The sequence below is a fragment of the Papaver somniferum genome, chromosome 8 (genome assembly GCF_003573695.1).
Source record: "Papaver somniferum cultivar HN1 chromosome 8, ASM357369v1, whole genome shotgun sequence".
NCBI lineage: Eukaryota > Viridiplantae > Streptophyta > Magnoliopsida > Ranunculales > Papaveraceae > Papaver > Papaver somniferum.
In genome coordinates, this window is record NC_039365.1 from 125,047,205 (window position 1) to 125,119,293 (window position 72,089).

Genomic DNA, 72,089 nt, shown 5'->3' on the forward strand with positions numbered 1-72,089 from the left:
AAACAATTGAGCAAGAAAGAACTATCACTCGTCACATGTATGTGCATACCCCCAAAACCTAATGAGGCAGCCCCTAACATTACCGTCCTCTCTCGATTGTATTCTCTTCTTATTCGGCTCTGAGGTAACAGACAATCCCTCTTCGTTGCCTCCGTTCTGTGATTTTCCTTCTGAATCAAAACCCTTAAACCCTAAAAAGAAAAAGTTCGTAAAATGGCGAAACAGAAAACTCAGACTGATTCTAACAAGAGTAACAGTAAGAAGAAGAAGAAGGTTACTTCCAAAAAACTTCTATCTGGTCCAAACACAGTATCCATGAAATCCAAAGCTCCTCTGGATAATCCGTTCGAAACAATCTGGTCTCGTAGGAAGTTTGATGTCATGGGAAAGAAACGTAAAGGTGAAGAAAAACGTCTTGGTCTGTCTCGTACTCGCGCCGTTGAGAAGGCAAGTTCATCCCCTTCTCTTCCCTTTTAATCTGAATCAAATTCCTTGCTTCCTATAATCCTACTCATTTATTTCTCTTATACGATTTTCTTCCTTTTTGTGAATTACACCTGCTTAACCAGTTTTAGGTCAAGTATATGAAGTGCTTCAATTTAATTAGTTATGTGAAATAAATATCGATATTTGACTTTTAAGACACAAATCATGTGTGTTAGGATAGTGTCACATTTTCACATGAAGTTTAATGTTTTGCAATGTTTATGAGCTGATTTTGATTATGTTTCTACAACAGAGGAAAAATACTCTCATCAAAGAATTTGAGCAAAGTGGCAAGTCTTCTGTTTTTGAGGATAAACGAATAGGGGAAAAAGATAATGAACTCGGGGAGTACGAGAAGGCTCTTCTTCGTTTCAAGCACGAGCGGCAGGTTTTGTACTTTGAGTTTCTTAGAATTGTGTGTTGAGGTGATGTCTCTAGTAGATAAAATGGGAGGTTGTTCTCATATTCGTTGCCATTTTCTTAATGTCCCAGTTAAAGGTGAACAAGAAAAGCAAATATAACTTGTCCGATGGAGAAGAAGATGACGATGAATTTCATGGTGCTGGTGCATTTCCAGGGAGGGATGATTTTGAAGATGACATTCCACTAGATGATGAAGCCGATGAGACAAGTATGTATGCTGTTAATCTCTTTGATATATTAGTTATATCCCTTTGGGTAATATGATGTATAGCATTTGATTTAGATCATCTGTACGTGAAAATGAGGCTCAGCCACGTTCGCATTTGTTTTCCTAAGGACTGGGCTATTTTGGTCTTCTGTAAATAACTAATAAAAGTTATGGTACTTTCTATGCTTATGCATAATTCCTCTAATATTTCATGATAAAGCTTGTATCATTAATTGTGTTTTTTTGTGCAGAGAAATTATCCATTCAATTTGGTGCACATAATGTGCAATTTGAATCAGGACTGGATCGGGAGGATAGTGTAAGAAACTTTCTTTATTTTCAATTTCCCTTGGCACTGAAATTGGTTCTCTTCACAAAATGTTGATGGCATTGCATTTTCTTATGGAAGCATGTGGGTTTGCTAAACTTTTCTACATTTTATAAATGCTGCCACAAAATTCACACACTTCCTCTATTTATGAAAAAACTACATTTGAGTCGGTTTTACAGTCCTGATACTGTGACTGTCACTGTGATACTATATTCTATCCTCTTTGCAGGGTAAAAAAAGCAAGAAAGAAGTAATGGAGGAGGTTATGTTAAAGAGCAAGTATTTCAAGGTACCGCAACTTGTTTAGAATTATAATCAAAAGTCTTCATCTCGTTAAGTTTATTCCATCTGATTTTTAATTTATTCATTTTCCTCGCAGGCCCAAAAGGCAAAGGATAAAGAGGAGGACGAAGAGTTGTTGAAAAAATTAGATGATGAGTTTGCAGCTTCTCGAAGTTTGCTAGAAATGACTCAACCAGGAAAGCGTAATGCTTTGAATGCCCTCATGGGCAATTCAAAACAATCACTAGAGGAAGATAAACTAACTGCTTCGACGAAGAGAGAACCTATCCAACAGGTAACGTTTTCGGTTGTTGTAACTCCACTCCGTTAACTGCCTTCAGATATTTCATTTTTATAATAGGCTTATGAGGTATGCCTTGCGGCCATCTTGAGGCACCGTGTCGCCTCGTCAAGTATAGACGTTGTTGTAAACCTGTTACCTAGTCACTAGATCACTGTTACCTGACCTAAAAGAGTAATCACTTGCGGATAGTTACAACCATGATTCAAGCTTTTGCATAATTCATTTGGTTTCAATGTTCATTAGAGCACCAAGGTTTCAGTTATGTCATGTTTCTAGTAAAGTTTATGTAAGGATTGTCTTGCCTTTTGAGCTGAACACAAAGTTCGGGTGGACAAGATCTTAAGTTTTGGTTATGTGTATTGGTTTCAAAGCTAATCGAGTTTCCATCTTCCGAAACTGTTTTTTTCCCTCTCTTACAGGAAAAACCTGATGAGTACGACAAGCTTGTTAAGGGGATGGCTTTGGAGAGACGTGGTCGTCCATCAGACAGGACAAAGACCCCTGAAGAAATAGCCCAGGAAGATAGAGAGCGTCTTGAGCAATTGGAGGTAATGTTACAGAAACCATAAAATATGTTGGTTATGATTACCATCTCTATCACCATCAAAATTAATAAATTATGTTATCACATTGCAATGTTTTCCATGTTTAATTTTGTGACTTATCACATTGCAATGTTTTATGTTTAATTTTGTGACTTATCACATTGCAGTGTTAAAAAATATATTTATGCTTGTACAGGAGGAACGCCAAAAACGGATGGATGGAACGGATGATTCTGCTGATGAAGACAGTGATGATGATCATGAAGATTCAATTAAAACCTCATCCCAGAAACTAAGGTCTATATCCGGGGATGATCTTGGAGATTCCTTTTCTATTGATGAAGAAGTAGGCCATAAAAGGGGTTGGGTTGATGATATATTAGAAAGGGAAGGTCGCACTATTGAGGATGATGATAGTGCATCTTCTGAGGAAGAAGATGGAGATGGAGAAGAAAGTGAAGAAGAAGATGGAAGTGATGAAGTTAATGTTAAAACTGGGAAAAGTAATTCCATACAGGATTGGGAGCAAAGCGATGATGGTGACGATCTTAGTATAGATTCAGAAGAAGATAATAATGATGAAGGTGAAGAAACAGAGGGTAGTGAGGAGATGGAAATTTGTGCCAAACCAAAAACTAAGAATCAGATAGCAAATCCTTTAATTGTTAACAAAACTGAACTAAGTGTTAATCAGCCTCAAACCAAACAAGAGCCCCTTCCCTTTGTGATTGAAGCACCAAAAACCTTCTCAGAGCTCTCTAACTTGCTGGAGAACCGGTCGGGTGTTGAAATTATTGAGGCAATAAATCGGATACGTGCTTGCAACGGAGTGAGGCTTGCTGTAGAAAACCGAGAGAAAATGCAGGTATATTTTTTTGAACTAAGTGACAGTTGAAATTTAATTTTTGATCCCATTTTAATTAGTGACAAAAGTATATGGCAAGTGAAGCCATAAATGATCATAGCAGAGTTGGGTTTCCAGTGATACATAAACCATGTTCATAATGTCAGAATTTTTGCCGATATTAATTTGAAGTAGATTTGCGAGTATACTATGCTATTTATACTTGTGACACCCGTGACACTAGATATGCTAAAGTATATGTCGCCTTTCCCTAGTTTAAAATCGTTTTTCCAAAAATTATTAAATATTAAATATCCAAGAGTTGCGTGTGAGGAAATACACAACCGTCTATAAAGTCTGTATTCTATTTTCAGATCTTCTATGCCAACCTATTGATGTATTTTGCTACCCTAGCAAGCAAAAAGCCTCTAAATTTCAAGTTATTGAATTTATTGGTCAAGCCCCTTGTGGAGATGAGCATGGATATCCCATTTTATGCAGCTGTTTGTGCTCGTGAACGTCTACGTCGTACTCGTGAACTGTTCTGCAGAGATATTACTAATCCAGGTCAGCCATTGATAACTCTTAATAGATACTTTCAAATTGGTGAAGCAATTTATGCACAATTGTTGTGTCTCAACCTGATGAATGGACTTTCTTTAACCTAAGCAGAGAAAAGCTGTTGGCCCTCCTTGAAAACATTGTGTCTCTTAAGGCTGTGGTCCATCACATTTCCATGTTCGGACTTCCGTCACGCAGTCATGACACCAGCAATGTTGTTAATGTGTGAATATTTGATGCGCTGTCCAATAACGTCAGGCCGAGACATCGTCATAGGATCCTTCTTATGCTCCATGGTTCTCTCGGTATGTGTATCATAGAAGTTGCTTTAATTTCTGCTTAATTTTGGCAGTCACTGACTTTCTTGTGTGTCTCAGTTTCTCCATGCCCAGTAGATCTGTGTGATGCATAAGCATTCAATTTTCTCAGCTCCATCTTTACTTTCCGCTATCATACAGTTTCAATAAAGACATGGTGGATTGTAGTGTTTACCTATCTTCGTGAAGTACACAATAATAGCTGGGGATCCATTGTCATATTTTGTCGATTATTCGTGGGCATCATATTACTGTAAATGACCTCATTTTAAAGGAAGAAAATCTTAATAACCCCACTGGTACTCTAGATCAATTGACTGATTATCATAAGCCTCTTAAACGTTGATGCTAGTTTTATTTTTCAGATTGTAACTGGGGCACCTTCAGTGTCCCGCAAACAGACCCCTGCTTAGTGCTGTGATCATGAATTTTAATTATAGCTATGGTAGCTTTTTGGGCCCTTCACTTGTGAGCCCTTGCCCTTCTATGTGCTTTTTTGGCTTTTGCGAAGTATCAACACACATGTCACATGTATTGCTTGCTTTTTCTCAGTTGCCTACTGTAGGTTGGGATACTACAAATTTTGCATGGTTGTGTCGCAATAAGTCATCTATTCTACACCTTTCGTCAGTTGTTGAGACTTGCTTATGTTTCTATTAATAGACCACATTCTTTTTTCTTTTTTTTTTGAAGCATCCTTCATTCTTTATGAGTGGGAGTACATGCTATTTTTTTCACAGTTTATTTGTCCCCGTGAATCTTGATATTAAAATTTGATATCATCGTTCTGCAGATTGCCAGACAATCCAAGAAGTTCTACCCAGAGGCTCTAATATTTCTACGAACTGTGCTAATATCGGCTTTAAAGTCAGGAAAAAAGTTGCCTTCTAACTTGCAGGTACATTTCTTAATTTGGCTCTCTATCTTCTATTGGCTGTGGTTTCACATGAATAAATCATGTCCTTTGACTTTCATAAATAGGTTTCTTATTTATCGGAACTCAAAATGCTCAAGCCCTGGTTGCGGTTAAGTGATAATATATCTGAGGTGCATGCTCTAGATTTTCTCAGAGTTATAGACAACACCGACGATTCTCCATTTTTCAGCTCTGATAATTTCAGGTTAGTTGTTTGTCTAAGTATTATCTACATGATTATCTTGCTTCCATTTGGAAGTTCGTCATTGAGATGGTATTTTTTGATTACAGGGCTAGCGTACTTGTATCAGTGGTGGAAAATCTACAAGGTTTTGTTCAAGTGTACGAGGGATATAATTCTTTCCCTGAAATATTCATGCCAATTTCTACTTTGCTAAATGAAGTGTCAAAACAGAATCATATACCAAGTCAGTTACAGGATAAGATTAATGATATCACTAAGTTGATAGAAACAAAAGTAGACGAGTATCACTTGCTGCGTCAACCTCTTCAAATGCGAAAGAAAAGGCTTGAGCCAATCAAACTGCTCAATCCCAAATTTGAGGACAAGTATGTAGCAAATATCGTACCTCTCTCAATATTTTATTAAGATATATACATCGCAAGCAGTAGTTTAATCAAAAAAAATCTTGCAGCTATGTGAAAGGCAGAGACTATGATCCAGACCGTGAACGGTCTGAGATGAAGAAGTTGAAGAAGCGGTTGAAACGGGAGGAGAAAGGAGCAGCTAGTGAACTCAGGAAGGATAATAAAGCCTTGGCTGAGGCAAAACTGAAGGCTATAGCAGTGGAGAAACAAGAAAGAGCTGAGAAAGTAGGAAAGACAATGGCCTTCCTTCAAGAACAACAACATGCATTTAACTCTGGGGCGTTGGGTGGCAAAGGGAAGAGAAGGAGATAAGTCGAAAATTGACACAATAATATACAGGCCTCATCTTATTTGCATGGGTATGTATATTTATTTTTTTCTTTCAGATTTTTACTGTTGTTAAAGACTCGAGGTAAAGATATTCCTGTACGCATGGATACCCTTGATATTGTATTCAGCGTTGGACGTATTAAGCGGTTTTGTGATTGGGTCATATTGTTTCTTTAACTACGTTCTGTATACCCTTTTGTTAAAAGATGGACAAAGATATTGACTTCTATTTGCTTGAAATAGGTCATGAGGTATGATGAACAGAAGGTTGTAAAATTTAATGACTAGAAACTGCACAATGTTACAGAGCGGCTGTCTTGAGTTTTCAATATTATCAAGTGAACATGGTATTTGTTTGATGATGTAACTTGATACCATTCATTGTGTTTAAATGTGGTTTGTTTACGTGGGTGTTGATGATGCATATTGTGTGACTTGCCCAGAAAAAATGAGTCTAGGTTTTAACTGCAAATTAATACATATAATCAGTCTCTGTATGTAACATTGGGTTTAGGTTGTCCAAAGCAAAGGAGAACAAGAACAGGAAGAACCAAAATTAACCATGGAAAATCTTCATGTCAATGGACAATGGGTTTTTCCATGTCAATGGACAATAGGTACTTTTCATATCGTTTGGTCCTTTTTTAGGTGGGTCCATGTCTGCTTGGTCCTTTGGTCAAACGTCTTTATTGTTTGGTCCATAATTATTTAAAAATATTAAGCTGACAAAAATATCCTTCCGTGTTAATTTTAATTTATTTTCTTGTAGCAGCTCATTCCAGAAATGAAGTCCATACAAAAACCTAAAAAAAACAGACTTCATTTCAAAAATAAACCCCATACAAAAATATAAAAAAAACATGATTCATTTCAGAAATGAATTCCATACAGAAACCTAAAAAAAACAGACTTCATTCCAGAAATGAACTCCATACAAAAACCTAAAAGAACAGAGTTCATTACAGAAATGAAGTCCATATAACAACCTAAATAAACAGACTTCATTCCATAAATGAACCCCATATAAAAACCTAAATAAACAGAGTTTATACCTACGTCATCGTATTCATCATCTACAACTACCGATCTAAATATCTAAATCGATTTTCACCTTCATCACCATCGTTTACAGCAGCAGGAAGAAAAATAGAAGAAAAAAAATGGAGACGCCATTAAAAGGAGGAAAAAGAGAGAGAGATTAGATACGGAAAGCTGAGAAAGAAAGTAAATTGATAATGATTTATTGTCTCTTATTTTTTGACTATATATGGTCCGTATCCAAAGAGTATTTCTGCCACTACAAGGTGACATTTACATCATCCATGACATCACCCTAGGACCAAATCATAATTTTTAGGACCAAATTATAATTTATATTACCAAATAGGACCAAACAGACAATTGACTAGGTCCACTGGACTAGACTGTCTCTGATATATTATTTATGGGACCAATTGGTATTTCCTTGTTGAATTATATTGCAAATTGTTGGGTCAGTGCAATTTAAAATAGTGTCCCAAGGAAATCAGGTTCTTTAGAGCAACTGCAGTGGACGAGCAAACCTATAATTATGGTCCAGGGACGAGACGCAACGGGACGGAGTAAAGACTAAAATCTGGACCAAAGCCAAATTCCAGACCATATTTGGTCTGGGACCAAGACCAAAACTATATATAGTGGAGCGGAGGTATAATCACCGTTTGGCATCGGGCGTGTATATAATCTACGCCTGTTGTGAAGCGTACGTAAAGTCACCGCCCCATAAAGAGGCGTGTATATAAGTTACGCCCGATTCAGGCGTTGATAAAATGTTCGCCCGTTGGGACGTTGCTAAAGTTTACGCCCCACGTCAGGCGTTCATAAAATTAACGCCCCATTCAGACGAAGATTATACAAACGCCCCAGCCCGGCGTTGATATTCTTAACGCCCCACGCCAGGCGTATATATAGTTAACGCCCCACGCCAGGCGTTTATATAGTTAACGCCTCAGACAGGCGTTGATATACTTAACGCCCCACGCCAGGCGTTTATATAGTTAACGCCCCAGACAGGCGTTGATATACTTAACGCCCCACGCCAGGCGTTTATATAGTTAATGCCCCAGACAGGCGTTGATATAATTAACGCCCCACGCCAGGCGTTTATATAGTTAACGCCCCATCCCGGCGTTGATATAGTTAACGCCCCACTCCAGGCGTTTATATAGTTAACGCCCCAAGCTTGAGTTTAAAAAAAAAATACTTAGACAAAATTGATTTTGAAATTTTTTTATACCGTTGGTAATTCGAACGTTGAAGAAAATGGAACGTTGGATAATTTGGAACGTTGGAAAGTTTGGAAGACATTTCGGAACGTTGAAAATTTCGGAAGAAACACCTATATATACACATGAGATCCTGTGACATTTTCCCACGACTAAATACTTCAAACTATCCACACCAATAAGAAGAAATATTGTTTCTGCTTTCAAATCAGTTGGAAAATTTTCACGGATTCGCTTACAATGGCACCAAGAGTAGCACGAGGTCCAAATTTTACGACAATCGAAGATGTAACAATGTGTAAAATTCATTTATCTATATCTCAAGATTCTAGTGTTGGAACTGATCAATCAGAGGCGACGTTGTGGACTCGTATCAAGGATGATATTGAACTTCATTTACCTAATAATCCAGAGCGGTCTTGGAGTTCTTGGCAAAAACGATATCAGGGAATAAGTAAAGATGTGGCGTTATTTTCGGCAAAAGAGGCAGAAGTTGAAGGTGAATATCATACTGGATGGGGTCCTGAAAAGAAGGTAAGCATTCTTGATTTTTCGAACAATTGTTTTCTAATATTTAATAAGCGCCCATGTACTTAAGTGTTTTTAAAAACATTAACAGCTTGAAGAAGTTAACAAGAGGTTCAAGGAATGCAACGATGGGAAAAAATTTAAGCACGAAGAGTGCTACCCAGTTTTGTTAGAAAATATAAAATATAATCGACGATCGACTTTTGTATTCGATACGACGCATGATTTGGACACTTATGAGAATAACGAGGAAGATGATGAAGGACCGCAAACAACAACTCAAGGAGAGACCGGTAACGACACAGATGGGGGAGACATAGAGAACACATATCTTCGTAAGATGGGGAAAAAAGCAGCAAAAAGATTGAACAAAACAGGGAGAGAGAAATCCAGTCACCAAGAGGAATTGATGGGAATAATTATTAAAGAACAACAAAATTTCAATACTCATTACCAAGCACAATCAAGATTCAAGATGGAACAAAGAGCAGCAGAGTTTGCATCAAAACAAGCTGAACATGCGGCAAAAATAGCCAAGCAAGCTGAAGACGAAGAATTTCGCATCATTATGATGGATCTTGAAAAAATGGAACATGTACAACAAGAGTACTTCCGACTTCGCAGGGCGAACATAGTTCGGAATAAAAGAAACCAATCTTAACACAAAGGCGGAATAGTTCAAACCTTAATTATTTCTCCTATTTAGTGATTAGTAGTATTATTAGTATTATTATGTTTTAAATTTCTTATTATCTGAACAATTAGCATTATTATTATGTAATTTTTGGATTTTAAATTTACTTCCGTTGATTTGAATTAAATTTCTACTTTTTTGAAACATACGACCTTAATTAAAACTTGAGGATGTTTACATACAAAGAGATAATAGAAAGGAAATGACAAACGACAATTTTTAATTCCCATATTCTGCCCATATATATTCGATCAAGTCATCACGCAAGCGAATATGTGCATCTTTGTTACGCATTGCACGTCGGCGTTGCTGAGCTCTAATTTGGGAAAACTCGTCATTATTGCCTCTTAATATATTAACCGGTGCTGCGTTGCTACGTTGTTCATAAACATGTGACCAGTCACCGGGTAGACGCTCATCCTCGACTATCATATTATGTAAGATAATACAAGTTTTCATGATATAGGCAAGCACATCTGGATTTCACATTCTTGCAGGTTGTTTGATGATTCCAAATTGTTGTTGAAGTACACCAAATCCCCGTTCAACATCTTTTCTTGCACCCTCTTGCATCGATGAAAATATTTCCTTTTTCCTACCAACCGGATGTTTAATGGCCATAATAATAGTAGGAATCTCTGGGTATATTCCATCACCTAGATAATACGGCATATCATATGAATGTCCGTTCACCTCATAGCTCACCGGCGGTGCTTTTCCTGTTACAAGACTTCGAAAAACATATGAACGGTTCATAACATTAATATCGTTGTTAGAACCGGGCATACCAAAAAAAGCATGCCAAAACCGCTCAGCAATATAATCAACCATTGAATGGTTGGTTTCGCTACATTGTATGTCCAGTAAATTTTGCCATCCCGCTTTTTCAATAATATATTTAGCTCTAGGACAGTGTTGTGAAATAGTTTGATAGTGATGAATTACCGATGCCAAAGATCCACGATGTTGATACTTCAATTTGTGCTCCCCTGTAAATGTGATGTCCGTAGTAGCGTGCGGTTTATCATCTTGCAGTATAGGAAACCTCCCTAACCGGGGAATATCAACCTCCTTAATTGTACCAGTAGCGATTAAGTTATAATCCTCTTCGGCTACAGATTTTTGTTTCTTGTTCGTCTTCATGCGACCATTGAAACGCGCTGTGAATTTGTTCAACATCTGTGCACACACAATATAGATGCAGTTACATTATTAAAAGACCAACCCTCATTAACGAATATTTTTATTAGTCCATCACCATTTATATTCCAAATACTATAAATCCTTAACACAAACCATATCAATTCCAAATTCTATAATTCCAGAAACACAAATTAAATCGTCACTGATGCATTTCCAAAATCATTACAAGATTCCACAACCCAATTTAATCACTTCAAGATTCCATAAAAATCACTAAAAAATCAATTCCATACTCACGCAATTAGCTCTTCTACATATGTAACTCCCAAAATTTACATAACTACAATTTACATAACTAAAATTAATCACCTCAAAATTCAATAAAAAACAATACAAATTCAATTATTGGTAACCATATTCACATACAACATGCAGAAAACCAATAATTAATCCAATAATTTACATAACTACAATAATTTACTATAATTTAAAATTAATCCAATAATTTTAAAATTAATCCAATAATTTACATAACTACAATTATTGATAACCATATTCATGCCAAAACCTATTACCAACAGACAACATGAAGAAAAACAATAAAAGGAAGCTCTCAATTGAAATAGGTTGATTGAAACAAATGAAGGGTGAGAACTATTTCCCACATAATCGACATAACCACGGATTTTTACAATACCCAAAAATTATAAATCAAATTTTTACAATACCACTGTGGAAGCTCTAATAAATTTTAGTGAATAGATTATAAATCAAATAAAAATTTACAATACCCACAAATCAAATTTTTACAATACCCACAAATAAATTTTTACAATTCCACTGTGGAAGCTCTAATAAATTTAACTATTTTAAAAAAAAAATTAACCAAATTTACATAAGCATAAAATATGGTTTTTTTCACATACATATTAATCTCTAAAAAAACATAAAACACACATACCCAATTAAATTTAACCAATTTCATATTCATATTTGTTCGTTAAAACCAAATTTTAGATAAACTAATTTTAACAAATAAAACCCTAAATAAATTATACAACAATATGGATAAAACAAAAGAGATTAAGAAAAAAAAACATACCTCTTTTGTAACCCGGGTTCATCAAGTATCTCGTTTTTTTCATTTCTTTTACTGCTCTGCTCGTTACTGTGATGTGTTGGTTTTAGAAGCTCGTTACTGTGATGGGCGGTAGAAACAAAGAGGAGGTAGAAAAGAAAAGAAGAAGACGGAGAAGATTAGGGTAAAGGGAAAGTGAACACGTGGGCTATACGTGGTGGTTAGAGATTGTCTGGGCTTTAATGCCACACGTGCTAGATACGTGTGTTAATAGAAGTCCAACACTATACGTACGCCTGCCATGAGGCGTTGATTCCTTCATTCGCCTGAGTGAAACCAAGCGTTGATTATACGTACGCCTGAGAGAAGAGTGAGGCGTTGATTATACGTACGCCCCACGTCAGGCGTTGATTATACGTTCGCCTCAAACAGGCGTTGATTATACTTACGCCTCTAAACAGGCGTTGATTATACGTTCGCCTGAAACAGGCGTTGATTATACGTACGCCTGAAACAGGCGTTGATTATACGTACGCCTCAAAAGAGGCGTTGATTATACGTTCGCCTGAAACAGGCGTTGATTATACAAACGCTTCATTCAGGCGTTGATTATACGTTCGCCACACCAGGCGTTGATTATACAAACGCCCCTTCTCCGAGCGTGAAATATATGTACGCCCCACAACAAGCGTATTCTTTACCAACGCCCCACAACCAGCGTTAACTATATCTCCGCCCGGCCCAAACGAAGATTATACCAACGCTCCACATGCAAGCGTGGATTATACATCCGCCCGACTAAATATACTCCACTGCCTTAACGTGACACTACAGACTAAACTCAAATTTGATCGTTTGTTTTGGTCTTTGATCTTTGGTTTTGATCGTACCACTGTGGACGCTCTTAGAAATCCAAACTCGCTGTAACAACAACAATTCTTCCGTTGAAAAGAGTTGTTTGGAAACCAAATCTTAAGATTCTCTCCTGTTTTCTCTTCCAATTGAAAAAGTGGCATATGAGAACAATTTTTATATGGAACTTATACGCGGAAGGTTGCATGTGTAAACAATTCTAAATTTTTAGAAGAGCCAAATATTTTCCCCAGTGTTTCCACCTAGCACCGGCCAACTCAATTCTGCTGTAATAATTTTGGTTTATGATTTCAAGATTTTAAAACTGAATCAACTTTTTCTGAAGTGCAAAGGCACCGTGGTGGGGCCAATATTTTCCCGAATTGGGTAATTATCGGCTGATTTAATTGAGACCCACTCTCTCCCACGTGTCTCGACTTGATTTCAGGCAATATCTAATGCTGTGTCATCAACGATCCAAAATGATTATAAAATAATAAGCCACCTACTGTCACCCACTACTACCCCCGACAAAGTAAAACCTGTCTAGGGTTTAGCAAAATTCTCCTTCATTTTTCTTCCTTCTTTCCTCCCTCAATGTTTTAAAACTTCACTTTTTCGAGGGGCACCGACTCTCTCCAAATGAAGCAGATTCGCTTGATTAAAATCCTTTTCATTAGAATGATCAATATAGTTCGAGATACACCAAAATTCATTCTTCTAGCAACATCATCAATCCTAGTTCTTTTCACTATAATTCCTCTTTACTATCCTAATCTAATCTCTTATTCTTCTTCTTCCTGGAGCGATTTGAAACTGGGATGCGATATTTTCCGGGGAGAGTGGATTTGGAATCCAGAAGCAACATATTACACAAACGTAACTTGTAATTATATTCATGATCATCAGAATTGTATGAAGTATGGCCGGCCTGATACTGATTTCTTGAAATGGAGGTGGAAGCCAAATGATTGTGAATTACCTATCTTTAATCCGGTTCAGTTTCTGGAGCTTCTTAGAGGGAAATCGATGGCATTTGTTGGAGATTCTGTTGGAAGAAATCAAATGCAGTCGTTGATGTGCCTCCTATCTAAGGTCAGATCTTTAACACCACTGTAATTCTCATTTCTATTGTTACTGTATGATATGATAACATCGTGGGAACCTCATTTAGATTATGATAGTCAATAAGACACCTGGATTTCCCATTACATAGCAAAATTCAACATCATAGAAAATTCCCATTAATAGATCCATGGTTTTCTTTCTTTTTCTGTTTCTTTTGAAGTAATTGCTATTAGATTTTGGTTTTAATTACTGAATCTACAAAGACTGAATGTAGAATGTTTGTTTAGACAGCTTTTTTTTCCCCACATAGCTTAGTGATAGCCTGTTTTTTTGGACAACTGAGATCTAGTTGCTTGAATCTACACCTCACACTTTTGGTGCTTTTAAAATCTGTAACTTCAGCTTTTGTTGTCAATGAGCCTACAAGATAAAGCTATCCAAATAATTAAAAGAAAAAGAAAAAGAAAAAAAAGTTGCTCATTAACCTTAAAAATTGAATTAACGATTATTTGGTTGATTTTTTTCATCATTAGGTGGAAAATCCAGTAGAGGTTTCAGCAAATGATGAGTGGCATTTTAAACGATGGAAGTATACCAATTACAGCTTCACTGTTTCAACTTTTTGGACACCTTATTTAGTAAGATCTGAACAAGAAGAAGTAAATGGACCGACAAACAGTGGCCTCTTCAATTTATACCTAGATGAATTCGACCTAAAATGGACAACTAAGCTACATGAGTTCGACTATGTAATCCTCTCTGCTGGACATTGGTTCTACCGTCCCGCTATGTTTTATGAAAATGGGAAGCTAGTAGGCTGCTTTTATTGTTTGCGCGATGGTGTCAAAGATTTCCCAATGTCTTATGGCTATGCAAAGGCATTTCAGACGGCATTTAAAGCGATAAACAGTTCACCAAAGTTTAAGGGTAAGACGTATTTAAGAACATTTGCACCTTCGCATTTTGAAGATGGAACGTGGAATCAAGGGGCAAATTGTCTTAGAAAGAAGCCATTTAAGAGTAATGAAACTCAGTTGGAACCTAAAGGTTTGTCCTTGTACAATGCTCAGATGGAGGAATATAGGGTGGCAAAAGAAGAAGGGAAGAAGACGGGAAAGAGATTTAGGTTACTCGATACGACACAGGCAATGTTACTGAGACCAGATGGACACCCAAGTAGTTATGGGCATTGGCCACAAGAGAATGTGACTTTGTATAATGATTGTGTTCATTGGTGTCTGCCTGGACCTATTGACTCATGGAGTGATTTTCTACTGGAGATGTTGAAGTTGGATAAGTGAGACTTGTTGATGAATTTTGATTTTTGAGAAAATAGAGTGATTTTTTTGTCCAATTCTCTTCTTTTCCAATAGAGTGATTTCTATTCTAAATCTCATCGATTTGTATGGTACTATGACAAAGGAATCCAGATTGGTTTAACACCCAAGTATTGGCCACACCTCTGGTAAAAATTCGTTGATGTGTGTGTATACCATTTATCTAGTATCACAACCAATTGATTAAGATGATAAAGCAGCATGCAAAATAAGATATAAATAGAAAACCATAAACAAAATGTAAAGTTCGGTATGGCCTACATCCACGGGTGATTTATGTGGTTCGGCATGGCCTACATCCACGGGGTAATGATAGTGTGAGTTTTATTAATTATTGGTTTCATTACAAAGGTGATGAAGCTCCATTAGAAATGGAGTTCAGTGAGAAAAGTAGAGAAGGAGGCTGTTCGGATATCCCAAAATCCACCCTCTCTAACCTAATAATGGTTACAAGTATTTTACTAAATTATTTATAGCTTAGTTTCAAAGCAGAATTAGAATTGGTTTGGTGCGTGCTGTTGTACAATAATATCCAGCTGCAGCTTCTAATCGTCCTCCACGTGTAGATATAGATTATAGTGTCTACAATTTGCCCCTTTTTTTGAGGGTTGTGATTGAACGATCCTTGAGAAAAAAATAACTTTTGCTTTGTTCGTCCATGCTCCAGTCGCTGCTTTCTTCAACAACTCCTTGTCGAGAGGCTTTTCATTCTTTGTGGAGGAATTTCGGTGAAGAATATACTACGCCGAAGTATTAATACTTGTCCCTATTCTTCGTCAAAATTCTGAAACATTCCTGCAGGCAAAGAATTCAAATATGTTTTACCCTTACTTACTGATACGTGGTCTTTCTTACATGACCTGCCCCGTGTATGCTTCAAGTTGTAAGTATTCTTTGGCGCCAGTTTAACTGCAGCAATATTCAGCAATGCCAATACGTGCGGCAGCAGCAGGTGCATAGCTTGGATAAGTCGTTTCGGTAGAGAAGGTATGGCAGCATCATGAGGTCACATCAATAGTCAATAAAGTTAATTAGGCTTTATGTAACATCTCCTTCGGTTCTTATCTTTCTTTGTCCAGGGGTTGCAACGGGGAGCACCTATGTTCGTCACTCAGCGACGTCGACTTGGTCCTAGCATCAGCAGCAGGTAGCAAGTAGCTTGCGTATATCTCAGCAGGATTATATGCAGCAACAACAACAATCTTCGGCATAAGCATCTTATTTACCGTTGCATTAGCTTGTTTGAGTAATTTTCCGCGTTGTGCGAATAGAAGCAGCAAGTAGTATTAGAGGCGTCCGGAGAAGCTTTATCATCAGACAGAAAAGGAATGGATGCTTCGCGTTGAGGCTCAGCGGCAGCATGAATGGCATTTTAGACTCCATCTACATCGGCGCCAACGAGTCTGCTTTCTTCTATATTCTTCTATTCTGCAGGTTGTATATTGAGTTGCTCAGTCTCTTTACACCACTTGACTGATTTCTGTCGAATTGCTTATAATTTCCATCTTCCTTGGCTTTGACCTTCGTTGGTATGTAATTTTCATTACTTGGCTTGCCCCATGTATGCTTCGAGTACATCAATATGGCTTCAGTATGTTTATAATAACAATTCGACGCGCTTTTCTTAATGTAATGCTTGATAGAATGACAATTGGTATTTCGGCGACAGTGTTCCGTTTCCTTGGCAACTTTGGGTGTGCCATCTCAGCAACAGTGGTCTGACAGCAATGGTTCTTCATTAGTTGATCACAGCAACTTCGCAACGCCATGTTGATAACAGCAGCATCGGGAATTAGCAGGTCCGTACGTACATAACAGCAGCAGTTCGAGGCTGTCGTTTGCAGCCCCTTTGGCCGTAGCGATGATATGGCAGGGACACAGTAACTGCTTCTTAGGAAACACTGATGTTGGTTTTCAGGTGCGCAGCGGCTGCACCTTCGGTTGTGTAGAAAGAACGACATCGGTCTTGTGACTTCGGCAGCAGATTGTTCGTCGAAGTACCAGTTGGTAGGTGTGCAGTGACGCCCAAACAGCATCAGTCGTCTTTATCATCTCTTTTCTCGTATGAACAACGTCGGGTATGACCCACCAGCAGCAATGGTCGGCTTGTAATCCGCAGCAGCTTTGGGCGTCATCTTCCTTGGATCAAATTTTGGATTGATATGTGACATGGAAGCCTTTCCCGTCGTGATATGGTTTCTTGTGCTTGGTTGTATGCTTGACGTGTGTCCGTCCCGGGTTGGAAAAACTTCATAGCGTCAGTTGAGCAGTAGCAAGGTACAACATCTAGCATCATCTATTTTGGATTTGACTTTCGAAAGGTGTGCGAAACAAAACCTTTATTTCATCAACAAGTACGCAACAGCATTGCCAGCAACTTGTACGTATCAGCTTGTCCCATGTCTCATCTGCTTTGTCTTGATCCATCAATTCATATGGGTAATATAAACTTCATAAGAATTAAATCAAAGGGCTTGTTTGAAGATCATCAAGGAAAGCTGAAACTTCGGGTACACGCTCGTCTTTCCTTAGTCTATCAGTATGCACTAGTATGGCCTCTACTACGCAGTATCACTACTTCAACCATGTAGCAGCATCCGTAGAAGGTTGTGTACGGCGGCGGTTTGTCTGCCGCATCAGCAGCAATGCCCCATTCTTGCAGCAGCAGCTTTTGTGTGTGAAATATCAGGACTGTTTGCAGCAGCAACAACACCTCGTACATCAGAACATCAACGACTTTCATACCGCAGCATCAGCTTGTACGCGGCAGCTTTATGCGTCGTCTTCTCGGGATTGAGCCATCGATTGGTGTGTAAAACAGAATCTACATGAGGAAATGGAAGAACTTGAGGATTGTCGAAGGCAGTTGGAACTTTAGGTAAGCGATCGTCTTTCCTTGACCCGTCAGTACCCAGCATCAGCAGCAAACATCAGCGGCAATGGGCAATAGTTGAAGTTGATTAAACTCTGCGTATCATCTCCTCTGGTTCTTCGCATCATTTGCCCCTTTTCTTGAGGATTGTTGATGAACGATCTTTAAGAAAAATCTTTGATGCCTTGGCTACTCTTTTGCGTTCTTCATGGAAGAATTTTGGTAAAGAATACACTACGACAAAGTATTAATACTTGCCCCTGTTCTTTACCGGAATTCAGAAACATGCCTGCAAAGCAAAATGTACCTTAAATCAATCGAGCAGCAGCAACCATTGGCATTAGTGGTGCTCGGGAACGGCAAAATCATTGTTTTTACTTCGTCAAATGCGCCTTAAATCAATCGTTCAACAGCAACGACAACATATGTGCAGCAGCTTTCCAGCTTTAATGTGTGTATCTGCATAGAAAAGGAATGGAGAATCTATTTTGAGACTACAACATGTGTACTCCCCGCTGAAGATGAGCTCCTCGTTGTAGCATCAGATGAGTAGCGATGGAAGTAAGTATTGGACAACTGGTGGGATTAGTGGTGTGCGGAGCAGCAACAACTTCAACTGACCAAAGCAGCTTTAGGCGTGCAGCAACTCCTCAGCTTTACTTATGTAACAACAAGCCTGTATATAAAAGAAATTGAGACTCCTGTATAGGCGTGCAGCAACAAGCCTTGGTCTGGTGACTTGGTTCGCTTTCTTTAATTGTTCCTAACTCCGTCTATCCTTGCTTTGATTGCTCCTTGTTCCAAGCTGAGAATTGTGCTATGTGTTGAGGATTTTATGCTATGTGACCATAGTTATTGACAATTCTGCGTTGCCGGGTCCCATGCATCTTTCATTTTCTAGAGTGGCTTTAACCATCGGTGGTGTTGTGAAGTAGCAGCAGCTGTTGCCTGTTGGTGTAGGTTCCGCAATCGGGCAGCAACTTGATGTTGTAGCAAGCATCAGCGTGTCATCGTGGCACCGGGTGGGAGGCATTAGTGCGGGTGTCATCGGCAGCATTCCATGGCATTAGGAAAGCAATAGTGACTTCTCATTAGCTTTGGTGGGTAGGCGTCAGACTGCTCAGGATTCTTATGTTCATGTATAGTCTCAATTGGCATATAAGCATTAGTGTATGACATTTTAAATAAATATTTTCTATGTTATAAGCAATAAGACGGATTCATGGTGTAAGTAATTAACATCGTTGGTTGAATGTAAGATGCTCAAGTAGTAACAAATTCGTGAACTGTTTATATGGTTGCTTTTGCCCCTGCATTGTGCAGATTTATGAATTCATTATCGCCGAGCATGGTGAGTGTTTGAGACCATAGCGTCACGAACCTTGTGCTATGTTTGGGACCTGTCACCCTGTTGGCCAATTTCAGACCAGGGGATTTTCGAACTGTGGGGTTCTAGTTTCAGACATGATGGGTATCTCTTTCTGATGGATGCCTTCCCCCTGGACATACACTCATAGATGCTTATGAGGGAGTCCGGAGAAATTGCACGCAAATGCTTTCCCCAGTATGATGATATGAGACCGGTGGTGCTTGCCCCGGTTCTCCGTTGTATGCATTGGTATCCAAAAAGAGTGATGGTGCTTGCCCCGATTCTCTTTGGATGTGCAAAATAAGATTGTGAAATGCATTGTAAAAAATGTATCCATAAAATGTATGTAATTTTATGTTATTAATACTCCCTCCGTTTCAATTTACTTGATGTTTTAGGGTTTATTTTTGTTCCAAAATAGATGATAATTTTTGTATTTTTCCCAAATTCTCTCTGATTTATCCTTGCTTTGGAATCATACTAGAACATAAAATCTCATCGTAATCAACACATAAACAATAACCCAATTTTTAAATATTTTCCATGGAAGACTAATCTATAAAATTCGGTATTTTCCAAGTAAATTAAAATGAAATTAGTAACTTTCTCACGAATCTAGAAACTAAAACCTAGGTCATTTATAATATTTTTAATAGGTGTTAATATGGATAGAATTGGAAAATAATAATTCTCTATGATGTTCCTTAATCTGTGTTAAAAATTATACAACGTCAAGTAAAATGAAACAGAGAGAATAGTATCATAGAAATGTGTGTACATGTATGCGAAATGTAAGGAGTAAATATTTTCAAACTCTTTATGTGATGTATGTATGCCGTCTGTTGGTTTCGGAAGTGGATTGCCAAAGCTTGGGAAAGCAAAAGCAACTGCCCTTGTAGAGTCTTCGTGGGTACATGGAACGAGCATTGGTTACTGCTGAAGAACACCCATCAACGAGCTTTTAGACTGCCTCCGTCATAAGAGACAAGAAAATTTTGCATGTTCCCTTTTTTGTTGTATCTTATATTATTACATCGTCCTGTCAGCTTCATGCCACTAGTTTCTCCTTGTTGTGTACTGAACTGGAATACTAACTTGTTTTCTTGTTCTGTGATCCTCCAGGCTTGCAATAGTTATTAATTAAAGTTTGGTGTTGTTGGACTAGAACTGGTCATCAACTAGCTAGAACTGTTGTTGAATTTTGAGGCATGACTTGTACTGTGTGTTCTTCAATTACTGAAATGTTTCTCATTGACCAGCTCCATGCGTCATTGGTGGTGTCGATGTGCCCTTCTCCTCACTGCTGTTGCGTCTTTTCATCATTGTTGTAGCTTTTGAGGATACCGGATTCGGAAATTACGGGGCTACACAAACAAAGACCAGAGAGAGCTTCGAATTTTAAACTGCATTGTCATTACTTCGCATGCATACCAACTTTGAGATGCATCTTTGTTGGTTAAACTTCAACATAGAAGTCACTAATAAGCTGGTTAGGACAAGATTAGGAAATTGATGTAATCCTAAGGGAATTAGAAGTCATCTAGTTCTAAGAAAAGAAAAGACATGTAATAAGGTAATAGGACTAGGAAAAGGAATTCATAGTTCTATATATATATAATCACCAAAGTTCTGATTGATCATATGAGCAAGATTAGAGCTTGTGTTTAGTTTTGAGAGATTTTCTAAACATAAATAAAGAGAGTTGTCTTTATATAAGCTAAGTTTCATCTTGCAGTTGCCATTAATTGGTATCAGAGCTTGTTTCTGAGCCATGGAAAACGAAACCACCATTGTGGGTGCAAAACAGTTCACGCCACCATCAATACAAGTTCCAATCCTCAACGCCACAAACTACATAGTATGGGTCATGAGAATGAAGGTACTGATGAAAATCTACAAAGTTTGGGAAACAATTGATCCTGGTACATTGGACCCAGACAAAAACAATGTTGCCATTGGATTACTCTTTCAAGCAATACCAGAATGTCTTGTTCTACAAGTTGGTGAACAGGAAACTTCAAAGAAAATTTGGGATGCAATAAAGGCACGTAATCTCGGAGCTGATCGAGTTAAAGAAGCCCGTCTACAAACCTTAATGTCTGAATTTGAAAGAATGAAGATGAAAGACACTGATACTATTGATAGCTTTGCAGGAAAGCTATCTGAGATAGCCTCAAAAGCTGCGTCACTTGGACAATCCATTGATGAAGATAAACTGGTAAAGAAGTTTCTCAATATTTTACCAAGATCCAAGTATATTCATATCATAGCTTCTCTCGAACAAGTCTTAGATTTAAAGAAGACTAGCTATGAAGATATAATTGGAAGATTGAAAGCATATGAAGAGAGAATCCTTGATGAAGAAAACAATGGAGAAACTCAAGGAAAACTCTTGTACACAAACTCTTACCAACAAAACTCTGCGACAAGAGGAAGAGGTGGTAGAGTAAACAGAGGCCGAGGAAGGGGAGGAAGGTTTAACTCACAAGATAGAACAACAAGTCAGAATGATCAAAACCAAGGGAAAGAAAAGAAGGATAGATCAAACATTATTTGTTACAGATGTGATAAACCAGGACACTTCTTCTCTGTATGCCCTGAAAGAATACAAAAGATGGAAGAAGCAAGCAAGAATGAAACAAGGGAAGCAGATACAAGTCTTTTCATGCACGAAGTTGTATTCTTAAACGAAGGGAAACTAATATCAAAGAACTACGAATCAAAGGATGGAGAAGAAGGAATCTGGTATTTAGATAATGGAGCCAACAATCACATGACTGGTAAGAGACATTACTTTTCTGAACTCAATGAGAAAATCAAAGGACAAGTGAAGTTTGGGGATGGATCTTCTGTAGAAATTGAAGGGAAAGGATCAATTCTATTTTAGAGCAAGACCGGAGAACAAAAGCTTGTCACAAACATCTACTTCATCCCAAACTTACAAAGCAACATTCTAAGTTTAGGACAAGCTACAGAAGTTGGATGTGATGTTAGAATGCGACAAGATTATCTAACAGTTCATGACCCAAGTGGAAGACTTTTAGTTAGAGTCTCACGCTCACAGAATAGACTCTACAAGATAAGTCTCATGATTGGAAGGCCATTGTGTCTGAATATGAGACTGGAAGATCAGACATGGAAGTGGCACGCAAGGTTAGGACACATAAGTTTCAGAACCTTAAAAACTATGTCTCAGAACAAGATGGTTCGAGGGCTACCACAGATAAACGATGAATCAAGGATCTGTGAATCATGTTTAGTTGGGAAACAAACGCGTCAAGGTTTTCCAAAAGCAACAACATTCAGAGCCTCAAAGCCATTAGAGCTTCTTCATGCTGATTTATGTGGTCCTATTACACCACAAACCCTTACAAATAACAAATACATATTTGTTATTATAGATGACTTCTCAAGATATATGTGGTTTATTCTTATGAAAGAAAAGAGTGAAGCATTTGACAGATTCAAAGCTTACAGATTATTCAATCCAACAAAGAAAAGAGTAATAGTGAGTCGAGATGTGGTATTCGATGAAAAACGAACTGGAAAGAAACTAATGATGGACCAAGTAGGGATCCAGGAATTTTTCACATGAGATGGGGTCAAGTAACTGATGAAGGCGAAGGACCCATAATCATAAATACCAATGGAAACAATGATGTTAATCAAGAAGAAGAAGAGAATAATGAAAACACTGAGAATAACGAAGAAGTAGAAGAAGAAGAAGAGGAGATCGATGAAATAACTCAACCCATTCCACTGCGAAAATCAACAAGACAGATACAAAAGCCACAGTATCTGGAGGATTATGTTCTTCAAGCTGCAGAAGAATGTGAGATTATGCTACTTTCTGTTAATGATGAACCAAGGAATTTTCAGGAAGCAAAGGTCTCGACTAAATGGACACAAGCATGTAGAGAAGAAATTATTTCAATCAACAGAAACAAGACTTGGTTTCTAGTTGATAAGCCATAGGCAGCATCAAAATCATGGGAAATTCACCACTTAGACGTTAAGACAACATTCTTACATGGTGAATTGCGAGAAGATGTGTATGTTGAACAACCAGAAGGTTTTGAAGTAAAAGGACAAGAGCATAAGGTTTATAAGTTATCAAAAGCTCTATATGGTCTAAGACAAGCTCCTCGAGCCTGGAATACAAAGTTAGATCAAATCTTAAGAGAAATCATATTTGTTAAGTGCTCTAAAGAAACATCAGTATACAGAAGAGAAGAAAAGGGAACGCTTCTTGTGATTGCAGTCTATGTAGATGATCTATTTTTGACTGGCAACTCCCTTAAGGTGATCAATGAGTTCAAGAGAGAAATGTCATCAAAGTTTGAGATGTCAGACCTCGGAAAACTCACTTATTACCTTGGAATAGAATTCCATCAAGGAGTAGATGGGATTCAGATTAAACAAGAAGCTTATGCAAGGAGAATTCTGAAAGAAGCAGGACTTGAAACTTGTAATCCAACTAAGATACCAATGGAGTTTGGACTTAAAGTTTCAAAGGCACAAGAAGAAGCTGAGATTGATCCAACGAGTTATAGAAGAAATGTTGGATGCCTTAGATACTTGTTACACACAAGACCAGACTTGGCTTTCTCTGTGGGAGTAGCAAGTTGTTATATGCAGAGTCCACGCAAGTCTCATGGTGATGTAATAAAGCAGATATTGAGATATCTAAGAGGAACAATCAGCTATGGATTGAAGCATGGTCAAGGAGGATCAAAAGGAATTGTTGGGTATAGTGACAACAGTCATAATATTGACCAAGATGATGGAAAAAGTACAACTGGTCATATATTTTATCTAGGTGAAGCACCTATTACATGGTGTTCACAGATGCAAGACACTGTAGCCCTCTCATCCTGTGAAGCTGAGTTTATGGCTGCAACAGAAGCAGCTAAACAATCAATATGGCTTCAAGAACTGTTGGGTGAAATCAAAGGAAGAGAACCTGAAAAAGTTCTCATCAAGATTGATAATAAGTCTGCAATTGCACTCACTAAAAATCCAGTGTTTCATGGGAAGACGAAACACATTCACAAAATGTATCATTTCATAGAAGAATGCATCGAGAAGGAGGTCATTAACGTAGAACACATACCTGGAACTGAGCAGAAAGCAGATATATTGACAAAGGCATTAGCTCGGATCAAGTTTGAAGAAATGAGACAATTGATTGGAGTACAAGATATGTCACTGGTAAGGTTGAAGCTTAATGGGGAGAATGTTGGTTAAACTTCAACATAGAAGTCACTAACAAGCTGGTTAGGACAAGATTAGGAAATTGATGTAATCCTAAGGGAATTAGAAGTCATCTAGTTCTAAGAAAATGAAAGACATGTAATAAGGTAATAGGACTAGGAAAAGGAATTCATAGTTCTATATATATATGATCACCAAAGTTGTGGTTGATCATATGAGCAAGATTAGAGCTTGTGTTTAGTTTTGAGAGATTTTCTAAACATCAATAAAGAGAGTTGTCTTTATATAAGCTAAGTTTCATCTTGCAGTTGACATTAATCTTAAATTCTACTTCTGTTTATAACAGGTCCATTGCTTCTCAGCCAGGAACTGATTACACATTTCTCTGGGCAGAGCATTTTGAGCTTGATTTGAGGAGCTGGAGCAATCTTCTCGGATCTGTAGAGCTTAGGATCGTTCATATGTCGGCATTGTACATCTTGGATCTGGGGAATTTGTACATCCTCTATTGAATTGTTGCGCTACGGGTGAATTGAATACGGGCTGTACCAGTGATTGCGCTCGTATTGTTTTAATGAACCCGTAGTTGTTTCTGCAGTGCTGGGAGAGTCGTTGGGGGTTTTGCCTGCATCTCCGGGACTCAGCTGGGCACAGTGTGAGCTGTGTGCTTCATGTTGCGTTGGGCATCGTCCTCGTGTTAAGCATCATCGGTCTGCATGATCGTGACTGCTTCTTGGTTCTACATGATCGGACTGCATGATTGCATCACCAGGGTGGGGAACGGGAACTTCATGATTGGATTGGTGGATTGTGTCTGAATCGGCTTAGTAGATCGGAATAGGCCCTTGCATTGAGCTGTTGCTTGCTTTCTCACATCGACCACTTCTTTTGTCTTGGTGTGACAACACAGCTCCAAATTTGCCGCCGCAGCAACAATGTCTTCTTCATAGCGCCGCAGCTATACATCTCCTTAGTAGCAGGCTCTGTACCATCGTCGGTGAATTTTGGTAAATTTTGGCGACTTCGTGCTTCGGGTAATCTGCATCGTCGAATTAGGGGACTGGAGCTATCATCGTCATCGGACTTGACATCATCGGTTGTATCATGTTGGTCCTTTGTGCTTCGTAGTGTATTGGTTGATCGTCCTACTTGTCGTTCCAGTGAGATTGCGGATGTACTTGAGCTAAGCTGCATGTGCTTCGTATTCATAGAGACAAAGATTTTGACTTCGTATTCCAGAAACCTTGGAGCGTAGCAACATCATCGTGCTGCGGGAGCGAAGCTCTATCATCAGAGTGGTACTGGAACTGCGTCAGGGCTATCATCGGGCTTGAGCTGGTCGCCGGATCAATTGTGCTTCGGGATTTCGTCATCATCGTCAGATTTTTCTTCAGCGTTACAGGACTAAGCATCTTCGGACTAAGACTGCGTTGTCAAAACTGGGCTTTGCATCGACAGAATTTATAGCTTTATTGTACCATCGTTGGAGGGCTTGGCACTATCATCGGGACTTTGCATCAACGTATCAGCGGAGTGGAAGATCGAGATTGCATCGTCGTATAATTTAAGCTATCATTGTACTACATCATCGGATTTTGCAGCATGTCAGTTAGTTTTACTTAAGTTCTGACTTTGGTAGGAACACAACACAACATTGTAAGTTTTCTGATCGTTTGTATACTTTTTCTCCTTGGGATAACTATGTCCTCAATGAACTTGGAGTTCTGGAATAGTTATTTCCTTTGTTGTACTGATTTTAGTCCGCCACACGGTAGATGGCGGTTCCTTTATTTGTGTTATCAAAAGTCGCCTGCCTAGCTTTATAATTACACGCAAGTCTATAATTTATTAACTTCTTTCATCAAGGGGACTCTCCATGTTACTGAACAAGTCGTTAATAGCAATACATGGCAGCTTTGCAGCAACGTTAGGCTGGAGCTATCATCGGCTTGGAGGATCGAAGCTATCGTCTTGGTTCATCGTCACAGGGCTTTGAACTGCGAGACACTTAGCATCGTCGGCACCAAACTCTGGTTCATCTTGAAGGTTGTTGGTGAACTTTGTAAGTATAGTGATTGATTTACGGAGTCTTCCTTCGCATTTAGGGGATGATTCATGTGTTTGCGCTTCCATTGTTTAATAGTGGGTGAAACTTGCATAACCGTTGTAGTGGGGGGATTATCATCGTCTTTCTTTTGTTACAGTTGCTCGTCTGTATCTTCTCTCCTTGGTTCTATTGGTGCATTCTCCAGCAGGTATCATCCACTGCTTCGGCAAGTGACCTATGCAAGTCGGGAAGCTTTGTGCTTCGGTAGCTTTCATGTTGGTAGAACGTCGGATAGAACCTACAAGTCGGTTAGCTTTGTACGTCGGGAACCTGCATCATTGGAGTGGGGGATGATAGCTGCACTATCGGATTGAGGGACCGGAGCTACACCATCATTTTGGAGGACGTGAGCTACACCATCATAGTTGGTTACCGTTCCGACCACCTATTTTGCTATGGTTACATATTCTCCACAACAACGTTTAAAACTCGCATCGTCATCGATTTTTGTGGCAATCTTAGGAGATCATCATCGTCGGACTTTGGATCGTCGTGGGAAGACTTTGGTTCGTCGTCTTCGGAGATCTTCGTAGGACTTTGGGTCATCGTGGGAAGACTTTGGCTCATCGTCTTCAGAGATCTTCGTAGGACTTTGGATCATCGTGGGAAGACTTTGGCTCATCGTCTTTGTAGCAGGACTTTGGATCATCGCGGACTTTGGCTCATCGTCTTCGTAGCAGGACTTTGGATCATCGTGGGAAGACTTTGGCTCATCATCTTCGGAGATCTTCGCAGGACTTTGGATCATCGTGGAAAGACTTCGGCTCATCGTCTTCGTAGCAGGACTTTGCATCATCGTGGACTTTGGCTCGTCGTCGTCATCAGAGTTTAACCATCGTGTTTTTACTTCGGGATTCTTTGATCATCGGCAACAGAATTTGTTCATCCTTGCAGGCATTCCATCATGGAGGGGATAATCGGAGAAAAGTATCATCAGGTTGTGGGACCGGAGATTGAAGCTGCATCATCGGGCTGGGGGATCAGAATGCTTTATCACCGTTGCTCCTTGCTGTTGGTCATGGACCTTTGATAAGAGCTGTTTGGAGCGGAACAACATCATCGGATTGGGGTCCGGGAGGACCAGAGTAACATCATTGGTATTGTGATTCTAGCAGCAACAGCACCGGGTTGTAATTCCAACTGGAATTTGATTCTAGCTGAATTTCTTCACTTCTTTCACTGGTCACTTTGTCAAGCACTTTGATTGCAGGTTCGAGGAAGTGACTGTTATAAACGGTGTTGAAGTTGGTCCGCGTGTATTGTGCTGCGTCCAATGGTGGAGTCCGATGGCAGCATTGGTTGGGGTCCGTCTTTAAAATTTCAGCTTGTATACCGCAGCAGTATCTTGTTCGGAGATGTGGAAGCTTGTACTACTATTGGCCTGCACATTCACACCTATATACGTCGTCGACCATTCACATGGTGTTGGGTCAGAAATTAATAAAAATAGCAGAAATGAATCCCATAGTCTTAAATAGAAAATGAGTCCAAACATAATGGTTCACTGAATGATTTTTTCGAACAAGTCAAAGGCAAAGTAGAAGTTCAAATCAAAACTTATTTTTCTAATAATCAAAAATGTGCAGCTGTACAACATTTATTACCATACGCAGTTAAATTTGGCTGAACTACAAGCACTGAAGTTCATTGATTTAAAATCCTTCCAACCATGGTTAGAGAATAAGAAAAATCTAATTAGAGAGTTAGGACAAAGCTATGGTAATCAACAACACCGATAGAAGCATGAGAAAAGTTAAGTACAAAGATAATAGATTTGGTGAACTGTTTTTTAAGTCACAAATCGAAAGATAACAGATTTGGATTAGAAAATTGAAAACCAAGACTAGAAAGTTAAGAAATAGCTTAAAAAATAATACATGTTTTTGCATCATTTTCACAAACCGGTAGCAAGTACTTTCAGATTTGGATTTTTACAAGGTATTATTAGATTTTGGGTGATACAAATTTTTCATGTTAAAACAAAAATGGAAAGAAATCTCAACCGAAAAAATACAAAAATTGAGAACCAATTTCAGAAAATTAGAAAAAAGCTTCAATAGTAGATTTGGAATAGGTAGAATAAATTCTTTACCCATTTCCTGTTTCCCTAACGCCAAATTATGTATACTATTTATCTAGTATCACAACCAATTGATTAAGATGATAAAGCAGTATGAAAAATAAGATGTAAATAAAAAACCATAAACAAAATGTAAAGTGTGGGAATGTAAGAAGACATTAACACAGGTGATTTACGTGGTTCGGCATGGTCTACATCCACGGGATAATGACAGTGTGAGTTTTATTAAGTATTGGTTTCATTACAAAAGTCATGAAGCTCCATTAGTGATGGAGTTCAGTGAGAAAAGTAGAGAAGGAAGGAGGCTGTTCGGATATCCCAAAATCCCCCCTCTCTAACCTAATAATGTTCTTTTTATAAAGGAAGCGGTTACAAGTATTTTACTAAATTATCCTTAGCTTAGTTTCAAAACAGACTTAAAATTGATTTGGTGTGTGCTGTTGTACAATAATATCCAGCTGCGACTTCTAATCGTCTTCCACGTGTAGATATAGATTATAGTGTCTACAGTGTGTGTTACTTTCCACGTCTCACCAAAGATGATGGGTCTATTATGGTGTTCTTAGTTAGTGGCAGGTTCACCCACTAAAGCCCAGTAACTGGAGGTCCATAATAAAAAGAAAACAATAAAATTGGACCCAAATTTTTAGTCCCTGGTTCATACACGTGCGGGATCTTTTCTGTGCATTTTTAAAATCACCGAAATACCCCTTCTCTATGAGGTTTATAATCAGTTTCATATTTCTACTCGAGCTCATTTTTTCAGATCCATTTTTTTCTCTCTTTCCTCTCGATGCAGCTTCGAAATCTCGACATGGTTTTTGAAGATTGTTTGTTCCAGGTATGTTTTCTAATCATCTTATTTGATTCTTTGTTAGTTTTTTTTTTTATTTGTTTTTTCGACCGAATCATGAGGATCAAATCGATTTTCATGATGTTTTATATTTTTTTTTCCTTTTTGGTAATCGTTATAGATGTATTCCCAACTGATTTTGATGATTTACAATTTTTTTATTAATTTATTAGTGTTTTAGATCGGCTTTGGTTTTGTTTTACTCATGGATTCATCACTTAATTTGTATGATTCAGCAGTACATATATGTCGTACTGAAAACTGCTGAATCAATTTTGTTATTAGTTATATTTTCATCACTTTTTGGTAATCGTTATAGATGTATTCCCAACTGATTTTGATGATTTACAGTTTTTTATTAATTTATTAGGTTTTAGATCGGCTTTGATTTTGTTTTACTCATGGATTCATCACTTAATTTGTATGATTCAGCAGTACATATATCTCTTGATTCCTTGGAGAGAAATTAAGACTTAAGATTTTTGGGGTACGGAAATAGGAATTGAACTCGTTTTTTTGTGTGTTTACGATCTTTATTCTTGATTCGTTAATTTTTTTACTTCAATTTTTATAAAAATACTTCAGATCTAGATACATAATCATGTTTTAGGTTCATTTCATTAGTAGATCTGATTTTTTTGTTTCATTTTGTTGGTATTTGGTTTGTTTTTAGTTTGCTTTTGTGTATTAATCATCAGTACGTATATGATGTACTGGTGGTTTTTGATGAAAATAGTCCAGATCTAGTTATAAAATCATGTTTTACGTTCGTTTCATTTGTAGATCTGATATTTTAGTTTCATTTTGTTGGCTTTTGGTTTTGTTTCTGTTTGGTTTTGTGTATTAACCATCAGTACGTATATGACGTACTGATTTTCTGTGTTTACTATGCATCTATATGTTTTGCTTGTGTATTAACCATCAATACGTATATGACGTACTGTTTGTATGAATCTTAATCGTAATTATTCGATTTTTTGATTAGATTATGATGTTTTTAGCTTATTTGAACTCTCAATTTGATTTTCTTGTTATTTTTGTTCTTTATTTTCTAAGAAAATCATGTTTGTTTATTGTTTCAGGGGTATTATTTAGCAGTACATATGTCGCATACTAATACAAACTACTTTTGATTCTGTTTTATTCTTAGTTTTATCACTTGTTGTTGTTTGATCCATAAGTACATATCTTCCATACTGAAATAATACTCTTTCGATTCTGTTTTTTTTATAGATTCATTCCATGCAGTTGTTTTTTAGTTCATGAATCAGCAGTACATATGTGGCATACTGATACAAACTGCTTTTTGATTATGTTTTATTCTTAGTTTTATCACTTGTTGTTGTTTCATCCATAAGTACATATATGCGATACTGAAATAAGACTCTCGATTTAGTTATTTTTCTTCGTGGAGTTGTTTTAGACAGTGAATTAACAATACATATATTGAATACTGAAAAAGTTGCTCTTTGAATCTGTTTTATACATAGATTTTAGTCAGTTAATTCTTATGATTTTGTCAACACATATATGGAATACCGAAATAAAACTGAACCATCGTTAGGTAGTATTAATCTTGATGTTGTCATATTACTTGTACTATTCATTTTTGTTCTGTTATTCATATATGGATTGTTGTTGTGTTTTAATTGTTACATTTTGGTCACATTTACAGGATCAATATGTCTGATGTTAAGAGTGTTGGCGCTTTTTGGAGGAAGTGGTCCAATGGGAGTGGAGCACTAGAGAGATCCTGTTTTTTTTAACATGTAAGCAGTGTAACAGATTTGTACTCAAATTATGTAAGCAGTATAGCGGATATGTACTCGAATTTCATAAACTGTGTAGCAGATATGTACTCGATATAATGAGCATGTAGACACACACGTTTGGTAGTCATGGTATTATGGTCATTTTCATGTTTTAATTAATTGTGGACCTTCAGATAAAAGAAAATTCTGGTTGGACCCTATTATAAATAACCTTATGGGCCTAGGACCAAACAAGAAATTTTCCCATTTTTTGTTTTTGCTCGAGTCTAATGATAGAACCATTTTTTTGGGGGTGGTAATTATATAAATGACCCTTGTTTTGATGGGCTTCGTAAATACGCTCATCACACGTAAATATACTCCTCTCCATATATAGCCCGTTCGGTCTATTAACGTCTTTTTCTTCTCTTTCCACAGTTATCCTTTCTTCCTTTAACCTTTCGATTATTATGCTTCTTCTCCGTATTTGGATTTTAACATTCATATAAATCCAAAATCAAAACCATCCGCCACCATCTTCATCGCTACCACCAGCATCTCAGTCGCCACCACAAGTAACACTACTTCCACAACCATCACCACCATCACCACCTACCACATTTTTAAAGGGAAAATCAATAGTTTCTTTTTCAATTCCAGATCTGGAAAATATCTTTATTTCTCTTCTCTCTCATCCATCGCTGCCACCACTACTATCACCAACATTTCAGTATGAAAATCGATTTTGAAGATCGATAAACAATCTACATGAAGATTATATCAAAAGGTAAACAATCGATTGTATTAAACAGGTTTACATTTTACGATTTTGATATTGATTCAATCAATTTAATCTAATCTTCGATAATATCTATCTGATTTTGTTCAAATATTCACTGGTAATAATTTTAATTAGTTGGTTTCGTTTCAGTTTTGTTTGATTTGGTTTTTCATAATGTTTTTGGTTGATACTGATTTGATGATATTCTGAAAATTCACCTTTAATTTGACGATTCTAGACATATATATCAGGTGATTAGTGAATCAACCAAACCCGGGAGGTGGTCGTGGTGATGATTAATACTCGGTTAGTAAAACAATGGCTTTTATTGTGTTTCAATCTAGTGTTGCTGCTTGTTGTTAGGGTGGTGATGGTAAATGTTGTTGCAATGGAGGTGACAATGGTGGATTTTCCTATAGTAGTTTGGGTGGTTGGGTTGGTGATAGAAACATAAATAATTAGCAGCTTAGGTGATAGTTAGATACTGCTGTAATTATCCTATGAATATACCGATAATGAATGAGCGCCCAAACCTGCATCTAAGCACTTGAGTCGATGCAATAGCAAATATCTTTCGAGAAATTTTAATTTGTCTATTTATGCATATGTGTTGAATAAAAATGTTTTTAGTAGATTTAATATCCTTTTTAATTACCTTAGTTAGTTTCCGCAAAGTGGAAAGTAAAACTAGACAATGATAGATATCAAACGACACTGTTTACTTATAACAATACCCCATGATATGGGACAAACTATGATTGTGATGCTACAATTAATGGATGAGTATAGTAAGATTGCGCATACTATACTTACATTTTCTGAAATCAACACTAGATGCTATGTTTGAATTTTATTAATCTATGCAGCTACACAAACAATATATTCTTACATGGTGTCTTTCTTGTTTATCGTGCTAGTAAAACTAAGCCTGAGTTGGGATTCTAGCTTGGTCCCTTGGCTCAAGACCTCATGACGACACTAATTTGATAATTTGAATTAGTTGAGAATAGTTTGCTTAGAATCAATAGGCATTAATCTGCATAAGTTGAATTCAGTATTAAAACAATTTTATAATATGTTTTTATATCTTATTCATTCAACTAGCTAATTTTACTTTCTACTGGTTAGTATTCTTTTTGGTTATGTGGATGTAATAAGGAATTCTAACAGGTTTTCAGAATTACAGCACGCTTGTGCTTGACCATTGATATCTTTGTTTTCGGTGGGCAGTCTACTGCCAAGTGGTGGTGAAGGTTTTGGGGGTGCGGAAGTTATGGTGGCTGAGCCAGTGGGAGTACGAGGTGCGAAATCATTTCGTTCTTTATTTACATTTATGAGTCTTTTTATTGTATGATTGGCATCGATGAAGCAGATTGTTGGTGTTGATTTAAGCCATCGAATAATAAAAATATTAGTATGACTGATTTTTTTTAATCCACTATGATATTTTATATGATAATGCAAACATTCTAGAGTATTAACAGTTGAAAGTCTAATTTTAGGTGTCTTATGGCTTCACAGGAATCTGCAGGGTTAGGTAAAGGCTATTTCAATGAAACAACAAACATAAACTAGGATGTCACTATAGATAGAAACCTGTATGTCACAATAAGTAGGTATGTTCACTATAATACATGCATTATAGTGCACATTAAATTGAACTTGTGGTGTAATGGTATTACATCTTACTCCACGTCAGAAGATGCTTGTTCGATTCACGTCAGGTTCACTAATTTTACTACATCAATTTTTGGGTTCAACTTTGATTGTTGACACCAGATTTTGGGATCAACTTCGGTTATTGATACCAGAAATCGGGATCAACTTTAGTTGTTGACGCCATATTATTTTTTTATTTTATTTATTTTATTTTCTGATTTTTGTTTTTGGGTTCAACTTCGGTTGTTGACAACAAAATTTAGGATCAACTTTGGTTGTTGACGCATATTGTTTTTTTTTCCTCTGATTTTTGTTTTAGGGATCAACTTTGGTTGTTTATACCAAAATTTGGGATCGATATTGGTTGTTGACGCATATTATTATTTTTACTTTTTCTTTTCTTATTTTCTTATTTTTGTTTTTGGGGATCAATTTCATTTGTTGACACCAGATTTTGGATCAACTTCGGTTGTTGACGCCATATTGTTTTGTTATGAGTTTTTGATTTTTGTTTTTGGGGATCAACTTCGATTGTTGACACCAGATTTTGGGATCAACTTCGGTTGTTGACGCCACATTATTTTTATCTTTTTATGATTTTTTGTTTTAGGGATCAACTTCGGTTGTTGACGTCTTATTGTCTTTTTATGATTTTTGTTGACACCAGATTCTGGGATCAACTTCTGTTGTTGACACCAGATTATGGGATCAACTTCGATTGTTGACACCACTGGCAGTGGTGATGGACTGGTGGTGGGCGGTGGTGGGCGGCGCTGGTGGACTGGAGGTGGTGGAGGGAAGTTGTGGATTGATGGTGGTGGTGGCGGGGTGGTGGTGGACTGGTGGTAGCGGGCGGTGGTGGACTGGTGGTGGACTGGTGGTGGCAGGCGGTGGTGGTGGCACTGGTGTTCCAGTGGTGGAGTATTAGTGGTGGCAGCGGTTGTTAGGTGGTGGTGGAATGGTAGTTGAATGTTGGCTGTGGTGGTGGATATTTGGTGGTGCTAGTGGTGGTGGCGTCGGTGAAGTGGTAGATAATTTTTTTTTTGTATTTTGAAATAAAGAAATATATTATATGAGTGAGGGTATTAAGGTAATCTATTATTCTAATGGATAAGGTTTTTAAATGATGAGGGTATATTTATTGTTGTATAAGGTACATTTGTTGGGCGTCAAAACTAAGGGTAATTAATTAATATACCCGGTTTGGGGACCATGATTTTTTTGGGGACCATGATCTTATTAGGCCACCTTCTCTATATTTATAAGGGATGTCCTAAAGTACGGAAATGACTAACCTAACCTATCCTTAACCTAATTTAATTTAAAACTAACCTAATAACAATCTATATATATATATATATATAACCCACCTCCTCCCACCACCACCGCCACCACTACCGACCATCACTCACCTCCGACGACCACCACCACCTCTGTATATATATAGCTTAATTTAAATCATTAACAAATATATTGTCACAAACCCATTACTTGTCATTCGTTTTTGGATGAAAAAATGAGAAGTAATAATCAAAAATGAGTTAAAAATGTAAGTTGCAGAGAGAAGTTCGGTTAGGAATTATATGAAAAATTTTGTCGAACTAACCGAACTCAACTTTAGTGGAGGTTTTTTTCATAGAAAAATTCGGTTACGTCGCAAAAAAATGTCCCAAACGAAATTTGAGTTCGGTTACGTCGCAAAAAAAAATCGGTTACGTCACAAAAAAGTGTCATAACCGAACTTTTTTAGTTCGATTACGTCGTAAATTTTTTCTCCTAACCGAACTTTTCTCTAAAAGCAAAAAACTCAATTAAAACTAAGTTTGGTTACCCGCGCTTTCATGAAGATTAGCCGAACCACATTAGCAGATAAGTTCGGCTACCTGTTCTTCAGATTTTGTAGCCGGACTTGTTTGACTTAGCCCAAATCAAGCTCTAAAATTTCTCATTTTCAAAAATTTTTGGCCAATACAAGTAATAAAAAACTAAATTTGAAGTATGCTTGGGTTGTTTGAAGGTTCATATTCAAAAAATAAAAAAATAATTGAATTATTCCAACTCTTATATTCTCATTCTTCTTCTCTCTCAATAATTTAATTTCCAGAAAAATAATATTGATTTAATCTTACACTAATCACTAATTAACCTAACTTAATTACACTAACTAATCATTACATAAACTTAATTAGGAAGGGTAATTTTGGTATTAATATATATTTGGATAAGGGGTGTCTCCACTTTACTTCAAATGTCTTATTAAAAATAGAACCATGATTCCCAAAAAAAACCATGATCACCAAAAAAATCATTCTTATGATGGTCTTGGATAAAATGGCTTCGAAATTCATGCAGTCAAAAGATAACTGAACGGATCGCTTCACTTAAAGTTTCCTAATTTCTACAACATCACTTGCAAGGATAATGAAGATTAAGGGGAGTTTTATAAAAGAAAATAAGTGTTATCAATTATCCATCCATCCGTCCACTTAACGTATGATGGTGCAGGAATTAAGTGAAAAATTAAGTGAAAATGATAAACTAAGGATCCGTTCTGGGATAGATGTTTAAAAATCTTCCGTTTAAACCCATTGCTAGTGGTGGAACTTGGATTTGTATGTGGAAGGGGTATGGGCTTAAAAAGACTTCTTATTTGGAATCTTGTATCTACAGTTTAACCTTGATAAATGAATACTTTTATGACCGGAAAAATAATATTCATTTAGCGAGGTTATTTTAAACATGTATTTATATAGAGAGTATTTTCTGTTGTTTTTCACGTGCATAATTTTGATGTTTCTGAACCAGAAGTTGGAACAGGTTTATCTTCTCCTATTCATGGTAAAAGACTATCTTTTTCTTCGTACGAAAATGCTAGGGATTCTTTTGATTCCCCGATATCAATTTCTTCAGCATCTTCTCTTTTTCAATCTCCTTTGATTTTTCAAAATCTACATGAAAATTCATCAAACATTGCTACCCTTATTACCCAACCTAAAGCGGCTTCCAAAATTTTTATTCCTGATTTTCCATTATCATCTTCCTCAGAAAATATTTGTACCATCTCAACAGATAATGGGGATTTACTAAAATTTAATCAATATGGATCCAACGTCAAAGAACAACGGAAGCCGGCTGATTCATATCTTCCTCTATCTTGCTCGCTAAATTCCCCACCAATGCAACAAGAGGTTGGTACCACTTAAACTAATTAATTCCATCCATACGTTTCCGTATTAAATTTCTCTTCGTATTCTATTACTCCAATTACAATTCTTTTTCTGAAAGTTTTTTATATGATAGTTTAGGTAATTCCTTAATATAATTTTCCTTAAACTTAGGCTTGATTACCACTTTATTTACAATTTAGATACCTCTTAGAAATTTACATAAATCCTTCTCAATATAAAAGCTAAATTCTAACTCCATAATTATAAAGATAATAGCTTGGAATGTACAAGGTTGTGGAAGCTCTTTTACTCAAAATAATCTAAAACAATTGATCTCACAAGAGTAACTCGAAATTCTATTTCTATCAGAAACAAAATCTCAAAAACTTCTAGTGAAATCTCTGTTGTCTTTCTACCCCAACATTCACACAGTAGACCCAATTGGTTTAGCTGGAGGTCTAGTAATTGCCTGGATTGATAGTTTCCACTTTGAAATAGTTCAGTGGAACATCAATATGATTAATATCTTAGTTCAAACCAACCTGGAATCTAAAAATATGGCTTTTAACTTGTTTTTATGGCAGCCCCTATCCAGCCAACATAAACATAGCATGGGACTAAATAGGGATAATAGCACATCATTGTTGATGGTGGATTTTCGACAAAGGCTAAAATCGTAAAATCATGATACTGCATGTTTCTGACACACCTTCAGAAATGTATGTGAAACTCATATTTTATGATTCGTGAACCATTTCACGATCTCTGACTGAGCAAACATCCTCTCAAAGTTACGGTGTATATGTTATTCGTAAAGCCTCTCAGCTGATCTTTTCGACACTTCGCATATTTCATCAGCACCTCTGCATAGAATCGAAATGATTGGACGGCTCCTAGACATATTGCATGCTAGTATAGAGCGTTAACGTCTTCAGGACGTCACACTGTTTGTTCCCTGAATGTGTAGAGAGAATGTGTGTAAAATCTCTTAATGATTGGACGGCACCTAGACATATTGCATTCTAGTATAGAATGCTAACGTCTTCAGGATGTCATACTGTTCCCTGATTATACACGACCAATACTCAGAACGAGTATGATGCTTCCATCATCTCATACCTCGATTCTCGAATAAACTCGCTCCTAGACATATAACATGCTAGTATAGAGCAATTCATGGGTTAACTCTAGTGTGACATTCATCAAATGAATTCATAGAAAATAATCTATTTTATCTTATTACTCCATTCCATGGCTGATCCTCAGCTGGATTCCATGGATTAGTAATAGATAATCATCTTATCTCATTACTCCGTTTCATGGCTGATCCTCAGCTGGATTCTATAGATTAGTAATAGATATTTTATTACTCCGTATCATGACTAATTGTCACCTGAATTTCATGAATTAGTAATAAATATTCACTGACCGGACATCTGGGCCGCCACCGAGTAAGCCTCGAGAAAATGGTGTAAGTGTACTCTACAATATTGCACGAACGAGCACCCGAATGCACGAACGAGCATTCAAAAATATGGACGAACGAGAAAACCTATGCAAAATAGGGAAGAAAGATAATATTAGTAAATTAATAAAAAGGACGTCTAGGGGGAAAGAAAGATAATATTAGTAAAATAATAAAAATGGCGTCTAGGGGACCGGGCCCACCTGCCGCTCGGTCATGCGGCCGTCGCCGGCCCCATGCCTTTTCCCATTATTTTACTTTATTTTATTTTTTTTTTATTATTATTTTTTATTATGAAAGGGGGCCTCGAAGGCTTTTATTATTATTATTATTATTATTATGAAAACACAGAAGATTCATTACATGGCGGTAGTAGGCAACCGAGCTACAATCTGGACACCTACACCTTTTTGAATAATAATACCTAGTCTATGAAATAAAGAATTACCAAATTTAAAATTAGCGTCATTGCTAACTAGGAAGTTGCTTAATCTCTTGAGAAGCAAAACCAAGTCTTATCCCAACTCTCCAAGGGTAGAAAAGGCTAGAGCTTTGAACCCATAGCCCATGGCAGCACATGCATCTAAATATTTGTTACATTTGCGGCTCACAGTGGCATTGATTTCATGGCCCGGGGTAATGAAATCCCAATTCAGATACAACAAACACTCCTGCCCCAATTAAGCCAACACACAAGAATGACAATGAAATCTCGAAAACGATTCCAACTGCAGCTCCTTAGAGATGAAACCTGACAACCCCAGTTCTTCAATCGACGAAACCCCACTGCCACCAATTCACAAGATCAAAATCATAGCCGCGAAACACCAATTGAAACTACAGAAAACAAAACCCCTTGTATAATCGATGAAAACCTCCTCAACTAATTGACAAAAACCAAACTTCAGAGATTTAGCAGAACCCTAAAAAAAAAAAAAAAACCAATCGACGAGATCCCTAATTGATGCTACTATTACTCCAATCACCACAGAGAATTGGTGGTGAATGAGAAAGAAAAACTAATCGACGAAACTTCAGAGAAATAATCAATTCACAATCTTCGAACCCTCACAATCGCTCCTGTGAGAAAACTTTGCCCATTAATGATGCTATTGTTATTATTATTGAAGTATTATTATTATTGGATAATGATTATTACATGAAACTAGTTGGAAGCCTAACAAGCTAAGATCCAACGACGCACTACCACATTACTTTAACAGGTTGCCGTGCTAGCCTACCAGCGAGCCGTACGAGGAACCATCCAAGGGAGCCGAAGCGGATAGGAGGGCCGATTATGTCGCAAGGGGGGCAAGCTAACTCTACCTTCCATGTCAAATTCTGCAATATTTCGTTATCGGGGACTCGAACCTGGGACCTCCTGGAGCGCATCAAATCTTTGGGGAACGGGGATGACCAGCTGAGCTAGGGCTCGTTCTTATTATTATTATTTTTATTAAAATTTTTCAAAATTATTATTACACGTGAATGGGAGGAAGTCGGACAACAATCTATGCGCCAACACTCTTTTGAATAGCCAAACCTATCCTATTGAAAAGCAAACCTCCTACTTTGTTGTTAGTATCATAATTTTTATTATTATTATTAATATCATTGTATTATTATATTGTATTATTATTATTTTATTATTATTATCTTTTTAATTTTTTTAATTTCGGTTAAAGAGTATTACATTCACTAGTTGGAAGCCTAACAAGCTAAGCTCCAATAACATACTACTACATTAATTGAACAGGTTGTTGTGCTAGCCTACCAGTGAGCCTCATGGGTAACCTAGTCAAGGGAGCCGAAGCGGATGGGAGGGCGGGGCTGAGATTGTGTCACAAGGGGGGCAAACTAACTCTACCTTTCATGTTAATTTCTGCAATATTATTATTATTTTAAAGAGAACACAGAAGATTCATTACACGGCGGTAGTAGGAAGTCGAGCTACGATCTGGGTGCCTACACCTTTTTGAATTATTTTATTATTATTATTATTATGGAAGAGCCACCAGGGGCATATTATTAAGAATAAAAAGGAATATTATTATTTTATTTTTTTAATTATTATTACAATATTAATATAGGAAACAAATACAAGGTACAAGGTCAACGACGACATTACACGACGACATCGGTGGAAGGAAAACGAGCGACAAGCTGAGTGCCTACACCCTTTTGAATAACAATGCCTAACCTATGAAAGAGAGAATCACCTACCTTGGAGTTGGCATCATGACCAATGAGACAGTTTCTCAATCTTCTCAGAAAAGTAATTGTATCTTCACTTAGCTCGCCTAAGGTAGAAAAGGCCAACACCCGAAATCCATATCCAAGTGCAGCACACTTGCCGAGGTATTTATGACATTTACGCGTAATTGCAGCTGAAATGACATCCCTGGAGTAAAGTTGCGTGTCCTGGCAGTTTTGAATGGCGAGACACATGTGACATCAAAGCATACATCCTTACCATCTATCCAATTATACACGAGAACATCAGCTGGTTTTAAGTGTTTGTTGGAGTTAGACAGAACACCCAAGGAAGCTTCTTTCTTTGCAGGTACACGGGCTCTATTATTATTATTATTATTATATACAAATTTAATTGTCCGTAATTTTTACAATTAATATTTTTTACAAAGAGTTTGTTGGTAGCCTAGCAACAAGCTGAGCACCAACACCTTTCTGAATAGTAATACCAATACGATGAAAAAGAGAACTTCCTATTTTGGAATTAGCATCTTGACTAGCAAGACGATTCTTCAACCTAATCAAAAATATACAAGTATCTTCTCCCAATTTACCAAATATTGAAAAAGCCAAAACACCGAACTCATATCCGTGTGTCAGGCATTTGTCTAGGTATTTATTACATTTGCGAGAAACAGCCGGAGAAATAGCATGTCCTGGGGTGAAGGAAGTAGTTCTAGCACTAGGTTTGGTGAAATGGGGGGGGGGGGGGGGGGGGGGGGGGGGGGGGGGGGGGGGGGGGGTTGGCATCATCGTGATGTTAAATTAAGAAGGATATAAACCACAAGTTTGAATATATACCTGCATAGCATGCTGATACTGTTGGCTTGCATCAAAGGAGGTTGTATGTTCTAAGATAGTATCCTGCAGGTGTCGAGTCTGGGGACATGATGTTAAATAACAATATTTGGAAGTGTCTGCCATAGTATAAACACCCAATCGACCGTCTTTAATAGGCAAAGTAACCATGCGCTGCTGAATCACACCAAAACCAACACCATCCTCAACTATTAAGTGTCGCAGGTATTGAAACAGCGATGTATCAAAATTTATTGTGGCTGGTTGAAGTGTTGAAGGGAAAGTTGTACGTAAAGTGAAGTACATCTTAGAAATACCGGTGCAGTTACGTAAAAGGAGGAGCTCACTCTGAGGATCTTGCAACTTCTTGATAGTGTTCATAATTTGTGTTGACTTCTGAACTCGACTCACAACCAGATTGTTGCAATATTGTAAGTTGGTACTCACTGGTCCTCCAAGTAACTTGACACCCTCAGTGGGTTTACTAATACTGGAAGGTAAAACACCGGATATATCTCTCCTTGGGTCAACTGTTGGCCAATAAATTTCAGTCTTGCTGATATTTAAAAATAAGCCTCTTGCAGGACCTTCCTCTTGAATGATTCCAAGAGATTTAGCCACCTCTAGAGTATCTCCAGCAATGGTGACATCGTCAAGATACCATGCATGTAAATCGAGTGTGCATTCCGAAGAAATCTTGCTTACCAGTGGGTGTAGGATGAGAGAAAATAATAGTATCCCTAAAGGGTCGCCTTGTTGTACTCCTTTTGATGATGACAGGACTGAGTCATTGTAATAAAGGCGAGCTGGTTTTGCATAGCAAAACTCGACCCATCTAGATATGGTAGGGCATCTAGATCTGACCTCATTGACCAACACGGTTCTATCCACCAAATTAAAGGCGTTAGTAAATTCTAAAAGAAACATACTCATATTATCTTAGCCACCTTTCAGTTCAACTAGTTTGTTTGCAGAATGCAGTATGCCCTCACTACCACACGGTATCCCCACACCAAACTGATAATTCCCCAGGTACACGTGAATGGTAGGAAGTCGGGAAACAATCTGTGCGCCAACACCCTTTTGGCATCCAAACCTATCCTATTGAAAAGCAAACCTCCTATTTTGTTGTTAGTATCATAGTTAGTCATGCAATTTTTCAACCTCCTCAATAGCAAAACAAGGTCCTCTCCAAGCTCCACAATCATAGAGAAGGCTAAGGCATAAAACCGATATCCTTGAGATGTGCACTTGGCTAGGTATTTGTTGCATTTACGAGCAACCACCGAATAAACAGCGTGCCCCGATGTGAAGCTACGAATTCCACTGCCGGTGAAAGGAAAAACTCCGTTGACGTCAAAGCAAGTATCTTGTCCATTTTCCCAATTGTGTATGAATATGTCAGCAGGCTTGAGAGCTGTGTCCTGTTCAGAAAGAAATCACAAAGAGAATTATTTCCTAGCCGCAATGCCGTATCGATAGAAAATATCCATGATAACGTCTCGTACCAAATCGTGACGAAATTTAAGGCCAACTTCGCTTGCACAGTGGAGTGTATGATCACCAAATACGTCCATGCCGCGACCACAATAGGAGCAAGTGCTATCTTCAACAAATAGTGGAATGCCGAGACGATATTGAGCTACGGCACGAAACTTCCTAGGTCCGAGTGATTGGTTAAGGCCGGCAATTGGAATGGCTTTCAGGTATTCCATGGTGTGATCGACTCGCTTGCTTTTCCACAAAACTGCATCTCTCGCTGTCAACTGGAACTTAGCTGGTATCTCTTTCTTAACAACATCAAAGAACTGGGCTGCCAAAGTTTTCATCTCAAGGATATCGGTTTTATGCCTTAGCCTTCTCTACGATTGTGGAGCTTGGAGAGGACCTTGTTTTTCTGTTGAGGAGGTTGAAGAATTGCGTGACTAACTATGATACTAACAACAAAATAGGAGGTTTGCTTTTCAATAGGATAGGTTTGGATGCCAAAAGGGTGTTGGCGCACAGATTGTTGCCCGACTTCCTCCCATTCACGTGTACCTGGGGAATTATCAGTTTAGTGTGGGGATACCGTGTGGTAGTGAGGGAATACTGCATTCTGCAAACAAACTAGTTGAACTGAAAGGTGGCTAAGATAATATGAGTATGTTTCTTTTAGACTTTACTAACGCCTTTAATTTGGTGGATAGAACTGTGTTGGTCAATGAGGTCAGAGCTAGATGCCCTACCATATCTAGATGGGTCGAGTTTTTCTATGCAAAACCAGCTCGCCTTTATTACAATGACTCAGTACTGTCATCATCAAAAGGAGTACAACAAGGCGACCCTTTAGGGATACTATTATTTTCTCTCATCCTACACCCACTGGTAAGCAAGATTGCTTCGGAATGCACACTCGATTTACATGCATGGTATCTTGACGATGTCACCATTGCTGGAGATACTCTAGAGGTGGCTAAAGCTCTTAGAATCATTCAAGAGGAAGGTCCTACAAGAGGCTTATTTTTAAATATCAGCAAGACTGAAATTTATTGGCCAACAGTTGACCCAAGGAGAGATATATCCGGTGTTTTACCTTCCAGTATTAGTAAACCCACTGAGGGTGTCAAGTTACTTGGAGGACCAGTGAGTACCAACTTACAATATTGCATCAATCTGGTTGTGAGTCGAGTTCAGAAGTCAACACAACTTATGAACACTATCAAGAAGTTGCAAGATCCTCAGAGTGAGCTCCTCCTTTTACGTAACTGCACCGGTATTTCTAAGATTTACTTCACTTTACGTACAACTTGCCCTTCAACACTTCAACCAGCCACAATAAAGTTTCATACATCGTTGTTTCATTACCTGCGACACTTAATATTTGGGGATGGTGTTGGTTTTGGTGTGATTCAGCAGTGCATGGTTACTTTGCCTATTAAAGACGGTCGATTGGGTGTTTATACTATGGCAGACACTTCCAAATATTGTTATTTAGCATCATGTCCCCAGACTCGACACCTGCAGGATATTATCTTACAGCATACAACCTCCTTTGATGAAAGCCAACAGTATCAGCATGCTATGCAGGTATATATTCAAACTTGTGGTTTATCTCCTTCTTAATTTAACATCAACGATGCTAGGTATTTGTTGCATTTACGAGCAACCACCGCAAAAATAGCGTGCCCTGGTGTGAAGCTACGAATTCCACTGCCGGTGAAAGGAAAAACTTCGGTGACGTCAAAGCAAGTATCTTGTCCATTTTCCCAATTGTGTATGAATATGTCAGCAGGCTTGAGAGCTGTGTCCTGTTCAGAAAGAAATCACAAAGAGAATTCTTTCCTAGCCGCAATGCCGTATCGATAGAAAATATCCATGATAATGTCTTGTACCAAATCGTGACGAAATTTAAGACCAACTTCGCTTGCACAGTGGAGTGCATGATCACCAAATACGTCCATGTCGCGACCACAATAGGAGCAAGTGCTATCTTCAGCAAATAGTGGAATGCCGAGACGATATTGAGCTACGACACGAAACTGCCTAGGTCCGAGTGATTGGTTAAGGCCGGCAATTGGAATGGCTTTCAGGTAGTCCATGGCGTGATCGAGTTGATAGCTTTGCCACAAAACTGCATCTCTCGCTGTCAACTGGAACTTAGCTGGTATCTCTTTCTTAAAAACATCAAAGAACTGGGCTGCCAAAGTTTTCATCTCAAGGATATCGGTTTTATGCCTTAGCCTTCTCTACGATTGTGGAGCTTGGAGAGGACCTTGTTTTGCTGTTGAGGAGGTTGAAGAATTGCATGACTAACTATGATACTAACAACAAAATAGGAGGTTTGCTTTTCAATAGGATAGGTTTGGATGCCAAAAGGGTGTTGGCGCACAGATTGTTGCCCGACTTCCTCCCATTCACGTGTACCTGGGGAATTATCAGTTTGGTGTGGGGATACCGTGTGGTAGTGAGGGCATACTCCATTCTGCAAATAAACTAGTTGAATTGAAAGGTGGCTAAGATAATATGAGTATGTTGCTTTTAGACTTTACTAACGCCTTTAATTTGGTGGATAAAACCGTGTTGGTCAATGAGGTCAGAGCTAGATGCCCTACCATAGATGGGTCGAGTTTTGCTATGCAAAACCAGCTCGCCTTTGTTACAATGACTCAGTCCTGACATCAACAAAAGAAGTACAACAAGGCGACCCTTTAGGGATACTATTATTTTCTCTCATACTACACCCACTGGTAAGCAAGATTGCTTCGGATTGCACACTCGATTACATGCATGGTATCTTGACGATGTCACCATTGCTGGAGATACTCTAGAGGTGGCTAAAGCTCTTAGAATCATTCAAGAGGAAGGTCCTGCAAGAGGCTTATTTTTAAATATCAGCAAGACTGAAATTTATTGGCCAACAGTTGACCCAAGGAGAGATATATCCGGTGTTTTACCTTCCAGTATTAGTAAACCCACTGAGGGTGTCAAGTTACTTGGAGGACCAGTGAGTACCAACTTATAATATTGCAGCAATCTGGTTGTGAGTCGAGTTCAGAAGTCAACACAACTTATGAATACTATCAAGAAGTTACAAGATCCTCAGAGTGAGCTCCTCCTTTTACGTAACTGCACCGGTATTTCTAAGATGTACTTCACTTTACGTACAACTTGCCCTTCAACACTTCAACCAGCCACAATAAAGTTTCATACATCGTTGTTTCAATACCTGCGACACTTAATAGTTGGGGATGGTGTTGGTTTTGGTGTGATTCAGCAGCGCATGGTTACTTTGTCTATTAAAGACGGTCGATTGGGTGTTTATACTATGGCAGACACTTCCAAATATTGTTATTTAGCATCATGTCCCCAGACTCGACACCTGCAGGATACTATCTTACATCATACAACCTCCTTTGATGCAAGCCAACAGTATCAGCATGCTATGCAGGTATATATTCAAACTTGTGGTTTATCTCCTTCTTAATTTAACATCAAAGATGCTAGGTATTTGTTGCATTTACGAGCAACCACCGCAGAAATAGCGTGACCCGGTGTGAAGCTACGAATTCCACTGCCGGTGAAAAGAAAAACTCCGGTAACGTCAAAGCAAGTATCTTGTCTATTTTCCCAATTGTGTATGAATATGTCAGTAGTCTTGAGAGCTGTGTCTTGTTCAGAAAGAAATCACAAAGAGAATTCTTTCCTATCCGCAATGCCGTATCGATAGAAAATATCCATGATAACGTCTCGTACCAAATCGTGACGAAATTTAAGGCCAACTTCGCTTGCACAGTGGAGTGCATGATCACCAAATACGTCCATGTCGCGACCACAATTGGAGCAAGTGCTATCTTCAGCAAATAGTGGAATGCCGAGACGATATTGAGCTACGACACGAAACCTAGGTACGAGTGATTGGTTAAGGCCGGCAATTAGAATGGCTTACAGGTAGTCCATGGTGTCATCGAGTTGATTGCTTTGCCACAAAACTGCATCTCTCGCTGTCAACTGGAACTTAGCTGGTATCTCTTTCTTAACAACATCAAAGAACTGGGCTGCCAAAGTTTTCATAGGATGTGGGGAAGTAGAATTGATGCTGAAAGAAGAAAGACCGCAGGCATGCATAAACTTGTTGAGAGCATGTTGGTAATTATGGCTAGGGTCTGAAATGTCCACGACATTCAAAATATTAGTCTGCAAGTGGTGAGTCTGAGTAAGTGATGCCAAGTAACAATACTGGCTCGTATCCTCAAGTGTATAGATTCCAAACCCTCCATATTTCACAGGCAGTGTAACAAGCCGTTGTTGGAGTGGACCAAAGCCGGCACCATCACCAGTGATCAAGTGTTGGAGATATTGCATCAGGTGGTGGTCGTAATGTGTAATGGAAACCTGTAAAACTTGCGGAGATGTGGTTCGTAGAGTGAAGTGTAATTTAGAAACTCCTGTGCAATTGCGTAAAAGCAAAATCTCACTCCGGATCTTTCAGTTGTCTTACACTTGAGGAACTCATTCATTTGAGCAAAAAAGGAATACTCGGAACGAGTATGATGGAGCTCACTCTGCAGATCTATTATTATTATATTTTTTTTTATTATTGTTTTTTAAAAAAAAATATTAATTTACAAGTGGTTAGTTGGCAGCCTAGCGACAATCTGGGCTCCAACTCCTCTCTGAATAATAATACCTAGTCCATGGAAGAGTAAACTTCCAACTTTATAGTTCACATCGTGACTAGCAAGGCGGTTACTCAACCTCTTTAGAAAAACAATAAAGTCACCACTCAACTCTCCTACAGTAGTGAAAGCCAAGACACCGAAACCACAACCATTACTAGTGCACTTGTCAAGATATTTATTATTTTTGCGTGTGACAGCAGCGGTAATGGCTTGTCCATGGGTGAACCGCCGAGTACGTGCACTAGTGAAAGGTGAGACTCTTGTTACTTCAAAGCACACATCCTTCCCATCCTTCCAGCTGTGTACTAAGATATCTGCCGGCTTAAGAACATTGTCATTGTTAGAAAGAAATCCCAACGAAACCTCTTTCTGGGCAGGAATAGCAGCCTTGTAGCATATTTCCGAGATGAAATCTCTTATCATATCATGTTTGTATTTAGGTCCCACGTCTTTAGCACAGTGCACAACTTGATATCCATAGATATCCATAGGCTTAGCGCAGCTAGAACAAACACTATCAGCAACAAACATTGGTATGGCCAAGCGATATTGGAGGACAACCTGAAATTGTCTAGGACCAAACGACTGTTGAGCCCAGTAATAGGAATGGCTTTCAGAAAATCCACGGCATGTTCGGTTTTGTTGCACTGCCAAATGATCGACTCACGCTCATTTAAGGGGATGCTAGAGATCATAGAATCTTTGACAACACCAAAGTAGATTACTGCCAATGACTTCATGAAATGGGGGGCAGTGTCTTTGATGCTGAAATCAGATTCGGATAGCCCACAAGCTCGTGTAAATAGCTGCATGGCGTGATTATAGCTGCGGCATAGCTCACCTGAAGATGTAGGTGTCAAGATGGTGTTCTGCAGGTGCTTAGTTTGTGCATAAGATGCAAGGTAACAATATGTATTGGTATCTTTCATAGTGTAGACTCCCAAACCTCCATATTTAATAGGAAAGGTTACAAGACGTTTTTGCACTAAGCCAAAACCTGCACCATCGCCTACAATGATTTGCCTCAGATAGTCGAGAATGTGCTTGTCGTAGTGAGCAGTAGCAACTTGTAGAGATTGTGGGTTGGTTGTCCTGAGAGTAAAGTAGAGTTTAGATATGCCAGCACAATTACGGAGAAGCAGAAGTTTGCATTGTGGATCATGCAGCTTCTGGACCTTTTGCATCAATGCTATGGTTTTATCGACCCTGCTGATGACCATATCACTACAAAAATCAGTGTTTAAACTGACAGGTCCACCTAGTAGTTTTACGCCTGATGTAGGTTTGCAAATACTGGCAGGGAAGACTCCCACTTCATTGTGTCTTGGATCGATGGTAGGCAAGAATAATTCTGTCTTGGTAACATTCAGATGTAAGCCTCTCTTAGGACCTTCAGTATTATTTTTATTATTATTAGTATTAAATTCTATATTATAATAATAATATTATTATTATTATTATTTATTTATTTGAGAGGAAGTCGGGCAACAATCTGTGCGCCAACACCCTATTATTATTTATTTATTTATTTATTATTATTATTATTATTATTATTAATATTAAGAAGGAAAAAATCACATATTACAATTACAAAGATTTGGCTGGGAGGAAGTCGGGAAATATTATTATTATTATTATTAAAAAATTTCAATATTATTATTACACGTGAATGGGAGGAAGTCGGGCAACAATCTGTGCGCCAACACCCTTTTTATAGCCAAACCTATCCTATTGAAAAGCAAACCTCCTACTTTGTTGTTAGTATCATAGTTAGTCATGCAATTCTTCAATCTCCTCAACAGAAAAACAAGGTCCTCTGCAAGCTCCCCCATCGTTGAGAAGGCCAAGGCATAAAACCGGTATCCGTGAGATGTGCACTTGGCTAGGTATTTGTTGCATTTACGAGCAACCGCCGCAGAAATAGCGTTCCCCGGTGTGAAGCTACGAATTCCACCGCCGATGAAAGGCGAAACTCCTGTGACATCAAAGCAAGTATCTTGTCCATTTTTCCAATTGTGTATGAATATGTCAGCAGGCTTGAGAGTTGTGTCCTGTTCAGAAAGAAATCCCAAAGAGAATTCTTTCCTAGCTGCAACGCCGCATCGATAGAAAATATCCATGATAACTTCTCGTACCAAATTGTGACGAAATTTAAGGCCAACTTCGCTTTCACAATGGAGTGCATGATCACCAAATACGTCCATACCGCGAACACAACAGGATCAAGTGTTATCTTCAGCAAATAGTGGAATGCCGAGCCGATATTGAGCTACGACACCAAACTGCCTAGGTCCGAGTGATTGGTTAAGTCCGGCAATTGGAATGGATTTCAGGTAGTCCATGGCATGATCGAGTTGATTGCTTTTCCACAAAACTTCATCTCTCGTTGTCAACTGGAACTTAGCTGGTATCTCTTTCTTAACAACATCAAAGAACTGGGCTTCCAAAGTTTTCATAGGATGTGGGGCAGTAGAACTGATGCTGAAGAAGAAAGACCGCAGGCATGCATAAACTTGTTGAGAGCATGCTGGTAATTGTGGCTAGGGTCTGAAATGTCCACGAGATTCAAAATATTAGTCTGCAAGTGGTGGGTCTGAGTAAGTGATGCCAAGTAACAATACTGGCTCGTATCCTCAAGTGTATAGATGCCAGACCCTCCATATTTCATAGGCAGTGTAACAATCCGTTATTGGAGTGGACCAAAGCCGGCACCATCACCAGTGATCAAGTGTTTGAGATATTGCATCAGGTGGTGGTCGTAATGAGTAATGGCAACCTTTAAAACTTGCGGAGATGTGGTTCGTAAAGTGAAGAATAGTTTAGAAACTCATGTGCAATTGCGTAAAAGAAAAAGCTCACTCTTCGGATCTTTCAGCTGTCTTACAGAATTCATTAAGTGGACAGTTTTACCAACTCTGGACAAGACCAAGTCACTGCAGTATTGATGATCACAACTAACAGCCCCCCCCCCCCCCCCCCCCCCCCCCCAAGAAGCTTGACACTATTGGTGGGTCTTCCTATATCAGTTGGAAAAACAGCTTCCATAAAACACCTCGGATCCGTAGATGGCCGGTAAATCTCAGTTTTCCTGATGTTTAAGTGTAGGCCTCTGGCTCCACCTTCTTTCTGGATGATCTTAAGGGCCTTTGACACTTCCAACGTGTCGCCAACAATGGTTCTGTCGTCGAGATAACATGCATGCATATCAAGAAAGAAGTTTGCGGTAATTTTGCAGACCAATGGATGTAAAACCAGAGAAAAAAGAAGTGGTCCAAGGGGATCCCCTTGATGGACACCCTTAGCTGACGATAAGATAGAGTCGTTATAATATAACCTAGCAGGTTGAGCATAGCAGAACTCAAACCACTTATTATTATTATTATTATTATTATTATTATTTTTGAATGAAAGGGATCCAACAAGGCTTTTATTATTATTATTATTATTTCGGTCCGCGGGTTATAACCCCAAAGGGGTTATAACCCATCTACAAAAAACCCATCCAAACAAAAGTGATACAAAAACCCCAAATATCATAAACTGTCTAAACTACCCTCCCCTAATTCAACCCAAAAGAAACTGAGAAAGAAAACGACCCACTAATTTATTACTTTACAACCTGCGTAACGGACAAAATTTCTTAAAACCTCCGCTCCTGTATTCGTTCAAAATCAATCTGTATTCGTTCAAAAATCAATCCGCTCCTGTATTCGTTCAAAATCAATCTGCTCATCCCTAAGCCAAAATCGTTCAAAATCAATCTGTATTCGTCATCATATTCTCGATTTTACCTTCTTCTCTTATTCTATGGTTGCGTACTTCAACCACTGCTACAAAATCTGACCTAATTTTTCAACCACAAATGGCGAAGAAACAAAATCAACAGGCGAAAAAGAAAGATGAAAAGCTAAAGAAAATAGCGAAACCATCTCCTAAAGGTAAGAAATCGAATTTGCTTTCAAGTTGATTTCGAGTTTGAATTCAAAAGATTATTAGGTTTCATTTGATTTCTGGGTTGGTTTTATGTTTGCTTTTAGGTTTCATTTCTTAGGTTAGGTTCTATTTTCATTTGGTTACATCGTTTCTTTGGTTTAGGTTTAGGTTTCAGTTTGTTTGATGTAACCAAATGAAAACAGATTTCAATTGTTTGTATATTTGATGCAACCAGATATTTTTTTTCTATTTGATGAAACCATATTTCATTTGTTGTTTATTTGATGAAACCAAAGTATAATCTGTTTTTTTTTATGAAACCATTCTGGGTTTCATCATTTTACAACCAATTGGTAAATTGGTTCCACCAATTGTTAATCTGTTACATCATAATAATATGGTCTTTTTGATGAAACCATTTTTGGTTTCATCACTTTTCATTTGTTAGGTTTAGGTCTGCAAGAATGATGTAACAGATTTGCGATGAAACCAGATATCATTTTCTGTTTCTTAATGAAACCCAAAATTGGTTTCATCATTTTTAGTTATTGGTTTACTTCTAGAGTTGTTATTGGCTGTTGATTTGAATTCAAACTGTGGAGATTGGCGCTATGTTACGTAATCTTATGGTTTCATACAAGTTTCAATTATGCTTATGGTTTCATCACTTTGTTCGTGCTTATGGTTTCATCATTACAAGTGTATGTCTTATGGTTTCATCATTATTATTTATTATTCTCTTATGGTTTAATTTTGGTTTCACAATAGGTAAAAAAAGAGATAAGGAACCATACAGGTGCTCATTGCATCATTTGTGCGAGCTAGCAGTGAAAATTAAGGCGTTGATAAAAAACAAGCAACTGCATTTGAAAGCTCTTAAATCATGTCCTTTTTGGCGTTTCTTTGAGCCGTTCTATGATGGCGTAATGAACAAAAATGAGCTCATCAAAAAGACAAAAGCAGTAATAATGTTTTTAAGTACAATTGAAAACAGACTTGATGGTAAGCTCCCTTATTGTTTCAAATTAGCAAGATTAAGGAAAATGACTTTGCGGACAATTCCAGAACATTTTGATGTGACTTTTGGTTTCCAAATGGTGAATTATGTAGAAGCAGACGACATTGATGAAGATCTGGTTAAAAAGGTTAACGTCTTTGTGGCTAATTATTTTGCTGGAAATAAAAAGACGAAAAAAACCGATATTGAAAAGCATATGCTGGAAGCCGCAAATGATGAAACCAGAGCGGATGACTTTGTCAAGTTTTTCGTAATGTTTCTGTTGGTTTCAGTATTTGTCCCTAACAAATGTGGGCAGACTCTCGCAGCAAAGTACTTGTATATGGCGTTTGATATGAACAAGGTGTGCTGGCCGGAAGTCTTCCATGACTATGTACTTGATTCGATAATGACAAACAGAACAGACGTAGAAAATGTTGTTGGTTGTGTAATATACCCTCTGGTAAGTTAAGATTTGTTCTTTTTTTCATAAGTTAAGTATTTTTTTTTCAATATTGGTTGTTGAATGATAAGCGACTTTTTTTTGATGATTAATTTGAATATTGGTTGTTTTTTTTTTTTTGCAGTATTGGTTGGCAGAGATGACAAAGATCGCACAAAGAAAGCATGGGCTAGACAAGTATCTGAGGTTTGCTAGATGGAACCTTAGCAACATCTGTCAACAAGTATTTTCTAACTTCGAGAATCTTGAAGAAAAAACAGAACTTTGGTCTAAGGTAAATATTTACTTAGAAGATTTACTTTTCTGATGGAACCAATTTTGGTTTCATCAAAAATTCTAGATGAATTTTTGTTTCTTAGATAACTTCGAGGGTTTTATTTGATATTTTTGTTAGACAATATTCGAAATCTTCGAGGGTTTTATTAGATTATTGCTATGAGTTCTTACCATTACTTGTTACCATTAAAAATGCTTTGCTTGGTATGTCGTCTGTTTTATTTTAAACGAATTTTGGTAAATATTTTCTTGTTCAGATTTACTTTTTTGATGAAACCAGTTTTGGATTTATCAAATTTTTTAGATGAAACCAATTTTTCTTGTGTACTGCAGGAGAATATTGGTCACCGAAAGGGATCATCTTGCTTCAGTATGACGAATCAGAAATGCGCTTGGCTGATCCCATAGATGAAGTGGAAATTGTTGTGCCAGATGAAGAAAATGAAGTGCCGGTTAAAGTGCAAGATGAAGAAAATGTTGGTGCTAGCAGTGAAGCTAACTCCTTCAAAGCCAAATACCAATTTGCGCGAGCATTGATTGAAAAGCTTAGGACCAATACTACATATGTTCTTTCTAAAGAAGAAGACTCACTGCTGGCAAAATATGATGCCGAGGACAGGGAACAACAACTGGTACAAAGATAGATTTGATTTTTCTTAGTAACAATTGAATTACTCGCATATATTACAATTTTCTTATACATTTCATCATTTTTTTGATGAAACCAGATTTGGTTCCATCATTCTTTTGATGGAACCAGATTTGGTTTCATCATTTCAAGTTAATGTTTGTTTGATGAATTGGCCAGTTCTTTTTATTCTTTCAGAAGTTTTTGATTTTTACAGCATTAGGTTTTGACACAGGAAGATGAAAAATAAAATAGCTTAGGTATCTTAATATTGCAGGTGATAACAAGGGATGTTAACATGATAAATGAACAAGAATCTAAACAAGAGCAGGTCATATCTTCTTCGTCTAAGACAGTCACCGATGATGAAAAAGAAGGAGATGGTACTGAATTGACTCCAAATAATATCGAGGATATCAAGGTGGCAGAGCGGGTTGAATCTGAAATGGAGAAAGCTACTTCATCGATGCCAGTCACCAATGATGAACAAGAAGGAGAGGGTACTGAGTTGACTCCAAATACCGTTGAGGATATCAAGGTGGCATAGCGGGTTGAATCTGAAATGAGCAAAGCTTCTTCGTCGATGCCAGTCACCAATGATGAACAAGAAGGAGAGGGTACTGAGTTGACTCCAAATACCGTTGAGGATATCAAGGTGGCAGAGCGGGTGGAATCTGAAATGAGCAAAGCTTCTTCGTCGATGCCAGTCACCAATGATGAACAAGAAGGAGAGGGTACTGAGTTGACTCCAAATACCGTTAAGGATATCAAGGTGGCAGAGCGGGTGGAATCTGAAATGAGCAAAGCTTCTTCATCGAAGCAAATTATTGAACAAGAAGAAAACGAAACTCAATTTGTAATTGATGAAGATGTTATCAGGAAAATGAAATACGAATACAATAAGAAAGGTTGTTCGTCGTCAAAGCCAAATGTTGGAAGCGTATACTACTACCCAGCTGTAAAGATGGCGAATGATTTACTTGAGTTAGAGAATGAACAACCTGGATTTGATTTAGGACTGTCGCAGTGTGACAGTCAAGAGAAAGGACAAGGAGAACTCAGTGCTGCGCAAAGGATGAGTAACATGGTTACAAGAATGAGGGAAGACAGAAGGAATTTGGTTCCACCTATCAGAATGCAGGATTACAACACCAGTGTGAAAAAAAGAAGAAAGGTTACAGCTCGTAAGTGCAAGGAGAACAAGAAGGTGCAGGAAGTACAGGGGGTGAAGTTGAAACCAGTTGATAACTTGAAGATCTTGAAAGTACTCAACAGAAATGAGAAACCCCTCGTGACCACTTTTTTCAAAAATAACAATGAAAGGTAAGTGGGAAATAACTGATGTAACCAAGACTGGTTTCATCAAAATTTTGTTCCAAGTTATGCATTGTTTCTCCTTTTTTTATCCATCATTGACTAGCTTTTAAAAAAATAAAATTAACAGGTCAACGGCGTGGGAGCATTTAAATCTTCAATTACATATATCGGGGAAGATGATGGATAATTTTGATGAGAGAGGGTGACGTCGCAGGAGACATTATAGAGTTCTACATTTTGAAGCTGCAAAACAACATCAAAAAAAAATGAGTTGAAACAAGATGGTTCTCCAAAGTACCAGAGAGCTGTGTTTCTAAGCACATTTGCCTATGTAAGTTTACTCCGAAATTCTTTAATGTAAATTTTTTGGCATAAAAAATAGTTATGGAAAACAAAAAATGATGTTGTTTATATGGTTAATTTTGATGGAACAAAGTTTGGTTTCATCAAACTTGCATGTTTGTAACTAATTAAGGAGCTTTTATCTGGTATTTTGTTTCAGACATGTCACTCATTAGGAAAGAAATGTGGTGCTGTAATAGAAGGCTTCATCGACAAAATGGATTATAGCGTGCGGTTTTTGTTCGTTCCGTTGCTGACATCACTTGGAGATGTAAACCATTGGACATTGCTTTCTTTTGATTTTGAAACCGAGGAATTTTATCACTACAACTCCTTGGCTTCCACGGGAGAGGAATGCAGAAAAAGTGCTGAAAGCATGAAACAACGTATAGTATCAGCATTTGCACAGCACGACGCAAAGCTCCCCTGTGATCAGCAGGCAAGTCATCCAACAACATACTATTTGCACAACCCTACATGTTGTGAACAAATAGGGTAAGTTATGTTTGGAAGTTTATAGTTCACATATGCATATGCTTGAAATCATTACATCACTTGTAACCGAATGCTTTACATATAGCTACTAATATAAGAACACTCTCAGCTAGTCACTTTGTAACAATTGAGACATTGTTTTGGTTTTTCAGGAACGATTGTGACCTGCATGTTTTCTATTACATGAAGAGCCTCTTGAAAGGAAACATGTCTACAGATGATATACGAGAAAAGGTGCATAATATGAGACCAAAGTTGGCGTTGAAGATACTCCTTGACAATATAGAATAATACTCGCATGTCGTGCCCGTCCTATTGAACATTCAGTTTTAGTTGAATTTTAAATTACTTTTGAAATGGTTATTGTAATGATGATACTCCTTGACATACAGTTCTCCTTGCAGATTCAAGTTTTAGTTGAAGTTTAAAGTACTTGTGAAATGGTTACAGTTTATATAAAAAATGATTTCGTGCCATTTTAGTTGTATTTCCTTAAAAGCTTATGTCTACAGAAATATGATGTCTCATTTTTATAAAAACTATCCATAAATGATGTGTCATATATTTGCGACACCAATAAACAGTAGACAAAACATCATCTATTGTGTTGTCAAAAAATATAGAATAAAAAGTGACACTAAAACAATGGTTCCACCAAAATAAGATGAAACCCTTTCTGGTTTTATCAAAAAAATGATGAAACCTGATTCGGTTACACCAAACTATAAAGGCCTGTAAAAATTCTGAAAAACTTTAACTTAATCAAACTTATTATTCTTAGACAAAATATAAAATGAAAACACCTGCAGCATATTAACTTCTAAAACAAAAATTTGAAATAGTAAATGAAACACATATTGTAGTCTAGCAAACAAAACTAAGAGTAAAATTCGATGACTTGCAGGAACCACATATTGTTGTCTAGTCGAAATGACTACAAGTTCTCATGAAATATGACGAGAAGGGCATGTCCGTTTATTATGGGTGGTCAAAACCTTGCAGGAACCACAGGTTCTCATCTTCTTATTGGCAACTGAACCTGTATTAGGAATCCTCTTCTTCTTCGATGGACGTCCTGGTTGTGGTCCATTATTCGGACCAAAAACCATCGATTTCGGCGACACTGTCACGGGCTTTTCGACTGTGGGAACAAGATTGATTGCATGTTTATACGATTCTCGGTAGAACTTTACTGTAAAGTAGTGCTCAACATAATTGTAAGGATCTTCTCCATTCACCATGATGCAACGGACAACATGGGCACACGGGAAACCGTCAATACGCCAAAGGTTGCAAGAACATGTTCTTCTTTTCAAATCGACAGTATGTGTTAATGAAGCATGAACTTCAAACACATATTCTGACGACTTGGTGACTGGGTAGTTACATCCATGCATCTTGTTGTCGTGGAGCAGAGCTTCATATTCTGGACATAGAGTTTGACGCCATTTCATTAAGTTAGGAGAGTCCTCGCGACGTTTACACATTTGGTCAATTAGCTTCACCCTGATCTCATCAACCATGATGGATATAGGATTCTCTCTCTCTTCAACGACCGAACCATTGAAACTCTCAGCAATATTTGAACACAACCTACCATATCATCGACCCTTGAAGAAAAAACTTGCCCATTTATCAAGAGGAGCTCTACTTAGATAGTCTTGTAACTTCTGATTTTGAACCTTCCTCAACTTATCCTAATTCTCTGAAAATTCTTTATGAGTAGAAGCATACGCACATTTCATAAACAGTCCCAATACATATTTGTTATAAACTTTGCAACTCTTTGGTAAGCATGTATTGATATTGCATTCCATATGCCAGTAGAACCAACCATGAAAAGCCTCAGGAAAAATAATAGGAATTTGTGTTACCAATCCAATACCTCGATCACTCACAAAAGTAAGCTTTGGTCGCAAAGGAGAAAGGACTTTCTTCAAATTATCCAAAAACCATTTCCAGTTCGCTTCATTCTCTGATGAAACCACACCATAAGCAAGAGGGAAGATTTCTGTAACATGAACAGAAAGCATAACACAAGCATAAGATGCGATGAAAACCAAACATAAAAAATGATGAAACCAACATAAAAAAATGATGAAACCAACATAAAAAAATGATAAAAACCTTACCGTCATTTCCGGTTAGACCTGTTGCTGCCATCATATGACCAAGGTACTTGCTTTTCAAGTGAGCCGCATCAACGAATAATACAGGACGACAGAAATTGAATCCACGACTACAAGATTCAAAACAGATAAACATCCTCTGAAATTTATGGGTCCCTTCTTCAACTTCAAAAACCACGTGAGAACCAGGATTGGTTTCAATCAACTTGTTTTTATACCAGTTCAAGAACATAAAAGATTTCTCGTTCTCTCCCCATGAAGTATTCAGTGCATGCTTCTTACCTGCGTATGCATAATAACGACTAATGTCAAAGACGAAGTCTCTCGTAAAATATTCCATAATATGCTTAGTTTTCTTATTAGGATCCTGTTTAATTTCATCAATAATCAAGCTACTAACTAGTTTCTTCGATATCCGTGGCATGTTAACAAATCCACCAACACAAGTATGCTGATTATTTAGTTCCTTGATAATAAAAGGACTTCCTACAACACCATCAACAGACACAACATATAAATGCCAGTCACATTTCTCCTCTTTGTTCTTATTAGCACAACGTGCACCAATCCTTAACTTCTCATTCCTATATACCGTGTATTCATAACCAGCTGCTGCGTGATACTTCTGTAAATCACAACGAACTTGTTCAACACCTCCCGGAAACAACTGTTCAACTCCTTGAAAAAGATGTAACCAGTGAGCAGACTTCAACGGTTCCTTAATTTTATCTGGAACATCATAATCAATTTGTGACTTCTCAAAAGATATAATTCCAGAACTTTGTGGCTGGTCATCAAAAGCTATAATTCCTGAACTTATTGAACAAGAACTCTCAGCTTTGTGACTTACGAGTAACTCCATAATCCCTTCTTTATTATACATACTAAATAGAGCCAAACATTGAAGATCAAAATCAGAATGAATGACCTTTTGCTGATAATCAACCATGTGAAAAATTTCCATAGAAGGAGGAGAGAATTCACACCAACTTGAGCATATACTAGTCTTAAAATTAGCAAAAGACTCTTGGAGTCCAATACGAAGAGTTAAACAATCTTCTTTGTGACATACAAGTGCGAGAACAAAATCCATAATCTACAGAACAAAATGATGAAACCAAAAACAGTTTCACCAGATGTGAATATCAACAACAATTTTTTTTTTTTGAAAAACAGTTCCAAAGAGATGGAATCCTTCATAAGAACATCAAAACAAACATAAAAAATCATATGCTAACATCAATTCAGTTTATTCGACAAGAGTGACTAGCAAATTCACACAAACAAAATCAAAAATTTCCGTAGAAGGATGAGAGAATTCACACCAACTTGAGCATATACTAGTCTTAAAATTAGCAAAAGACTCTTGGAGGCCAATACGAAGAGTTAAACAATCTTCTTTGTGACATACAAGTGCGAGAACAGAATCCATAATCTACAGAACAAAATGATGAAACCAAAAACAGTTTCACCAGATGTGAATATCAACAACAAATTTTTTTTTTTGAAAAACAGTTCCAAAGAGATGGAATCCTTCATAAGAACATCAACACAAACATAAAAAATCATATGCTAACATCAATTCAGTTTATTCGACAAGAGTGACTAGCAAATTCACACAAACAAAATCAAAAATCAACACAAAAAAGAGAATTGAATACCTGAAAATTTGATTGATTCCTTGAAGACGAAGATTAATACGAAGACGAAGATGATCAACACGAAGTTGATTGATTGTTCAGCTGGATTCTTCAATTCGAGATTCAATTTCAACTTGAAAAGCGGAAATATGATTTCAGCTAAACTGAATTGCAACCAGATCTCGAATAAAACAACTATGTTTATCTTCTCTTTTCGAATAAACAACTGAATTTGATTCTTCTACGTATCTCGAATAAACAGATCTCAAAACTTGTAGCTTCTCTTCCGGTTCTTCAATCAAACCTAAAATTGCTCTCTGAATCTTTGAATTGAAATTGGGAGAAGATGATGACGAATCTTTGAATTTAAACGAGATATGGAACTGAAAAAAACGAAGAAAACTAGGAAAGAAGAATCGTAATTAGACTAGTATCTGATTTGTTTGGATTCAGAGAGAAAAAATATTGTTTTTACTGTTTTCTTTCGCCAAACTTTCCTTTGAAAAATGTTTTTATATACGGAAGGTCAGTTTTGGAATTTAGAAATCAAATAAAACTAAATTTTAAAATTTTTATTTGAATTGGGGTTTTTGTCCCAGTTTTGTTTGAAACGGTTTTTATTTGTTAAAAATAATATGACCGGTTTTTTCTTATCACTAGTTTGTTCACCTAGGGGTTTTGTCACTAGTTTTGTTATTTTTTATTAACAAAAGAGTCAAATACAAGGTACAATGTCGATAGAGGACAACCTAGCAACAAGTTGAACCCCTACACCTTTTTGAATAGAAATACCTAATTTATAAAAAAAGAGAATTACCTATTTTCTTTTTATTAACAAAATAGTCAAATACAAGGTACAATTTCACTAGGGCATTTCTAATGCCATTCATTATTATTATTATTATAAAAAAAAGGCGCCGCAAAGGCTTATTATTATTATTATTTCCTTCATCTCGTGGAACTTATTCGTTTGAGCAAAAAACCCTAGTTTTTCCATATTTTCTCAAATATTGCTCAAACCGTCAAAAGCCAAAAATTCAAATGGTCACATGACCGATAGGCTCCTCAAGGCACATATTAAAATATTATTATTTTAATATCGCTAAAATATTGATTACACGAGCAAAGTTCTACTTTCTCATTCGAGCAAAATTGAGAGTTTCAGTCAAGATCAAACCTTCTGAAAATCCAAAATATTGCTCGAACGCGCGTCAGAAAATATCAAAATTCTCAGAATTGAGACACCGAAAATATGGTGACAGGGGCATGTCACCTTGACTGACCAAGGTCGGCCCTTAGGATTGCAAAGAGCCAGTCCCACATATTTTAACAATTTTGACCTAATTAATCTTCTAAAGTTCATATTGGGTTCAAACTCTTTCCAATCAACTTGGAACTTGTTCAATCGACCACCAGCTGGTCCTATGACCACCAAGGTCCTTTTTTATACCCCCTTGGTTGGTCCCTCATCTCTCATAATTAAGTTTTATTTCCTAATGCTCAGACGAGCATAATTTGAATAAATGATTAAACCAGTATTTAATCATCTTTTCACCAACTGGTCTGCAAAGGACTTTGGTGTTTGCTCATTCGAGCATTTGGGTGCTACATGGTCGGCCATCATCCCATGTATCCGGTATCTCTTCCACTCAGTGATTTCTTTTCAGTAAATCATCAATTGATCAAAATTAGGGTTTTGAACTGAATGCTCCGCAAACAATAATTCTGAGCAAGTTCAAGCGCTAATAATTTTATGTGATCCAGCAATCAATATTTTGATTAATTGTATAATATTCAGTTCAGATGCCAATATTTTAAAGTAATATTTTATTTGGTCTGATTATCAATAATTCATGAATCGAGCAATATTGCTCAAATGGGCTATATTTGCTCAAACGAGCAATATTAGCTTAAACTAGCAATATTTATTTTGCTCATCTATCAACACTAAATTGCTTAAACTAGCAAAGTACACGACCAACTGGGTTCATATTTCATTGATTCAACTATCAATTGTTCGACTGAGCAATATTCCTCATGTTTGGATTCAACTTTCAACATCCGAGAATCATATTGATCCAACAATCAATATTCTAATATGTATTTAATGTCTGATCCTGCTACCAACATTTTTGCTCGACTGAGTAACATGGTTCGAACGGACGACCATCCAATATTTTTGATTCCTATTTTATCATTCGATCATTCATGATATATTAGATCATTCAGTATAATTCAACAATATATTTTATTTCTTGTCGAATGTTCGTCATATCAAAATAGGTCCTTAATATAGCAACTTCATCAGACGATCGATCCAAATTATCAAAATATCATTATTATCTCGACTGGTAATATGATATTAAGACTCAATGTCTGAACATCATTACTGTCCCAGCAGACATCTTACTTTCAATCCATGAGTCTCATAGCATACCACGTTCGTTTATTATGCTCGACTCATCAAGTCAGTAACTGACTAATTAAATACACGTTTTCCTTGCAGACTCCACAATCATTATACATCAATCACGTCACTTGGGGGGGGGGGGTATTAATTAGGGTTTTGATCTGGCGGCCTACGACACGTGTGTTCATCCATAACTAGAAATGTGAGTAAGTCATGCAAAAGGTTGAGGAAGTTAGCAAAGTATTGGGTGGAAAATCAACCAAGTCTCCGTAAGACTTGAAACAGGTTTAACCATGATTTTCCACTTTCCCACTCTTTCGCTCGAGGAACCGTCACACTTACTGGAGATCAATGTATCCACATTCTGGAAATATAAATAAGTCTCTAAACTCTTGATTGAAGACCAAACATATATAGGGAATTATCACAGAAATTCTCATCTGAACAATCACTCTTAACTGAGCAGAATTCAAGCTTATTCGAAACCAGCAGTTCACTTGCAGAAATCTACAACACATTTACAATCTTTGATCACCATTGATCAACACACTTCTCAGATTCCCTCCTACTGATCGACCCTCTTCCCTCTTTGTGACCGAATTGACTCTGGAACGACCATTGTCTTGGTTTAGGCCGGAGTCCTGCTGATTGATCTCTCGAACTCAAAGCACTCTCGTGCAGTGCATATGTTTGAGGTTAAGAAATTTTCTCGGTCGAGGAGTCTCCGTCCGCACGGTCGTCTCTTTACTTTCTTAAAAAACCAGCAAATAGTTTTTCCCCATCAACAGATTGACAACCACAGTGAAAGATTAATCTCTCGGTTGCAATCTCAATTCGTCAAAATGGTTGATCTTAGTTCAGGTTCAGTTACAAATATTAACTCAAACGGTGCTAGCACTAGCAAAAATAATGGTGGTACTCCAGTCACTACTCCTCCTCAAACCAACACCGGAAACAACCCTCTCTTCGGCTGATCTCCTGAAGAAATCAGAGAAAATATACCTACCATAGATGATATCATGAAAGTTCAGGAAGTTCTCGTTAAGAATCAAATAGATATGGATGTAACACAAAAAAAGTTGTGCACTTATCTCCTGACTCTCACGGACAGACTGTCGTCCAAGCATGCTCAGCCATAACGTGAAAAAGGAAAAGAAGTATCCTCCACCGCTGATCCTAATGCCTCCCCAATCCATATTCTGGAAGATGATGAAGTTGCTGCAGACAACACGCCAGCGAAGGAACCATCAAATTTCATCACTCGTTAAGATTTGGAGCGTCTCTTGGAGAATTGTGGAAAATATAAAACGTCCTATATACATCGTCATCAACCTCCATACCCTGCTAGTGCACATATAATTCCTCTTCTGAAGGGTTACACTTCTCCAATGTTCACACTCTATGATGGAACGGGAAATGATCGAGAACATGTTTCTCGAATCCTGAAATCATTGAGTGAATATGAACACAATAATGTTGTTCATCTGATAGAATTTTCAAAGTCTCTGATCGGGCAAGCATACACCTGGTATAATAACATCGCGCCAGTAAGCATCACCAGTTGGGGAGAAATGATTAATGCTTTTTACATGAAATACTTCTTCGTCTCGGAACAAGTGACCCTCTCTGATCTGGGAAGGACATTTCATAAGAATAATGAGCATCCAAACGATTATGTGAAAAAATTCAGAGTCCAAGCTTTGGATTTTCACGACCCAAATGTTACTGAACAACAACTTGTAGACTTGTGCATTAACGGAATGATCCCGGTCTACAAAGATTTACCAGGGAATCTTCGATTCCATACTTTCTCAGAGCTTCATGAAGTAGCCAAACGGTCAGCAACCACTTCTCCGTCCTTACTGGAAAGGGCAAAAACTGCTAAATTCGAGGAACCAAGGGAAACTTGAGCCAGCACTAAATGCTTGATTAGCGAACAATACAATCTCCAACCTTCCACAAACGTTGTTGCTGAAGGGAGTGAAAGGAAAGCGGAGACACATCATAAGAGCGCTTCTCCAATATCCCAAGCTCCTCCGGAAGCGCAAAGAAAGGATAACAAATCATGCACAAACCTCGACCCACTATCAACAAACGGTAAAATGATCAGATAGACTCAAACTTCCCTCTTCCCATTGAAGAAGCGATCGTAGTACTGGAAGTCTGGATTCAAGATGGTGCAATGAAATTGTCATTCATCGGAAGAGAGCCAAGTAAAGAAAAAATAGAGAATCCCAACTGTCGCCTTCATAGGCTTTTTGATCATCCAACCAGTGATTGCAATGTTTTGAAACACATCTTCAAATAGAAGGTTAACCCGAGAAAGCTTCAACTGGGGACTGAAGGAGTACACAGGACCCTCCCCCAATCAAGATCTTCACTCTCTCTGAACAACCTGTCAAAGAGGAAGTTCAATCCTTGGTCGAACATATATGTGAATTGCTCTATATATCGCGCACAAAGGAGAGACATGTTCGCAGCACTGAAACACATCGTGTCAGGAAGTCCATTTCAGAAATACTTTCTGATCCTTCATCCACAGACAAAGAGATGTACGGCTGGGGACTGCTTACCACAGTCGATCTCAAAGGAAACGAATTTGGGAGAACGTTGATCGATGTTGGTACCGCTATCCATGTTGTTCCACTAAAAACTCTCAGAGCTGCAGGCATCACTCGAAAAGAATCTACTCATTCTCTTATCTCAATCAGAGACCATGAAGGAATGCTCAGAGATGCTTATGGTTACATCACTCTCAAAGTGAAAATAGGTTCAACCTGGACGGAAACCAAGTTTCACATAATCAGGAATATTCAAGATATGACATGATCCTCAGACGAACGTGTATCCACGCTGAAAAGATGGATACTGGGAAAGAGCCTTTGGTTGCACATCTCTCCAACGAAGAAAGTTTTGATCCATAAGATTTGGCAGACGTTCCATCATCAGGGCACTTGGAGGAATTTCGAACTTTGACGAGGTTGAAACAAGAACCTGCAAAAGATGCATAAACATTCATCAAGAGGTTCCGCACTCAGGTAAGTCTCATTCCTCTCATGTATATGTCATTTATTTTCTCACATGTTATCCTAGCATGGGGACTCAATTCTGTTAGCAACTCTGCTATTGCAAGACTTTATGAATGGGTAACATCATCATATCAATATTTTACCAAGTGTTTGAATCTGATACCTCATTGAATTGAGCATCTCACTGAGACATTCATTACTGAGATGATGTTCAAGCACGACAAAGAATATCTTGGATATTCCCCGTAACCTTTGCATGAGTGTCCATATATGCCAAAAAATTAGAAAGCTTTGATGTATGCACAAGTGTGGAATCCCACCGCAAAAGGAATGTTGAATCAATAGAAGATACTCGGGGTCTAGACGATCAATCCTAAGACATTCGACGCTTGAGGGATGTGACGCTTCAACGCTCAAGCATCTAAGGTTTGAAGCATCTAATATTTTCTTAACTTATCTGTTATTTTCAATTCCTCCAAAATATATGCAATACTTGCATTAAGTAATTGAATCTATCAAACCAAAAGAAAATCCCTACAACTATCAATCACCTACTTCTCCAAGGCCAACTGAAATTCAAAAACCTCTCATCTATGAGTGTTATACTCTTCAGAAGCCTTCAAGTTGTAATCCCAATCAAAGAGTACACCTTCACTAATTTTGCCTCTTAGAGATCATCAGGAAAAAAAAAAGTCTTTATTTTCCACGATTTTGTGGAATCTCCGGAAATTATTCGGAAGGTTTCCTTCCCACCATTCAATGTGTGTAAGATTATCTCTTCATTCCTACCTACACACATGTGAGACCCATAAAAAATCCATCTTTTTTAGTACAATTATCATAAAATCCTTTTAAGTGAGGCAGAAGTCGAGGCGAAATGCTTATTGATCGCTCTCAAACACGCGTTCTCTCATTATGATGTGGATATTTCTCACTAAAAATTTAAGAATGAGAATATGTTCTTTGGTATTTATAACTCTTATTACTAGCATTCAGAAACTCTATGTCCTCATAGATCTTTGGATGCTTTGGAAGCTGGAACGCTTTGAAGTTGGAGTAGGTTTTGTGGGTATACCTCTCGTAAGCCCTCACGAGACTGCAACTCGTCCACTAGGGACACCTAGGGGTTCAAAGGCATGTTGCATTATCTAAGTGCATCTGTATCCTCAACGACATGGAGTTGTTGTATTTATTTAGGAAGTTTTCTCGAGTACTAGCAAAAGCTAAGCGTGGGGGAATTTGATAAGTGCATAATTCACATGATTTTAGTGATTATTCCATGCTTGTTTTAGTTAGATTTCTTGCATATTATCCTTGTATTACTCTTGTTTTCCATTTTATTTGTTTATTTAGGTGAATCATTCAAAGTCAATGGAAAATTCTGCAAAATAACTATAAATTGGAGTTCTCCAAAGATCCAAGTGTTTAGAGCCAAAGGAAGTGGAAGAAGTGCGACGAAAGGGAGCAAAGAATGCTCAAGATCATAACAAGGACTAGAATACCAAGTTCTAATCATCCAAATTAAGGATTGGTTATAACCATCTTGAAGAGAATTCAATTTTGAAGAAAACGGTGAAATAATTAGGTCATTCCGAGTTCGTACGAAGAAGTAACGGCCAAAACAGTCGAGACGAAAAATGGCAATCTACAGCACCGCTTTCGGCATTGCTAAAGCAATTCCGAAAGTAGCCATATTTTAGGCAGAAAAGGTGTATTTTTGACCCCAACTTTCGGTATTGCTTTGGGGAGTTCGACGACGCCGACTGAGATAAACCTATGGGGTCCCTTTTGACGTATTTTGACTTCTAAATCAAGGAAACACGGCCCTGGATGGATTCTAATACCTAGATTTCATTAAACCTATATAAGAGGACTTCCAAAAACAATTAGAGGGGATCGTTTACACAAATTTTCAAGCTTGGAGAGGAAAAACAACAACGGAGCTAGGGTTTCGGAGCGGTTCTCATCAATCGTAACGATATCTCTTTACTTTTCTTATATGTTTAACATGGATGCTCCTACATCCATGAGTAGCTAAACCCATAATTAATTGAGGATGAATTCTAAGTTCTAGACAATATTTGGGCTATTATATTAATCTATTTTGAAGTTCTTCTCGTATGATTATCGTTTGTTCATACTAAAAAGATTGTTTATGATTGATTGATTGATCGTTTAGGTGGCCAACTGAATTGATTAGTCGATTTAATCTAATGCTAATATTGAGTTAGGAGATAAGTAATTGTCGAATAAATCGTACACAAGTAGAAAATACGAGACCTTGCAGAGGGATTTTGTGGAGCAATTGTGTGTATAAACAACACTAAAAAGTGGACCTTGATCTAAGAGTCTAACTAGTAGGATCAATCTATAAATTCATAGAGACTAAATCATTTGATTGGGTTACACCTTGAGTGATCTACTACTTGGTGGCTTAGTTGAATAGAATCTGGTAGTCGAGAACTTCCGTGTCCAGTGACTTAAGGGATTTAGGGGATGACACTGATCTAGCTGCTTTTCTACGGTTGGTGATAATATGTACTAAGGATGAATAGATTGATATAATAAATTGATGACGGTTTAGTAACGAAGAAGGATTCCTCGATCACCTATCTCTCTCTATTGCTTACAACTTAATCTTTCAATTGCTTTGTTTATTTACTTTGAAATCTAAAAACCAAAACCCCCATTTGTGTTGGAAAAACGATTAATAAAAATACTTTTTAAAGATTTTAATTTAGTGTTTCTTTTGTGAATGAAAACTTATTAGTCCCACATAGTGGAGTTTCCACTCTTTAGTTGTTTTTAAGAGACTATATAAGAATTTTAGTCCCACATAGGGGAGGAGCTCTTCTTAACTTGAGTTTGTCAATTATATAAACAAATTCACTTCTTTTGTAAATGTATGGAAAAAAGGGGTTGCTCTATATTCTAGAGGGACCCCTATATGGTAAAGGGGTTTCTCTATATTTTAGAGAGACCCCCAAGGGGATTCTCTATATTTTAGAGAGACCCAAAGGAAAATATTTTGTATTGTTTTCTTTAGCATTCGCGATTTTCCTTAATGTTTTTTCGGAGTTGCCAAGCTCAAGTTGAGCATCTACTACATATGCTAGTAGTAGGTGTATTAGGGTGTTTTATCCTGGAGATATCCGTCATGTGAGGGCTATAGAACCACTCTTGAGTGTAGCCGGACGTTAATGTCTTAAGGACAGCGTGTTGAACACGCGACTCACTCTGTTTTCCAAAGTTTTGCCCTGTTGCTGTTGCGGAGATACGGGGAGCTTGTTCGTTTCGTCAAAGCAATCACTTCTACTATAAAGGAGCCAAGTATCAATAACTTTTTGCTTATTTGATTTTTCTTTGTTTTTGATTATTTCACCCAACAATATTAAGATATTAATTATTTGTAATAATTGAAAATGGTTGGTCTTGTGAATCATGGATGTTAATTGTGGAGTGAAAAACAAAAAACGAATTTTTGGTCAGCTGTAGAGTTTCGAATTTATCTCTCAACATAGAAGGAATTTCTATGACCCCTTTTGACACAACGTAGTAGACATCCTGATAGTTACCCGCTTAAAATTTCTGAATTTTTGGAGTTGTAAAAATATTTTTTTGATATTTTACAAAACAGAAAAACGTTTCTGAAAAATTCTGACGAGCAGAAATTTGTTGTTAACTAAATTAATTTTTGTGGGGTAACCATGAGTTTTTTGAAACGCTGATTCAAACGAAGTTTGTATATCTAGATGTTATCTTCAAAACTCATATTTTACTTTCTGATTTGGAATTGTGATTTGTGAATAAAGGTGTCATCTCTAAGGGACATGGCTAATAGCCGCATGTGGTTGGAAACAAATCTTTCAAAGATGGCAAAGGTGAGAACATCGAACGCAACACTAAGCGTGGTCTTCATAATAAAGGTATGTTTCGTAAACATGAATCTAGCATTACTTTAATTAAGGGTGATTTTTATGTTTGTAAATTCCTAGCCATATGGCAGTAAATTGTAGACAACGTAAAAACCTTAATAAGTAGTAAGTTAATGCTAATTTAGTTGAAACAAACTAGAACGAGTTCGGTGGCATGATGTCGGAAGCTATTTTAATGACCAATGTGAGAGATATTGATGGGTGGACTTTGGAGCTACTAAGCATGTTTGCTGAAACAGAGACCTGTTCACCTCCTATTAGAGGATAGGGGATGTCGAGAAACTCTATATGAGTAACTCATCTGCAACAGAGGTTGCATAAAAGGAAAAGGTCGAGCAGAAGCTCATATCTGTAATATTCTCACATTGAATGAAGTTTTCATGTTCCGGGCATATGCAAGAATCTTGTATCTTTTTATGTTGTAGATGGTAAAAGATTGAAGATCTTAAGTGAATTTAGAAAACTTGTTGTAACTAAGGGCAGTGATTTTTTAGGCGACGGTTATAAGACTTAGGGTCTTCATAAGCTTAAAAGAAAATCTGATAAAATGAACATAGTTGATTCTTGTGCTTTCTTTTGTGTGACTTTGACATGTAAATTATAAGTCAATGCATAAACTGGATAGCATAGGCTACGTACCCAAATTTAATTTGGATATTGAACACAAAAGTTAAATTCGCGTAGAATCAAAATATGATAGAAAACCTTTTAGCAAAATGTTCATAGAAATTCTAAACTCTTAGAATTAATTCACTCGAACCTAGTTGACATGAATCCAGTTCAAACTAGAGGTGGTAAGAAATGGTTTATTACTTTTATAGACGACTGTACTAGGTATTGTCATATATATTTGCTTAGAGGTAAGGATGATGCCTTAGAAGCCTTTAAGATGTATAAAATTGAAGTTGAAAACCAAATGAATACTACCATTAAAAAAATTAGGTCTGACCGTGGTGGTGAGTACAAAATTCCGAAAGGAGATTTCTGTGTAAAACATGGCATAATACACGAAATTACCCCTCCTTATTCACCTCAGTCGAGTGGTGTAGCTGAACGTAAGAACCGTACCCTTAAGGAGATGATGAATGCCATGTTAATTAGTTCAGGATTACCTTCGAACTTGTGGGGGGAAGCTGTCCTCTCATCCTGCTATATCCTGAACAGAGTACCTTTTAAAGGATCAGATAAAACTCCATATGAACTGTGGAAAGGTAGACAACCTTATTATGCATACTTCAAATGGTGTTTGTCTAAGGTTGCCATCCCTAAACCTAAAATATAGGACCCAAAAATATAGCTTCGTCCATAACATTTACCGAAACCCCACTCTGCTAAGAAGCTTCATTTAGTGAAATGGACTAAGTCCGTCTGAACCAGACTTGGATCATGCTAGTTTACCTCCGGGGAGTAAGACCATAGGATGCAAATGAGTCTTTAAGAGGAAACGTAAGGTAGATGGAACTGTGGAAAAATTATGAGGCTAGGTTGATATCTAAAGGATATAAACTAAAAGTAGGTGTACATTTCCTTGATTTTAATTCGCCTGTGACAAGAATTACTTCCGTTGAGATGCTAATTGTTATTACTGCCATAAACAACTTAGACATACATCAGATGGATGTTAATACAAATTTTATAAAGCCGTGAATTAGATAAAGAAATTTACATAGACCAACCTGAGGACTTTGTAGTGAAAGGTTGTGAAGACAAAGATTGCAAGTTGAACAAATCTTTGTATTGTTTTCAAATAAGCACGTAAACAGTGACATGATAATTTGATCATGTGATAATGAGTAGTGGATTTAAGGTAATGAATTTGACAAGTATATTTGCAAGTAACTTGTTAAGGATGCCTATGTGATTTTATCCTTGTATATTGATGATATGCTTATACTTGATATAAACGTAGATATAATTAATTCCACTAAAACATACGCTGAATGAGAACGTTGACTTGAAAGACTTAGACCTTATTGATGTAATCATAAGGATCAGGATTAGAAGATAATCTAACATTTATAGTCTTAGTCATTCTCATTGTGTTGAATTTGTGCTTATGAGATACAATCAGTCTGATTGTAAGCATGCCTTAATCCGTATGATTCTTCTTGTAGATTCGAGACAAATAAGAGTAATGGAATATCTTAACTTGAATACTCAAGATTTATAGGATGTATGATGAATTTAGTGAACTGTAAGAGTCCAGACATTACCTATATTGTGAGTAAGTTAAGTATATATACTTGTAGTCCAGAACAAGAGCATTGGGATGCGCTTAATAGAGTATTATGGTACCTAAAATACTCTATTACCTTTTGTTTTATTTATGAAAGGTATCTTGTTGTCCTTGAGGGACTTTGTGATGCAAACTGGATAGTTGACTCAGAGGAGTCTAAGTCTACGAGTGGATATGTTTTCACTCTAGCAAGAGGGTTTGTTTCTGGAAGTTTTTCAGACAAACATATATTGCTCAATTCAGTATGGAATCTGAGAGTATTGCGTTAGATAAAGCACGAGAGGGGGCCGAGTGCCTAAGATGCTTTTTAGAAGACATTCATCTCTGGCATAGGCCTGTGCCAGCTATATCTATACATTGTGTTAGCCAAGCTATAATAGTTAAAGCTAAGTAATAACCAATCTCAATCGGCGTTATTTCCATTGATTGTCTAAAGTCCAAGGAGAATTTCGCGCAACCTTTGACGAAAGGTTTGTACAAAGAGATAGTTAAAAATGCATCGAGGGGGTTGGGGATTAAGCTCATATACTAAACTTACCATGAAGGATACTCAACCTTGCTGACTGGAGATCCCATGATCAAGGTTTCGAATGAGAAACTAATTTTTGG

General features: G+C 37.5%; 2 protein-coding genes and 1 long non-coding RNA gene across 4 annotated transcripts; all 3 read left to right on the forward strand.

Annotated features, from left to right (window-relative positions):
* The first annotated feature begins 87 nt into the window (after nt 1-87).
* Nucleotides 88-6,533, forward strand: LOC113302909 (nucleolar protein 14-like). Its single transcript, XM_026551876.1, has 14 exons — nt 88-447; nt 740-874; nt 979-1,117; nt 1,369-1,436; nt 1,678-1,737; nt 1,828-2,025; nt 2,454-2,582; nt 2,776-3,444; nt 3,798-3,990; nt 4,096-4,289; nt 5,095-5,199; nt 5,283-5,422; nt 5,509-5,787; nt 5,874-6,533. The coding sequence occupies exons 1-14, from the start codon at nt 214-216 to the stop codon at nt 6,136-6,138; spliced, it is 2,808 nt and encodes a 935-aa protein (XP_026407661.1). The 5' UTR covers nt 88-213; the 3' UTR covers nt 6,139-6,533.
* Nucleotides 6,534-13,252: 6,719 nt separating this feature from the next.
* LOC113302910 (protein trichome birefringence-like 19) lies at nt 13,253-15,240 on the forward strand. The gene is made up of 2 exons (XM_026551877.1): nt 13,253-13,810; nt 14,317-15,240. Exons 1-2 carry the CDS (start codon nt 13,358-13,360, stop codon nt 15,082-15,084), a joined length of 1,221 nt encoding a protein of 406 aa, XP_026407662.1. The 5' UTR covers nt 13,253-13,357; the 3' UTR covers nt 15,085-15,240.
* A 16,542-nt stretch (nt 15,241-31,782) lies between these two features.
* LOC113302912 lies at nt 31,783-34,592 on the forward strand. Of its 2 annotated transcripts, none has more exons than XR_003337192.1 (4): nt 31,783-32,153; nt 32,399-32,453; nt 33,318-33,448; nt 34,474-34,592. It is a non-coding gene; the product is annotated as an uncharacterized LOC113302912 (long non-coding RNA). The 2 variants fall into 2 exon arrangements; XR_003337193.1 differs by lacking the exon at nt 34,474-34,592 and adding an exon at nt 33,669-34,310.
* Nucleotides 34,593-72,089: the final 37,497 nt, after the last annotated feature.

Coding starts and splice junctions, on each gene's coding strand:
- LOC113302910 (XM_026551877.1), top strand. CDS start 13,358: ATGAAGCAGATTCGCTTGATTAAAATCCTTTTCATTAGAATGATCAAT. Junction 13,811..14,316: donor TGATGTGCCTCCTATCTAAG/GTCAGATCTTTA, acceptor TTTCATCATTAG/GTGGAAAATCCAGTAGAGGT.
- LOC113302909 (XM_026551876.1), top strand. CDS start 214: ATGGCGAAACAGAAAACTCAGACTGATTCTAACAAGAGTAACAGTAAG. Junction 448..739: donor GTACTCGCGCCGTTGAGAAG/GCAAGTTCATCC, acceptor TTTCTACAACAG/AGGAAAAATACTCTCATCAA. Junction 3,445..3,797: donor AAAACCGAGAGAAAATGCAG/GTATATTTTTTT, acceptor TTCTATTTTCAG/ATCTTCTATGCCAACCTATT.